The sequence below is a fragment of the Somniosus microcephalus genome, chromosome 1 (genome assembly GCF_052327205.1).
Source record: "Somniosus microcephalus isolate GS21.2 chromosome 1, FLI_Smic_1.0, whole genome shotgun sequence".
Taxonomy (NCBI): Eukaryota; Metazoa; Chordata; class Chondrichthyes; order Squaliformes; family Somniosidae; genus Somniosus; species Somniosus microcephalus.
Genome location: NC_140987.1, coordinates 455269829 through 455341917, shown reverse-complemented (window position 1 = coordinate 455341917; position 72089 = coordinate 455269829).

Here is a 72089-nt window from a genome sequence, read left to right as displayed (position 1 = left end):
AAATTCAGTACCCTGTCCCTGCTTTCTCCCCATATCCCTTGATCCCTTTAGCCTCAAGAAATATATCCAACTCCTTCTTGAATATATTTAATGAATTGGCCTCAACTGCCCTGTGTGGCAGAGAATTACACAGGTTCACCACTCTCTGGGTGAAGAAATTCCTCCTCATCTCAGTCCTAAATGGCTTACCCCCTTATCCTTAGACTGTGACCCCTGGTTCTGGACTCCCCGGCCATCGGGAACATCCTTCCTGCATCTAGTCTGTCCAGTCCTGTTAGGATTTTATAAGTTTCAATGAGATCCCCTCTCATTCTTCTAAACTCTAGTGAATATAAGCCTAATCGACCCAATCTCTCCTCATATGTCATTCCTGCCATCCCAGGTATCAGCCTGGTGAATCTTCGTTGCACTTCCTCCATGGCAGGAACATCCTTCCTCAGGTAAGGCGAGCAAAACTGCACACAATACTCAAGGTGTGGTCTCACCAAGGCCCTGTACAACTGCAGCAAGACATCCATTACAAACGGGCATTTCAAAGGACTCCTGCTTCAAAGGCAGGGCCACTCAACTTACCTGCCTCGGGACCACTGAGCCAGAAGGCCGATTTCTCTCGGGCGCCGTCCTCCTTTTCCCACACAAACCCCCCTCCCTCCCCGCCTCCCCCCGGCTCTTTTCCTCCCCAAGGCAACACAGCAGCCTATAACTTTCCGTCAGTGCAGGAAGTTCCTAACCCCAAGCCCATGGATCCAGCCCTCTACCAGCTCAGCGTGAGTGCCGCACTGGGCTCAGGTTTACAGAGTCGAATATAGTATAGTATAATGGGGAATAAGGAAATGGCGGAGAAATGAAACAAATACTTTGCCGCTGCTCAGAGGGCGGGTTTGGAGGCGGGTCAAAGGGTAAAATCGTTTTGACTGACGGCGGGTTGCGATCCCGCCATCAACCCGCCTCCAATCAATTTTCCCAAGCGTTGTTCCCCGATTTGCACATGGACTCGACACCTAGCTGCGGGAAGCGGATTAAAGCCAATTACCTGCCTATTAACAGGTAGTTGCTAATAGTTGACAGGCAATTATTTTTAAATATTGACGCTTCTGCTTCAGGTTTCCCGATGTCCGGACACTATGCCAGGTAAGTGTGGCGCGTTGTGAGTCTGCTGTGATGTTTCTGGATTGGTGACAGCTGCAGAAGTGGTGTGAAGAATCGAATGGTGCACATGGTGAGTCTCAGAGGTAAGAAAATGCTGGTAATTGCATTTTTAATGCATTTACACATTTCTTTAGGTTACAAGTTTTGAAATCCATGTCCAGTGCCACCTCATTGGGAGAAACTCTCTCACCAGTGACAGATCGCTTCTGCCACCTCACCTGCAGCTGCCATCTATTCCAGCCTATGGAGGGAGTCATTGGAGAGCCTAGGTGCAAGAGCTCACCTTTGTACAGTGATTGTCAGTGTTTGCAGCACCTCAATGCTGTCAAACACTGAGAAATCAGCTGTCAAAAAAAAATTGTGCGTGGTCCCTTTAAGAAAACTGGCAGATGACGCATCATCAAATGACATCATCAGGCCCGCTTCCTCTTAATTGGCCGGCAAGACTGCAGGGCAGGCTTAACAAGGTCAATCAAGGTAAAATCACTTCTGTGGGCTGGATGCAGTTGTGGGCGGGACTGGAAGCTGGAAACGACCTGACACGCACCCCACATGCCTCCATTGAAAAAATTGCGGCCTTTGTGTCAGTCTTCACAGAAGAAGACACAAAAAACTTCCCGGAAATAGTGGAGAACCAAGACTCCAGTGAGAATGAGGAACTGAAAGGACATTAGTATTAGTAAAAAAATAGCACTGGAGAAATTAATGGGACTGAAAGCTGATAAATCCCCAGGACCTGATGGCCTACATCCTAGGGTTTTGAAAGAGGTGGCTATACAGATAGTGGATGCACTGGTTGTCATTTTCCAAAATTCCATAGATTCTAGAACGGTTCCCACAGATTGGAAGGTAGCAAATGTAACCCCACTATTCAAGAAAGGAGGGAGAGAGAAAACGGGTAACTACAGACCAGTTAGCCTGACATCAGTATTAGGGGAAATGCTAGAATCTATTATTAAGGACGTGGTAACAGGGCACTTAGAAAATAATAATAGGGTTGGGAAATCGTGTTTGGCGAATCTGTTAGAGTTTTTTGAAGTTGCAACTAACAGAATAGATAAGGAGGAACCAGTGGATGTGGTGTATTTGGATTTTCAGAAGGCATTCGATAAGGTGCCACACAAGAGGTTATTAAATAAAATTATGACTCATGGGGTTGGGGGTAATATACTAGCATGGATTGAGGATTGGTTAACGGACAGAAAACAGAGAGTAGGAATAAACGGGTCATAGTGGGGTACCGCAAGGATCAGTGCTTGGGCCTCAGCTATTCACAATCTACATCAATGATTTGGATGAGGGGACCAAATGTAATATATCCAAGTTTTTTTTAATTCGGTCATGGGCTCTGGGTGTCGCTGGCAAGACCAGCATTTATTGCCCATCCCTAATTGCCCTTGAGAAGGTGGTGTTGAGCCACCTTCTTAAAGCACTGCAGTCCGTCTGTTGAAGGTGCTCCCACAGTGCTGTTAGGGAGGGAGTTCCAGGATTTTGACCCAGCGACGATGAAGGAATAGCGATATACATCCAAGTCAGGATGGTGTGTGACTTGGAGGGAAACTTGGAAGTGGTGGTGTTCCCATGTGCCTGCTGCCCTTGTCCCTCTAGGTGGAAGAGGTCGCGAGTTTGGGAGGTGCTGCCGAAGGAGCCTTGGCGAGTTGCTGCAGTGCATCTTGTAGATGGTACACACGGCAGCCACGGTGCGCCAGTGGTGGAGGGAGTGAATGTTTAAGGTGGTGGATGGGGTGCCAATCAAACGGGCTGCTTTGTCCTGGATGATGTTGAGCTTCTTGAGTGTTGTTGGAGCTGCACTCATCCAGGCAAGTGGAGAGTATTCCATCACACTCCTGACTTGTGCCTTGTAGATGGTGGAAAGGCTTTGGGGAGTTAGGAGGTGAGACACTCGCCACAAAGTACCTAACCTCTGACCTGCTCCTGTTGCCAAAGTATTTATGTGACTGGTCCAGTTAAGTTTCTGGTCAATGGTGACCCCTATGATGTTGATGGTGGGGGATTTGGCGATGGTAATCTGTTGAATGTCAAGGGGAGGTGGTTAGACTCTCGCTTTTTGGAGATAGTCATTGCCTGGCACTTGTATGGCACGAATGTTACCTGCTGTGGTGTATGTAACCTGTTCCACCTTAAGAGAACTTAAGCCTGTTCCACCTTAAGAGATGTACTACTTTCTCTGGCTGTTGTATACGTAATACCGGTGGTGACCACCGGTATATAAGTACTGTGTAGTGATATTGTATTTAGTATAGTCCTGACCTCCAACTAGTAAAGACCTGTTGAACTTTATTCTTGTAGTCTGTGTCAGTAATTAATCTTAATACAACTGGAACACACAGACTTAACACCTGCTACTTTTCAGCCCAAGCCTGAATGTTGTCTAGGTCTTGTTGCATGCGGGCATGGACTGCTTCATTATCTGAGGAGTTGCGAATGGCACTGAACACTGTGCAGTCATCAGCGAACATCCCCATTTTTGACCTTATGATGGAGGGAAGGCCATTGATGAAGCAGCTGAAGATGGATGGGTCTAGGACACTGCCTTGAGGAACTCCTGCAGCGACGTCCTGGGGCTGTGATGATTGACCTCCAACAACCACAACCATCTTCCTTTGTGCTAGGTATGACTCCAGCCAGTGGACAGTTTTCCCCCGGATTCCCATTGACTTCAGTTTTACTAGGGCTGATGATACAAAGTTTGCTGATGACACAAGTTTGCTGATGATACAAAGCTGGGTGGGAATGTAAGTCGTGAGGAGGATGCAAGGAGGCTTCAAGGGGATATAGTCAGGCTAAGTAAGTGGGCAAGAACATGGAAAATGGAATATAATGTGAAGAAATGTGAAGTTATCCACTTTGGTAGGAAAAATAGAAAAGCAGAATATTTTTTAAATGGTGAGAGATTGGGAAATGTTGGTGTTCAGAGGGACCTGGGTGTCCTTGTACACGAATCACTGAAAGTTAACATGCAGGTACAGCAAGCAATTAGGAAAGCAAATGGTATGTTGGCCTTTATTACAAGAGGATTTGAGTATAAGAGTAAAGACGTCTTACTGCAATTATATAGGGCCCTGGTGAGACCACACCTGGAGTATTCTGTACAGTTTTGGTCTCCTTACCTAAGGAAGGATATACTTGCCATAGAGGGAGTGCAACAAAGGTTCACCAGACTGGTTCCTGGGATGGGGGGATTGTCCTATGAGGAGAGATTGAGTAGACTGGGCCTATATTCTCTAGAAATAACAACAGAAAATGCTGGAAATACTCAGCAGGCCAGGCAGCATCCGTGAGTTTAGAAGAATGCGAGGTGATCTCATTGAAACATTCAAAATTCTTACAGGACTTGACAGGGTAGATGCATGGAGGATATTTCCTCTGGCTGGGGAGTCTAGAACCAGGGGTCACAGACTCAGAATAAGGGGTCGGCCATTTAGGACTGAGATGAGGAGGAATTTCTTCACTCAGAGGGTGGTGAATCTTTGGAATTCTCTACCTCAGAGGGCTGTGGATGCTCAGTCATTGAGTATATTCAAGATCGATAGATTTTTGAATATTAAGGGAATTAAGGGATATGGGGATAGTGCAGGAAAGTGGAGATGAGGTAGAAGATCAGCCATGATCTCACTGAATGGCGGAGCAGGCTCGAGGGGCCGAATGGCCGACTCCTGCTCCTATTTCTTATGGTCTTATAAATGAGCTGAACTTACATTAAGGGGAAAAGTCAACACATTCAGGCAGCAGCACAGGTGTGCCTGAGCAGCAGCAGCCATGGAATCCTGTTTATCGGCCCCTTAGACTCCACGTTTCCCCATCTTTCTGCTATCTCTATGGTTACTATGCTCTTCCATGGCTTCTATTCCACCTGACTGGCACATCTCTTAGATTGCTCTTCAGGGAATTTATTTCATATTTTGTTTCTTCACCCATATTTGAACAAACAACTCAGAGATCAATAGATCATTATTATTCTAACCGGGCATTATGCTTGCTTCCAACTCGTCCAGCTTCTCCTCTACAATGTCATTGTCATCGTCTGAAAGGCTGCCTCCTGTGAGCCCTAGGCCGTCCCCATCATAGTCTGAAGGACTTCTCCTTGTAGGTTCTAAACCTTCATCCCTTCGATCTGTAATGTATATTTGGGACAACACAGCAGATTTATGACCTTCCTACAGAATAAAAGTGCGAGTAAACCTGGAAGCAGGAAAATGCCCTTGGTCTTTCCAGAGGGTCAGGTTATTATTTTGCAGATAGTCTCTCTGCGCCACAGGGAAAACTTCAAAGAATAAGAACATCGTGTGAAACGTGTCCTTCGCTCTATACTGGGCCTGAATTTACCGTCGCGTGTCGTCCCGCGGGCGGATGCCTCCAAACCGCAAGTGGTGAACCTGTGGAATTCTCTACCACAGAAGGCAGTTGAGGCCAATTCATTAAATATATTCAAGAAGGAGTTGGATATATTTCTTAAGGCTAAAGGGATCAAGGGGTATGGGGAGAAAGCAGGGACAGGGTACTGAGTTTGGATGATCAGCCATGATCTCATTAAATGGTGGAACAGGCTCGAGAGGCTGAATGGCCGACTCCTGCTCCTATCTTCTATGTTTCTGTGTTTCGATGTAAAACGAACTGGCTTGATGGCCCCGGATCCAGGGAGACTCGCGCTCCTGGGCCTGCAGGCGTAGAGGCCCACGTATCGCGGGGGGCGCAGGCGGTTCACGAGCGTCCCTGGGATCACGTGAGCCAGCCCAGCCAATCACAAGGGGGGGGATTCCCGTTATGCGTATGGGGGGAGTTCCATTTACGAAGGGCTCCCCAAGAGCAGGAATAGGAATCACCCCCCAAAAAAAACACACAACACTGAAAAAAAAAATCATTACATGTTTCAAATTAAATAAAAATACAATTAAATTAAACATTTAAAACAAAAAATTTAAAGTTTTTCAAAAATAAATGTAAACGTTTTAAAGTGGCTAAAAATAACCTATAACTAATTTTAAAGGTTTTATTTATGTTTAAATAACTAAAAAAAATTATTTTAATATTTATTTAAACTCTTACGTTGGTAAAAGAAGGCCCTACGCCTGCTTTTACCGGGCATAAGAGTTTCACGGGCATTCGCTGAGCAGTAGTTGGGCAAATAGCCCAAACCTCCGCCGGTGAATGTCCATTTCCTGGGAATGTGGAAATCGCAAGTTCCGGGTTTTCGCGCATGAAAATCTGGGCAAATGGTTGTTTGAGCAAAAGCTTCAGAACATCACAACAATGGAATCTATGCATAGGAGCGGATAACACCATTGGTGGAATCTTCCATGTGTGGTGTATCACACATAGAATCACACAACACAGGAGGGGGCCATTCGGCCCATCGTGCCTGTGCCGGCTCTTTGAAAGAGCTCTTCAATTAGTCCCATTACCCCCTGCTCTTCCCCCATAACTCTGCATATTTCTCCTTTCCAAGTATTTTTCCAAATCCTTTTTAAAAGTTACTATTGAATCTGCTTCCACCGCCCTTTCAGGCAGCGCATTCCAGATCAAAACGACTTGCTGTGTAATAAAATTACCTCATGTCGCCTCTGGTTCCTTTGCCAATCACCTTAAATCTGTGTCCTCTGGTTACCGACCCTCCTGCCACTGGAAACAGTTTCTCCTTATTTACTCTATGAAAACAGTTCATGATTTTGAACGCCTCTATTAAATTCATAAGTCTGACAGGAAGTGCTGTCAAGACTTATGAATACTATGGCCCCAAAATAGCACTAAATCTTCAAATAAGTTTTAAAAAAACATCAAATTTTTTAAATAAACTATAAATTACATGAAATAACTATTTTAAACAATAATTTAAATTTTTGAAAAAAATAATTTTATATTCTCACAGAAATCACAGAAACCACACAGTGCAGATAGAGGCCATTTCGGCCCATCGAGCCTGCACCGACACATATCCCACCCGATCCCCATAACCCCTACACCAACACATATCCCACCCTATCCCCGTAACCCCATGTATTTAATCCCGCTAACACTAAGGGTCAATTTATCATAGCCAATCAACCTAACCCGCACATCTTTGGACTGTGGGAGGAAACCGGAGCACCCGGAGTAAACCCACGCAAACACGGGGAGAATGTGCAAACTCCACACAGACAGTCGCCCGAGGCCGGATTCGAACCCGGGTCCCTGGCGCTGTGAGGCAACAGTGCTAACCACTATGCCACCGTTTCTAACGGGGCTAAAAATAAACTTACCTTGCTTTAAAGTATTTAAAAATAATAAACCTGTGGAAAAAATGTTTTAATTTTAATTAATTCACCACTTACGCCTGCTTTTTATATTTCTAAATTCTGCAGGCTTACGTTCCCGGAGAAACCTGTAAAAAAAACTGAAGTTTGCGCGCAGCCTCCCCCACGCACGCGTTCGACCTCTGAACCTCTTCGTCAGAGGAACAAAGTGCCGGTTTCCCGCGCATGAGCAGTGCATGCAGGAAACCGGCACTTCCATTTGGCCTACGGGTGAGTACCCCGTGCGTACTCACCCGTGGAGACCCGAATTTCTGGGCCGACCACACATTTCACAAAAAACATTCTGACAGAAAACGGGCAATTCTCCTATAGTGCTGGTCACAGTAAGTCAGAGGATAGGACGTTTCACGATGAGAATCTTACCATGTAGAGCACGTTGTATCATTCTGCTGCTGGGGTAGAGGTGTCCACTTAAGACCAAAGTCTAATTGCTATTAACAGGTTTTGAGCTCAACGAGATGCAAGTCCTCTTAGAGACAGTCTCAGGTCAGTTAGAAGTAAAGGTGTTTTCCAGTTCTGATGAAAGGTCATCGACCTGAGACGTTAACTCTGTTTCTCACTCCACAGATGCTGCCCGACCTGCTGAGTGTTTCCAAGCATTTTATGTGCTTTCCTTCTGTTGACCATGAATCCCTGGCTCCAAATCATCTCCCCTCCCAACATCATAAAAATCAGTAGGAAATGTCTCTTTAAAAAAAAAAAAATTGTTTTGCATCCGTATTGAAGGGGAAAATGTTTTTAATTGAGTGGTTCAGGTGTAGAGCTTCATGCAATAGAGAGTGGATATTGGGAACGCGGGCTTGGGCTCCATGTGACACATTTGCGGATCGCACAATTTTGCTTTTGTCTGTTAACATGAACCTGGGAAAAACCCTGCTGCAGCTTGTGAATTGGCCAGTGTGATCTCACCCGCCTGATGCGGTAGTGAGGTAAGCTTTATTTGCGGCAGGTATCATTTGATGCAAACTTCGTTTAATTTTCGATGAGGGGCGGTAACAGATTTGCAAAGAGGACCATGGTCTGTTCTGGTGAGAGCTCAGAATCATGGGCTTTCTAACGTAAGAACACATGAAATAGGAGCAGGAGTCGGCCATTCGGCCCCTCGAGCCTGCTCCGCCATTCAATAAGATCACGGCTGATCTTCTACCTCATCTCCACTTTCCTGCACTATCTCCATATCCCTTGATTCCCTTAATATCTAAAAATCTATCGATCTCTGTCTTGAATATACTCAATGACTGAGCCTCCACAGCCCTCTGGGGTAGAGAATTCCAAAGCTTCACCACCCTCTGAGTGAAGAAATTTCTGCTCAACTCAGTCTTAAATGGCTGACCCCTTATTTTGAGACTGTGACCCCTGGTTCTAGACTCCCCAGCCAGGGGAACCATCCTCCCTGCATCTACCCTGTCAAGCCCTGTAAGAATTTTGTATGTTTCAATGAGATCACCTCTCATTCTTCTAAACTCTAGAGAATATAGGCCTAGTCTACTCAATCTCCCCTCATAGGACAATCCCCCCATCCCAGGAACCAGTCTGGTGAACCTTTGTTGCACTCCCTCTATGGCAAGTATATCCTTCCTTAGGTAAGGAGACCAAAACTGTACACAATACTCCAGGTGTGGTTTCACCAGGGTCCTATATAATTGCAGTAAAACATCTTTACTCTGGTGAACAGCTCCTGTTGAATGGGTTTGGTGGGAGCAGGTTAGACCCCAGCAGGTGAATTCAGCAACTAAGCACAGTCTTACATTTAGAATCGAGGTTGGGGGAGGGGCTTTGGGTTGGGGTTGACATCCTGCATGATGGACTTCCCGTGCCACCCTAAGAACTTGGAGCATGACCAGCAAATACCCAACTGGAGGTATTATACACGATTCTTCCAACTCTTGATGGATCCTGCCCGCTCCATTTGTCTTTTGGAAACCAATCCCAATCATTTTTTTTGTACGTCAGCTCAGACACCAGTGACCAAAGCCCAGAGGGCGGCGACCATGACACATCTCAGCAAAGCTGCTGCTGAAGCAAGACCAAGAGGAAAATTTCTACTTCCTCTAAAGCAAGAACGTTGAGGCTGCGAGTGACCTGTATGTGTTCAACGCCTTCGTAAATCTGGTAATTTGGTCCAGCAAACGGACTTAGGGCCCTTCTTCGCTCCTTATCCCCACTGAGTAAATCCTGTTACCAATCACTTGGGGGGGGGGGAAGATCTCAGCGAAACACTGAATCCGCGCATCCACCGACGGGGACAGGTCTGGCCTGCCCTTCCGCAGGACGGAGTTTGGCTCCAGCAGAATGAACCAGAGGACAAATGGATATTTTTAAGGTGATTCAACAACAACAACAACAACTTGCATTTATATAGCGCCTTTAACATAGTAAAACGTCCCAAGGTGCTGCACAGGAGCGATTATCAGGCAAAATTTGACACCAAGCCACTTAAGGAGATACCAGAACTGAGAGGTTATATCTATCGGGAAAGATTGAACAGGTTGGGGCTCTTCTCTCTGGACAAGAGAAGGCTGAGAGGTGACCTAATAGAGGTCTTTAAGACAATGAAAGGGTTTGATGGGGTAGACATGGAGATAATGTTTCCACTTGTGGAGGGCACCAAAACTAGGAGCCATCAATATAAGATAGTCACTAATAAATCCAATAGGGAATCCACAATGAAACTTATTTGCCCAGAGAGTGGTTAGAATGTGGAACTCACTACCACAGGGAGTAGTTAAGGCAAATAACACAGATGCCTTTCAGGGGAAGCTAGATGAACACATGAGGGAGAAGAAAATAGCGGGATATGTTGATAGGGTGAGATGAAGAGGGGTGGGAGGAGGCTGGTGTGGAGCATAAACACCGGCACGGACCAGTTGGGCCGAATGGCCTGTTTCTGTGCTGTAAATTCTTATGTAATTGTGACAACCTGGCAATCTATACCACTCAAACTAATTCCACTGCTGTGAAACCTTCCATAGTCAAGGTGTTTATTGGCAGATTCAAGATTCCATGTTAATTCATCTCCGAATGACATCAGGGTTGGTGTTAATGGGCACCAAAAGCTTGTCAAAGGTGGAGCTGTGAGATCACACTGGTGACCTATGAACAATTATCTGGCTGATGTGAGTTGCCAGTTGTAAGGTAACAGATAAAGTTCATAATGTATTCAAACCAAATGCTTGGTTCAGACATTTGAAGTCCCCAAGTCAGAAGTTCTGGTGTTGGCAGACATCCTTATCATTAAGGTACTTGATTCCGAGTTCCTTGGGAAGAAGGTAGAGATGGCTGTTGGCTGCTTGCCCAGGAGACTCTAAACCAGTTGCTCCATAAGGGCCATAAGAAGTTGTAACCATCTTGATATAATAACAATATTAAGGCCTTGCTTGTGACAGACAATTGCTGCATTACTACAGTTTCTCAAGAAAAAAAAATGTCTCAGATGTTTGAATTTAAGAGTTATTTTAGGTACAGATAAAAACAGAATGTATTCAATGCAGGTATTCTGTTAGTGGCTACTGACATCCAGTAATAGTGCTGAGGGAGTGCAGCACTGTTGGAGGTGCCGTCTTTCGGATGAGACATTAAACTGAGGCCCCGTCTACCCTCTCAGGTGCATGTTCAAGGTCCCACGGCACTATTTTGAAGAAGAGCAGGGGCGTTCTCCCCGGTGTCCTGTCAATATTTCTCCCTCAACCAACATCACTAAAACAGGTTATTTATTCATTGCTGTTTGTGGGATCCTGCTGTGGGCACATTGGCTGCCGCGATCCCGACAGGACAACAGTGACTACACTTCAAAAAAAGTTACTCAATGAATTAACTGTAAACACTTTGGGAGGTCCTGCAGCATGAAAAGGCGCCATATAAAGGCAATGTCTTTCTCTCTTTCTGCCGATCGTCTGTCGTAAGGTCATCGGACAGGCCGCGGGAGCCCCAGAACAATGGCGCTGACACCATTCCTGATGTCTTTCCGCGGCTATTCGACCAACGTTACCGCGGGCGATCGGAAGAAACCTCATCAGTAATTCACCTCGATATTTTGTACCTTGGTAGGCAAAGTGTAAGCAAAGTTGAATTGAGTAGCAGTCTAACCTCTTTGTATCTGTGGCCAAGCCACTCCTCTGAAGCCATCAGAAGGTTCATTCCTCCTCAGCAGGTTTCTTCCTTTTCGCTTTCTTATACTATGATTCAGCTGATCTACAATGTATAATTGGCACAACAAAAGGCGTGTAACTTCATCACAAATACTTAATTGTAGAAATATTTCTTTGTCCTTCATTGTTACGCATATACAACAACAACTTGTATTTATATAGCACCTTTAATGTGGTAAAACGTTCCAAGGCGCTTCGCAGGAGTATTATAAGGCAAAAAATTTGACTCCGAGCCACATGAGGAGAAATTAGGGCAGGACAGCAAAAGCTTGGTCAAAGAGATAGGTTTTAAGGAGTGTCTTCAAGGAGGAGAGAGAGAGATAGAGATAACCACACTGTAGGACAGAGTATAAATCAAGAAATAATAGAGGCTTGAAAGAAAGGTACGGCTATGATGCACTATCAATTACTCATAAAAGACTGAGAGTTAAGAGAGTAACTAAAGGCTTTTATTAACAAAAGAATGAAGGTCTGCCTCGAGTGGTCGACCGGTCCAGAAATACAAAGGGCTGGGGAGCAGTCACCTTTATACTAGGACTTGTGGGAGGAGTCAGCCGAGGCATGTCCAGGCATGTACACAGTGGAATACAAACAGTGGTTTACCACAGGCTATAATCATGAGAGATTTTAATCTTCATATTGATTGGACAAAGCAAATTGGCAAAGGTAGACTTGAGGAAGAGTTCTTAGAGTGTATACGGGACAGTTTCTTAGAACAATATGTTGTGGAACCAAGCAGAGAGAAGACTATTTTAGATCTGGTAATGTGTAACGAAGCTGGATTAATTAATGATCTTGAAGTGAAGGATCCTCTTGGGAAGAGTGATCATAGCATGGTAGAATTTCAAATTCAGCTTGAGGGTGAGAAAGCTAGGTCTCAAACTAGTGTCCTGAACGTAAACAAAGGTAATTACAAAGGTATGAAGGCAGACTTGGTTAAAGTGGACTGGGAAAATATATTACAGGGCAAGGCTGTAGAAAAGCAGTGGCAAACATTTAAGGAGATATTTCATAACTCTCAGCAAAGATATATTCCAGTGAGAAAGAAAGACTCTAAGAGAAGGATGAACCATCCGTGGCTAACTAAGGAAGTAAAGGATGGTATCAAGTTGAAAACAAAAGCATACAATGTTGCGAAGATTAGTGAATGGCCAGAGGATTGGTAAATTTTTAAAAACCAGCAAAGGACGACTAAAAAAATGATAAAGACAGAGAAGATAGCTTATGAGAGTAAGCTAGTAAGAAATATAAAAACAGACAGTAAGAGCTTCTACAGGTATATAAAAAGGAAGAGAGCAGCTAAAGTAAACGTTGGGCCCCTAGAGGATGAGACTGGGGAATTAATAATGGGAAACAGGGAAATGGCGGAGGCTTTGAACAAATATTTTGTATCGGTCTTCATGGTAGAAGACACTAAAAGCATCCCAATAATGGATAAGCAAGGGGCTATTGGGGTGGGGGAGGGGAACTTAAAACAATCACTATCACTAGAGAAAAAGTACTAGGCAAACTAATGGGACTAAAAATGGACAAGTCCCCAGGATCTGATGGCCTGCATCCTAGAGTCTTAAAAGAAGTGGCTGCAGAGATAGTGGATGCATTGGTTGTAATCTACCAAAATTCACTGGATTCTGCAGAGGTCTCAGTGGACTGGAGAACCGCAAATGTAACGCATCTATTTAAGAAAGGAGGGAGACAGCAAGCAGGCAACTATCGACCAGTTAGCCTAACATCTGTCATTAGGAAAATGCTGGAGTCCATCATTAAGGAAGTGGTAGCAAGACATTTAGAAAATCATAATATAGTCAAGCAGAGTCAGCATGGTTTTATGAAAGGGAAGTCATGTTTGACAAATTTGCTGGAGTTCTTTGAGGATGTAACGAGCAGTGTGGATAAAGGGGAACCAGTAGATGTCATGTATTTGGATTTCCAGAAGGCATTCGATAAGGTGCCACATAAAAGGAGAAGCATCCGGGAAGGCGCTGAACACCTCGAGTCCCTTCGCTGGGAGCAAGCGGAAGCCAAGCGCAGGCAGCGTAAGGAGCGCCCGTCAACCCAAGCACCCCAGCCACCTGCCCCTTCAACCACCGTCTGCCCCACCTGTGGCAGAGACTGTAGGTCCCGCATTGAACTCATCAGTCACCTGAGAACTCATTTTTTATGTGAAAGCAAGTCATCCTCGGTTCCGAGGGACTGCCTAAGAAGAAGAAGACATAAAAGGTTACTGCACAAGATAAGAGCTCATGGGGTTGGGGGTAATATATTAGCATGGATAGAGGATTGGTTAACTAACAGAAAACAGAAAGTCGGGATAAATGAGTTATTTTCAGGTTGGCAAACTGTAACTAGCGGGGTGCCGCAGGGATCAGTGCTGGGGCCTCAACTATTTACAATCAATATTAATGACTTGGATGAAGGGACTGAGTGTAATGTAACCAAATTTGCTGATGATATAAAGATAGGTGGGAAAGCAAATTGTGTGGAGGACACAAAAAATCTCCAAAGGGATATAGATAGACTCAGTGAGCGGGCAAAAATCTGGCAGATGGAGTTTAAGGTGGGAAAATGTGAGGTTATCCACTTTGGTAGGAAAAATAAAAAAGCAAATTACTATTTAAATGGGGAGAGATTATAAAATGCTGAGGTACAGAGGGATCTGGGGGTCCTTGTACATGAATCACAAAAAGTTAGCATGTAGGTACAGCAAGTAATTAGGAAGGCAAATGGAGTGTTGACCTTTATTGCAAAGGGAATGGAGTATAAAAGTAGGGAAGTCCTGTTACAACTGTACAGGGCGTTGGTGAGACCACACCTGGAGTACTGCGTACAGTTTTGGTCTCCTTATTTAAGGAGGGATATACTTGCATTGGAGGCAGTTCAGAGACGATTCACGAGGTAGATTCCGGAGATGAAGGGGTTGTCTTATGAAGAAAGGTTGAGCGAGTTGGGCCTATACTCATTGGAGTTTAGAAGAATGAGAGGTTATCTTATTGAAACATAAGATTCTGAGGGGGTTTGACAGGGTAGATGCAGAGAGGATGTTTCCCCTCGTGGGGGAATCTAGAACTAGGGGGCATAATTTCAGAATAAGGGGGCACCCATTTAAATCAGAAATGAGGAGAAATTTCTTCTCTCAGAGGGTCGTGAATCTTTGGAATTCTCTTCCACAGAGAGCTGTGGAGGCTGGGTCATTGAATATATTTAAGGTGGAGATCGACAGATTTTTGAACGATAAGGGAGTCGAGGGTTATGGGGAGCGGGCAGGGAAGTGGAGTTGAGGCCAAGATCGGATCAGCCACGATCTTATTGAATGGCGGAGCAGGCTCGAGGGGCCAAATGGCCGACTCCTGCTCCTACGTCTTATGTAGGCGGAGAGGTTTAGGGAAGGATATAAGGGACCTCAATTTGTGGTTAGAGGCTTCCCACGGGGAAATGCCTCCAAACCGCAAATACAATCCGCGCCTCCCTGGGGCCTCGGGATCCACAGAGACTCGTACTCCTAGGCCTCTCTGCGAAGGCGCAGGTAAAGGTCCGCGTATCCCGGGGGCGCAGGTGGTTTGCGAGTGCCCCCTGGGATCACGTGGGCTGGCCCAGCCAATGAAAGAAGGGGATCACCCTTCATGCTCATGGAGATTCCATTTCCGTACGGAACCCTCGTAAACATGACTGGGGGAATCACATAAAAAATACATTTACACACCAAATAAATCAAAAAAATTACATGTTTAAAATTAAATAAAATACCATTTAATTAAACATTTAAAATAAAAATTTAATTCTTTTGAAAAATAAAATAAATGTTTTAAAGGGGCTAAAAATAGCCTTAACTTATTTTACAGGTGTTTTAATGTTTAAATAATTTTTAAAAATGTATTTTAATTTAAACTCTTACGCTGGTGAAAGCAAGCCTCCTGTCTGCTTTTACCAGGCGTAAGAGGTTCACGGGCATTCGCTGGGCAGTACTTGGGCAAATCTGTTGCTTCGAGCAGGAGGCAGTGCCCGCAGGCAGAGTATTTCAGGAAATCATTGGCACACATCCTGTGATTCTCTGTCAAATAACAACAACTTGTATTTATACAGCGCCTTTAACGTAGTAAAATGTCCCAAGGTGCTTCACAGGAGCGATTATCAGACAAAATTTGACGCCGAGCCACATAAGGAGATGTTAGAGTTAACATTTCAGGTCGAAGACCTGTCGTCAGAACTGGAGAAAGCAGGAAATGGAGCCGATTTAAAAGTTTCAGATCATAACCTCGGCCCCTATCATATTTATATTTTTTATCCACACTTTTTGTTTGTGCCTTTTTTTTTCTTCTCCCCCACATGGCAGCTGTCCTTCATTCTGCCAGCGCAATTCACACTCCATCTAGAGCCATCCTTTGTTTCTTAACCTGTCCCATTACCATCTCCTCTTGCCTTGAATATCTCTTAATGCCTCTTTACTTCTCCTGCCTTCCATCCAATCACAGACCTTCCCTTTTGTTCTTTCATTCCCCCATTTCCCAGCCCCTAAATCTGCTCCATTTTCTGCTTTTTTCCAGTTCTGACGAAAGGTCTTCGACCTGAAACGTTAACTCTGTTTCTCTCTGCACGGATGCTGCCGGACCTGCTGAGTTTTTCCAGCGTTTTCTTTTGTTATTTCAGATTTCCAGCATCCACAGTATTTTGCTATTGCAAGGACATATTAGTGTAGATTTGGTCAAGAGGTCAGTTTTAAAAGAAGCGTCTCAAAGGAGAAAAGAGAGGTGGAGAGGTTTAGGGAGGGAATTACAGAGCTTAGGGCCCAGGTAGCTGAAGGCACGGCCGCCAATGGTGGAGCGATTAAAATCTGTCCATTAAAATTAATTGATGGAATAACACAACTCTGCCCCCTTCCCCAGCTTCCTGAAAATGCAGCTCATTGCTGGGAGTACTGGACCATGGAATCATCCCGAAGGTCCCCTCATGTGATGCTATCAACAAGATTTTGCAGGTAGCAAGAAGGAGAGAAAACGAACTGATCTTGAACATTGCAGGACTGAAGTGAAGCAAACATTGTAACGCAAGTCAGGATCAATGTGATCTCCTGCACCAGTTTTGGTCACCTAAAGGGGTCTGAGGGGAATTTTCCAGATTCTTTTCCCTAATTGGCCTGGGTCTATAGTCTGTTTTTTTCCTCTCCCAGGGATTTTACCAGCCCTGAGGAGGCAGGTCTAGAGGTGGGGCTGCTGGGAAAATCCCGCCTCCAACCAATCATCCCGGGAGTCGGGTCCTCGATTTGCGCAGGGACCCGACTCCTAGCGGCGGGAAGAGGATTATAGCCACTTAACTGCCTGCTAACAGGCATTTATCAGGCAGTTAAGAGGCTTTTTCCAATTTTTCGACTGCTGCTGCAGGCTTCCCGACATCGGAGAACCCCGCCAGGCTAAGTGAGGCATACTGTGGATCTGTTGTTATGTTGGTGTTTGGATGACAGCTGCAGAAGAGGTGTGAAGGATGCAATGGGACACTGGTTAGTATCAGAGGTAAGGAAATGTTGTGAAAGTAATTTTTATCATGGTTAGATGTTTCTGCAGGTGACAAGCTGTGACGTGTTTGTGCAGCCTCATCTCATCGGGAGAGGTGACAGATGGCTTCTGCAATCTCAGCTGCAGCTGCCATCTGTTTTCAATCCTAAGGAGAGAGTAATTGGAGAGCCTGTGTGCAAGGGCTCACCTTTGGACAGTGATTGTCAGTGTTTGACAGCACCTCAATGCTGTCAAACACTGTCAAAGCATCTGTCAAACAAGTGTGGTGCATGTGCCTTTAAGAAAACCGGCAGATGAAGCGTCATCAACTGACGTCATCTGACACCGGCTTTCCCTTAATTAGCTGGCAAGCCCGCAGGGCGGGCTTAACAATCAGGGCAAAATAGCGTCTGTTCATCAGACATCACTGGGGGCGGGACTGGAACCTGAAAACCAGCAGTCCCGCCTCGAACTCGGCCTGCCAGGTAAGATTCCGCCCCAAGCCTCCGGGTTGGGTGGAGTGGGGAGTGGGTTGCATCGTGATCCACAAGACATCACAATTATATGGGACAGGCTGGATGGACCAGCTGGTCTTTTCCTGTCCGACATTTTAATATATTTGTGAAAGGGAACTGATCCAATTTAACTGATCAAATAGTAAACAAAAAAAAGTTACAAGAAATAGCAATTTCAAACAGTGGGAAAAGATATGCTGAACCTGAATCGAACCTTGGTTAGACCGCACTTGGAGTACTGCGTGCAGTTCTGGTCACCATACTATAAAAAGGATATAGAGGCACTGGAGAGGGTGCAGAGAAGATTTATAAGGATGATGATACCAGAAATGCGAGGGTATACATATCAGGAAAGGATGAACAGGCTGGGTCTCTTTTCTCTTGAAAAATGAGGGCTGGCCTAATAGAGGTCTTTAAAATTATGAAAGGTTTTGATAGAGTAGACACAGAGAGACTGTTGTTAAAGGGACCTTGGAGTGCATGTCCACAGATCCCTGAAGGCAGCAGGACAGGTAGATAAATAAGGTGGTTAAGAAGGCACACGGGATACTTGCCTTTATTAGCCGAGGCATAGAATGTAAGAACAGGGAGGCGATGCTTGAACTGTATAAATCACGAGTTAGGCCTCAGCTAGAGTACTGCGTACTGTTTTGGTCACCACATTACAGGAAGGATGTGATTGCACTAGAGAGGGTACAGAGGAGATTTACAAGGATGTTGCCATGACTGGGGAATTTTAGTTATGAGGAAAGATTGGCTAGGCTGGGATTGTTTTCTTTGGAACGGAGGAGGCTGAGGGGAGACTTGATTGAGGTGTATAGAATTATGAGGGGCCTAGATAGAGTGGATAGGAAGGGACCTATTTCCCTTAGCAGAGGGGTCAATAACCAGGGGGCATAGATTGAAAGTATTTGCTCGGAAGCTTTACAGGGGATTTGAGGAGAAACTTTTTCCACAAAGGGGGTGGTGGGGGTCTGGAACTCACTGCCTGAAAGGGTGGTAGAGGCAGAGACCCTCATCGCATTTAAAAAGTACTTGGATATGAACTTGAAGGGCTACGGACCAAGAGCAAGAAAGTGGGATCAGGCTGGATAGCTCTATGTCGGCCGGCACGGACACGATGGGCCGAATGGCTTCCTTCTGTGCTGTAAATTTCTATGATTCTATGACTTGTGGGGAAGAGCATAACTAGAGGCCATCAATATAAGATAGCCACCAAGAAATCCAATAGGGAATTCAGAAGAAACTTCTTTACCCCAGAGAGTGGTGAGAATGTGGAACTCGCTACCACAGGGAGTGGTTGAGGCGAATAGTATAGATGCATTTAAGGGGAAGCATATGAGGGAGAAGGAAATAGAGGGTTACGCTGATAGAGTTAGATGAGGAAAGACGGGAGGAGGCTCGAGTGGAGCATAAACACCGGCATGGACTGGTTGGGCCGAATGGCCTGTTTCTGTGCCGTATATCCTATGTAATATAATTCTATGTAATCCTATGTAATAGTGGCCAGTGGTTTCCAGTCATTAAATGGACATTTTAAATGAACAGAAAAATCAGGGGCTTTTGAGTGGACAGTGATTAAATCTGCTGCACAGTAGATTTTCAGGGTATCAATGTTACATCACTCTTTCTCAACCACACACGCAAGGAAAACAAAGGCGACTATTGTGCTAACCTTCTTGTGTTGCCCGCTGGAAGCTTAGTAGGACCTCCTGAATCTTTTTCTCGTCAGGATCTTGAATAAGTATTTCTTCATATTCTATTCCACAACAGAAGAGGTTTGTGAGTTTGTTGCACAATGCTAAGGAGCGGACTTACCTCTAAACTCTTTCATAGAAACATAGAAACATAGAAGATAGGAGCAGGAGTAGGCCATTCGGCCCTTCGAGCCTGCTCCGCCATTCAATGAGATCCTGGCTGATCATCCAAGTTCAGTACCCTGTCCCTGCCTTCTCCCCATATCCCTTGATCCCTTTAGCCTCAAGAAATATATCCAACTCTTTCTTGAATATATTTAATGAACTGGCCTCCACCGCCCTCTGTGGCAGAGAATTCCACAGGTTCACCACTCTCTGGGTGAAGAAATTCCTCCTCATTTCAGTCCTAAATGGCTTACCCCTTATCCTTAGACTATGACCCCTGGTTCTGGACTCCCCGGCCATCAGAAACATCCTTTCTGCATCTAGTCCGTCCAGACCTGACAGAATTTTATAGGTTTCGATGAGATCCCCTCTCAATCTTCTAAACTCCAGTGAGTATAAGCCCAATTGACACGATCTCTCCTCGTACGTTATTCCTGCCATCCCAGGTATCAGCCTGGTGAATCTTCGCTGCACTCCTTCCATGGCAAGAACGTCCTTCCTCAGGTAAGGTGACCAAAACTGCACACAATACTCAAGGTGCGGTCTCACCAAGGCCCTGTACAACTGTGGCAAGACATCCTTGTTCTTGTACTCGAACCCTCTTGCTACAAAGGCCAACATACCATTTGCCTTCTTAACCGCCTGCTGCACCTGCATGCTTACCTTCAGCGACTGGTGCACAAGAACACCCAGGTCTCTTTGCACTTCCCCTTCTCCCAATCTATTGCCATTCAAATAATAATCTGCCTTCCTGTTTTTGCCACCAAAGTGGATAACCTCACATTTATCCACATTATAGTGCATTTGCCATGTTTCTGCCCAATCACCCAACCTGTCCAAATCGTACTGGAGTTTCACAACATCCTCCTCACAGCTTTCAATGATGATTTTTTGGATCAAATGTTAAACCGAAGGCCTGTCTGCTTGCTCAGACAGATACCAAAGATCCAAGAGGACTATTTGTAGATGAGCATTGGAGTTCTCCCGGTGCCCTGGCCATCATTACTCCCTCGACCAGCAGCAATGATACACGTAACTAGTCATTTAATCTCATCTCTTTGTTCTTGCCCCATAGGCTTTTACATTCTTCCTTTTCAAATACGTAGCCAATTTACTTTCATTTGGCTCCATCCCGCTGTCCAATATGGATTTCCCTTGATGGGGCTTGCTAAGTCTGTCCAGCGCGTTTCCCGGCCAATTAGAGGAAGCGGGTCTGGTGACGTAATTTGATGGCGCGTCATCAGCCGGTTTCCTTAAAGGGACCATGTCCACATTTGAGGTGCTGCAAACATTGACAATGGCTGCACAAAGGCACAGGGCTGCACTCAGGCTCTCCCAGGAATCCCTCCATATGCTTATGGAGGAAATCACCGCACGCAGGGAGGTTCTCTTCCCTTCCCATGGGCGGAAGAGATCTCCCCAGGAGATCAACACAGCCTGGTTGTACACTGCAGAGGAGGACACGAGCAGGGATGTGGTCAGGAGGACCTGGCTGCAGTGGCGCAAACCTTTCAATGATCTCAGTAGATCACGAAACGTTAGTACAAAGCCACACTCAACCTCATCCTGCTGTGCCTCTCATCGCATCCCTATCACTCTGCCTTCCCTACCCTACTCCTGCACATCCTTACTCACACCAACTTACCTTGCACCTCCACCCATCCCTCTCTATCTACATTATCACTTCCCCATCTCACTAGCCACACTCACACCCACCCTCATCCTAGTGCAATCATACCAACTAACAACACACAAGGGTAGGCACTTGGGTGTTTATGCAAAGTTCATGTAAAGTTTCTGTTAATATAATGTCAAACATTGAAACCTTTATTTTCAACACATTGCATTCTTGGACAGATTTGTGTGCACCTTTGGAAGTGGCTTAGTGAGTTGCAGTGAATGGTGAAATAAATGGCTCGGGCATTGTGGGGATGCTTTATGGTGTTGGTGTGGGATGGTGCCAACCTGGCGCATCATGTGGCAGCCAGGGTGCACAGTGTCAAGTGAAGTAACTCTGGCCATGGTGAGGCCATCATTGGCCTCCCAGGCAGCAATGTGGTCGGGTGCTGACGCCCTGTGTCCTGTGCAGCATTAGGTGATTGCAGAGAAGGTTGGTGTTGTTGTTAGTGCTGCTGGTGTTGGAGCTGATCGTGGTGGGATTCTGCGGACCAAGGTGAGAGAGTATAAAGGGCACCCATGCTGATGGAATAGATGGCAAGTGAAGTGGAGATGACAGAAGCAATCTGTCAATGGTGGGAGAGGTAATGAGGTCAGCCTGGATGGAGACTTGTGTAAAGAGTTGTAGCATCCTGAATCTGTAGTGGAAATGCAGTGAGGAAGAGCTTGTGGCTGAGGGAAGATATCTCTAAGGTGGGAGCTTTTACTTGACATTTGAAGCTGTCAACTGATCAGCTGATTCAATGGTAACTGACCTCCCACCTCAGCTTCACAGACGTGGTCTAGCAACAGCGTGAAACCCGTGGGCGAGCTGTCAAGTTCAAAAGCTCAGTTTAAAACCATTGTTAAGTGGCTGTAACCAAGATGAAGGGTCATCAACCTGAAACATTAACTCTGTTTCTCTCTCCACAGATGCTGCCTGACCTGCTGAGTATTTCCAGCATCTTCTGTTTTTATACCACTAATCATGTTACTTGCCTCCCCCAGCACTGCGTGTCGGGTCTGCTCAGCGCCGACTGACCCGACATTTGGTAAAGGTGTGTGCCGGCGGGTTCACAGCGGGGTCCTGACCAGCTGGGGAATGAAAAACACTTTCCCACCTGTCCCGCCACCGATCACGCTCGCTGACCCCGCGGAAAATCATGGCCTTAGTCACTTGGATTGTACTTCTCAGCTGTTTTTTTTTAAGAGCTCTGCCTCAGTTTTTGTTTCTCAATTATCAAGTACCATATGAATTTAATTCTCCTGAGCATGGAAGGCCAGTCACACACTGTGATAATAATGATAACTTCCGGGAAGTTATGTGTCACTTCCTGTGAACTGTGAACTGTGAAACTATGAACTGTGAACTTTGTACATACATCACTTCCTGTCATACATCACTTCCTGTTGGACTGGTATAAATACTGAACTACTCAGTATTGTAAGGGGCTTCTACCAGAGGCATGGTGAAGACCTCTCCTGTATGTAGTGTGATTATAAGTTGTTTAAAGCTTACTTTAAAGTTACTTAATGTGTGAGACTCCTTTTTCTTACATCAATTTAAACAACTTAGTATTTACACTCACAAATACTAGACCTTTGGACAAACTCGGAATTAAGGATCCAGGGAACCACCCATCATGGAAAACCTCCTTAAACCTACTCGTCTGGACTTGGACCCAAACACACCAGCAGCTGGCAAGGTATGGAAGCATTGGTACCGTACTTTTGAGAATTTCCTTGATGAATGTAAAGCGACTGCTCCTACTAAACTGAGGATGCTTATCAACTATGTGACCCCAACAGTGTTTGAATATGTTGATGAATGGGATAATTACGATGAGGTGATTCGGGCACTTAAGAAACTGTATGCCAAGACTCCAAATGAGGTCTATGCTAGACATCTACTGGCCACAGCCCGACAAGGGCCAGGGGAATCGATTAACGAATTCCTTCAAGAACTTCGCAGGCTCAGCATAGATTGTAACTTTCAGGCAGCCTCAGCTGAGCTGTACCGCGAAGAAATGATTCGTGATGCTTTCATCTGCGGGATTGCCTCTCCATTTATACGCCAGTGTCTACTAGAAAGTGAAACACTTGAGCTACAAAAAGCTTTTGACCTAGCTTGTTCTCTGGATTTGGCAAAGAAAAATGCAGACCTCTATCAGCTGCCCAGATCTCGATCTGCTGCTGTAACTGCAACCAGACAATTCAAGTGGTCTCAGGTGAACCCTATCATGGAGGAATCTAATTCTGATGAAGAAGAGGAGGATGACCCCACTTTAGCAGCCTCTTGGCAATCTAGGAAGGAATGCTTCTTTTGTGGAGATGCTTTTCACCCTAGGAAATTCTGCCCTGCTCGCAATGCAATCTGCAGTTATTGCAAAAAAAAAGGACACTTTGCTAAAGTTTGCCAATCAAAAGCCTCTACGAGGGCCTATCCAGCTAAGGCCTACCGAACTGCCCCAATTAGGGCCTATCGAGATGCTCCAGCTAGGACCTATCAAGCTTCCCCTCGAGCTCTCTCCCGAAGAAGCACACCGAGAGTTTCAGCCACTCTCTGTGCAATGACACCAATTACAGCTGCTTGCCCACAGAACCTGTTTCATGCAGCTACAAAAGTTTCAATTAAAGGGCATACCTTAGATGCCTTAATTGACTCAGGAAGTACTGATAGTTTCATTAAAGAACAGATTGTTGCGAAATTGAAACTACATGTCTTCCCATCGGACCAGGCAATTGCGATGGCTCAGTCATCACTTAATACCAGAACCTCCGGCTTTTGTGTTGTTGATATGACACTTAATGGTCGCCTGTATCCCTCCATCTGACTTTCGGTGCTCAAGGACTTATGTAGTGATCTCCTCTTAGGGCTGGATTTCCAAAAACAGCATAAGAAACTCACCATTGAGTTCGGCGGATCCAAACCTGGACTTACTATTTCTAATATACCGTCTAAATTACCGTTTTGTGCATTGTCAGCAGCTTCACTTGATGAACCCTCATTATTTGCCAGTATTCCGCCTCGATGCAAACCAATAATAACGAAATCGCGGCGCTTTAATCAGGAAGACCAATCTTTTATTGAGGCTGAAATCTCTCGACTTCTAGCAGAGGATATCATTGAACCATGTTCGTCGCCCTGGCGGGCTCAAGTCGTCATTGTCAAGAACCCTCTAAAACCTCACACAACGACTATGCATTGATTATTCGCAAACCATCAATCAATATACCGACTTGGACGCCTACCCATTGCCATGCATTGATGATATGGTTAATAAACTGGCCGGATACAAAGTGTTCTCAACTTACGATTTAAAAAGTGCCTATCATCAAGTACCCTTGAAGGTCTCAGATAAGCAGTATACGGCCTTTGAGGCTAATGGACGGCTGTACCAATTTCGTCGCCTCCCTTTCGGGGTCACTAATGGAGTGGCTGTCTTCCAACAGGCAATGGATGGCCTGGTTAAACAGGAAAACCTAAGGGACACTTTTCCCTATCTTGATAACATTACTATTGCAGGTCACGATCAACAGGAACACGACGCCAACCTCCAAAAATTTCGGGATGCCCTCCATCGCCGTAACTTAACCCTGAATGAATCTAAATCTGTTGAGTCGCAACCGACCATCAACATCCTCGGCTACTGCGTAGGCAATGGTATCATTAAGCCAGACCCAGAAAGACTTCGCCCGCTCCAAGAACTCCCATCACCTAAGAATCCGGCTTCTTTACGTCGGGCTCTCGGTCTGTTTGCATACTACGCTAAATGGATTCCTCATTATTCGGACAAAATCCAAACCTTGCTGCATGCTAGATCATTTCCATTGGGAACAGCGGCTGTTGCAGCCTTTAACCTTCTCAAACAACAGTTGGAGAAAGCGGCTCTTCACTCCATCGATGAGAATCTCCCTTTCATAGTCGAATGTGATGCCTCGGAGGTGGCGATCTCGGCTACTCTAAATCAGGAAGGTCGTCCTGTAGCACTTATGTCCAGGACCTTACAAGGTGCCGAGCTACATTATCCTCCGGTTGAGAAGGAAGCCACAGCCATCATAGAGGCAGTACGGAAGTGGAACCATTTTCTAGCTCGCCAGCACTTTACATTAATCACGGACCAGCGATCAGTCGCCTTCATGCTCGATAATCGAAAACGAACCAAAATTAAGAATAATAAAATACAACTTTGGAGGATGGAACTGGCCTCTTTTGGTTATACCATTCACTATCGACCTGGCAAGGAGAATGTGGCCCCGGACACCCTCACACGGGCATTCTGCTCCGCTATGTCATCCTCTAGTCTCATAGATGTCCATAATGGATTGTGTCATCCTGGCGTTACGCACATGCTACATTTTGTACGATCACGGAATCTCCCTTTTTCTACTGGAGATGTAAAGAAAATATGCTCAGAATGCCGGCTTTGTGCGGAATTAAAACCTCAGTTCTTCCGCCCCTCAGATGGTATGCTCATACACGCAACCCAACCGATGCAACGACTTAGCATCGATTTTAAGGGCCCAGTGCCCTCTTCCACTCGGAACACATATTTGCTCACCATGATTGATGAATATTCATGTTTTCCGTTTGCCTTCCCCTGCTCCAATATGCTGGCGTCCACAGTAATCTGCTGCCTTGAGCAGGTATTTTCTCTCTGTGGCATGCCGGCTTATATTCACTCAGATCGGGGTCCATCCTTTATGTCAAAGGAACTCAAGGACTACCCCTCAGAACGGGGAGTTGCTACAAGCAAAACAACACCATACCATCCCATCGGAAATGGGCAGGTAGAGAGGTATAACGGTATCATCTGGAATTCCGTACGTCTTGCTTTAAGATCTCGGGGCCTACCAGACCAGCAATGGGAAGCAGTGCTTCCGGATGCATTGCACTCTATACGGTCCCTTCTTTCTACAGCCACTAATACTACACCTCATGAGCGGTTCTTTGGATTCCAGCGTCGCTCATCTCATGGGACATCACTCCCGTCATGGCTAACTACTCCTGGACCTGTTCTACTCCGAAGATACGTTTGGACGTCTAAAAATGACCCTCTCGTAGACGAGGTCGAACTAACCGATGCCAACCCCACCTATGCAAACATACGATATCCCGACGGCCGAGAATCTACCGTATCATTACGGGATCTGGCTCCCTGCCCACCAGGACCTAGTGGGACATCGGGTGATGGTATTTCACCAGGAAACTCTTGGAACCTATCGGGTACCCCTCTCCAGGATCCTGATCGGACACCAACTAGCTTGGTGCCGGTAGAACCACGTACTCAAAGTTGCGATCCTCCCAGTACCGCGCACGAAAGTACTGATCCGCCACAGACCAGCTCTGCACCTCCCTCTGAACAGAGGCAGACCGACTTTGAACCTATTGGGGCTCGTACGCGAAGCCATGACCTCCCCGACCCTTCACAGGGTAATCCAGGCCACACAGACTCTGACCAATGGCCAACCGCATGTAAGCGGACCAGCGACCCTCTACGACGGGAACCCAAACGGGTGCGACTCTTCCTCGTTCGGCGGCTGCGGAACAAAAGGAAGACCACAGCCTTCTAATCCTGCAGGAGGGAAGAATGTGATAATAATAACTTCCGGGAAGTTATGTGTCACTTACTGTGAACTGTGAACTGTGAAACTATGAACTGTGAACTTTGTACATACATCACTTCCTGTCATACATCACTTCCTGTTGGACTGGTATAAATACTGAACTACTCAGTGTTGTAAGGGGCTTCTACCAGAGGCATGGTGAAGACCTCTCCTGTATGTAGTGTGATTATAAGTTGTTTAAAGCTTACTTTAAAGTTACTTAATGTGTGAGACTCCTTTTTCTTACATCACACACTGTAAGGTAACATAATGTCTGGTCACGTCACGTTACTCTCACGGTGCCACCTTCTGGTACAGTTCCAAACTGCTGTTAATATATAAAAACAAAATACTGCGGATGCTGGAAATCTGAAATTAAAAACAGAAAATGCTGGAAATACTCAGCAGGTCAGGAAGCATCTGTGGAGAGATAAAGAGAGTTAACGTTTCAGGTCAATGACCTTTCATCAGATCTGAATACTGCACAGTCATAGCAGATCTGCAGTTGTGTTTAGTGTTAAAAATGAAAGAGATTATCAAAAGAAGCTATTATGCATCTTGGTTTTGCATCAGCAGATTAGGAAAGCCAACCATGATAAGCTGGGTGTTTACCGAATATTGGAATTACTGGAAGTGTTGGCAGTCCTACCATCTCCTCATTGATTGCATCTTCAGGTTGGACAATGAGTATTTCTGCATGGACATTAAAAAATATCTTGGTTAACAAAATCATCTGCTGCTCTCATAATCCATTATAAATTACAAATGTTGTGTGAGTTGCAACTTTCCATCTCAAATTGCATTGAAACCCCCTAAGTCAGGCTCTGTCAATGGGAAACTTCATTTTAACAGTCAACGTTTACCTGCAGTATCTGTAGGTGGCACCGTGCTTGGCATTTACAGGGTTAAGTGCCTGTTCAATGACGTTGGGTGCAAAGCCCATCAATGGCACGGTGTTGTGGCAGCGAGACTTGGCATTTGGCTCCGGTGCAAAATCATTGGCCGTGAAATTCGGCTCCTTTGCGCTTGCCGTTAGTGCCTCTCGGGGGAGGGGGTGCTGACCGGGCGCAAAGCGCTTATCGTCCGGGCAGGGGCGCAGTGCCTCCCGAGAAATTCGGCACGGAGCTATTGAGGCGCTAGCCGACAGAGCCACCCCCGCCCCCAGCCGGTAGCATCCGGGCAGAATGAGAGAGAGCTGCCATGTGGGAGAGAAAAAAAGGGAAAGGCGCAAACCAAAGGTGTGGATAAAAAATATATAAAAATATATATAGAAATATAATAGGGGCCGAGGTTATGATCTGAAATTGTTGAACTCGACATTGAGTCCGGAAGGCTGTAAAGTGCCTAATCGGAAGATGAGGTGCTGTTCCTATCTACAAGATACCCATGCTGTTACACCGGGAGCTTTGGCCTGGACATCTGACTTAGACATTGATAGTTAATTTGATTTTTGCTCCTATGGCTACTACCATACGAAAGAAGTAGAAAAAGAAGTCACACTTTCCATACCCCGTCCCCAAGTCCCTGCTCCCTATCCATCTTAATTTCCCTCTCCCCTTTCCCCTCTTCACTCCTGCCCTCCGCCCATTCCCTGCCTCACTATTCTCCCGCTCTTCAACTGAATCGTGCTCAGTTGCAGCAGATCTGCAACTTACGTTTAATTCGCAAACCCAACGATGTTGAGCTGGATGTTTACCTGGTATTGTATGTGTCGTCTTCTCCTCAATCACATTCACGTCAGGGCTTAAAAAGTATGCTTCTGCATGGACATAACAAAAGCATCTCGGTTAACAAAATCATCCGCAGTTGTAATATTCCATTATAAATTACAAATGTGTGAGTTGCAACTTGCCATCTCAAATTGCACTGAAACCCCCCTAAGTCAGGCTCTGTCAATGGGAAACCTCATTTAACAAGTGTCAACGTTTACCTGCAGTATCTGTAGGTGGCACCGTGCTTGGCATTTCCAGGGTTAAGTGTCTGTAACATAATGTTGGGCGCAAAGCCCATCAATGGTACGGTGTTGTGGCAGCGAGACTTGGCATTTGGCTCCGGTGCAAAAACATTGGCTGCGAAATTCAGCTCCTTTACGGGGGCGCAGTGCCTCCCGAGAAATTGGGCATGGAGCTATTGAGGTGCTAGCCGATAGAGCCACCGCTCCCTGCCAGTAGTATCTGGGCCGCTGCACCGCCGGCGATGATGTCATCGCTGTGAGCCACGACCCCTTAGCGCCCTGCCGCAGAAATTTGGCTGTGCCCCACAAGGCTGCCGCGGGCGGTGTCAGACCCATCCACGCGGGTCATGAGCCGGGCCAACCTTTGCTCATGCGGCACGAATTAAAGGGAGGTGCAGCGGCAGCCCACGCCGAAATTTTATTTTGTCCGTGGCAGCCCTTGGCGTGGTCCGTTGCTGCCATCGCACAGCCCGGTGCCGCGTCTCGGTGCCAGGCTGCGGCCACGGCACCACGCCACCCTGGTGGGATAGTGTGGGCCATCGGAGGCCCTGCAGATCTCATAGAAACATAGAAGATAGGAGCAGGAGTAGGCCATTCGGCTCTTCGAGCCTGCTCCGCCATTCAATGTGATCATGGCTGATCATCCAAATTCAGTACCCTGTCCCTGCCTTTTCCCCATATCCCTTGATCCCTTTAGCCTCAAGAAATATATCCAACTCTTTCTTGAATATATTTAATGAACTAGCCTCCACCGCCCTCTGTGGCAGATAATTCCACAGGTTCACCACTCTCTGGGTGAAGAAATTCCTCCTCATTTCAGTCCTAAATGGCTTACCCCTTATCCTTAGACTATGACCCCTGGTTCTGGACTCCCTGGCCATCAGAAACATCCTTCCTGCATCTAGTCTGTCCAGACCTGACAAAATTTTGTAGGTTTCGATGAGACCCCCTCTCAATCTACTAAACTCCAGTGAGTATAAGCCCAATCGACACAATCTCTCCTCATACGTCATTCCTGCCATCCCAGGTATCAGCCTGGTGAATCTTCGCTGCACTCCCTCCATGGCAAGAACGTCCTTCCTCAGGTAAGGTGACCAAAACTGCACACAATACTCAAGGTGCGGTCTCACCAAGGCCCTGTACAACTGTAGCAAGACATCCTTGTTCCTGTACTCGAACCCTCTTGCTACGAAGGCCAACATACCATTTGCCTTCTTAACCGCCTGCTGCACTTGCATGCTTACCTTCAGCGACTGGTGCACAAGGACACCCAGGTCTCTTTGCACTTCCCCTTCTCCCAATCTATTGCCATTCAAATAATAATCTGCCTTCCTGTTTTTGCCACCAAAGTGGATAACCTCACATTTATCCACATTATAGTGCATTTGCCATGTTTCTGCCCAATCACCCAACCTGTCCAAATCGTACTGGAGTTTCCCGACATCCTCCTCGCAGCTTACCCTCCCGCCCAGCTTTGTGTCGTCTGCAAATTTGGGGATATTACATCCAATTCCCTCATCCAGATCATTAATATATATTGTGAACAGCTGGGGTCCTAGGACCGATCCATGCGGTACCCCACTAGTCACTGCCTGCCACTCGGAAAACGACCCGTTTATTCCAACTCTTTGCTTTCTGTCCGCCAACCAGTTCTCTATCCAAGTCAATACCTTGCCCCCAATCCCATGTGCCTTAATTTTGCACGCTAATCGAAAGCCTTCTGAAAGTCCAAATACACCACATCCACTGGTTCTCCCTTATCTATTTCCCTTATCGCAGCGTCCCTCCCCTTTAACGGAAAGTGGAGGGGCAGTGAAACGCATCAGTGCTACGGGGAGCGGCTGAGTACGATCTGGCGTTAACACGCTTTGCGCCCCCGACACCGCCCCGAGATAGCGTTCCGCTTCCTCGCTGTGGCAGTAACCCGAATTTAACGGCCAGGGCGGTCCATCCGCGCCGGGCGCTAAATCTCCGGCGATAATTCGGTTACCGCCCCCAAATGGGGTGTAACCGAATTTCACCCCCATTGAGTTTTTGATAATAAATTACTTTTTCAATCCGTTCTTTCAGGTCACTCCAATAACAGCAGAAGAATAATGTAATTTTAAAATCCCAAAACAGAAGCTCATCGACATCACGTTCCCAAAAGACCATTCCCGATACTCAGAAAGCATTTCCCGACATAGATAGAAATTCCCTCTCCCTCCAGCCCAGTAAATCCCATCCCACAAATAATCCCATCAGAGTTCTCACCACTCTCCACCCTAAGCACAAAGTCTGGACTGAGAAGCACCCCACCCCAGTCCCCCGTCCCCACTATTCGGACAATTGACCCCTAGGAATACAACAAGACCCATCCTCCCCATGGAGCAGAAATTCACCCCGCCCCTATAAAGCGGGAAGTAGGGCCCTGGGAATACGAGAAACTATTCCTCATTAAAAAGAGAATCCAAGCTTGATAGAAAGGTAAATTCAACACAACCCCCCCTAAGAGTGTTTGTTGCCCGCTTCCCTCTACCCACCCCATTCCCTTCACATTCCCCCTTTGTTGTGTATGTACTTTTAAGAGAAGAACTGATTCTATACTGCAGTACCGGCAGTGACCACCCCTGTATATAAAGCTATAGCAGGCTTCTGTACTTCAGTCTTAAGTTACTCTCTGTTCAGTAAATATCTGTTATTATTGTTCTCCTGCAGTCCGTGTATTATTGATACTCGGACACTACACTGGCGACGAACAGGTTCGAACTCACCTGCAGTACTGCATCACCTCATGGGGATCTTTCCCTGAGAAGAAGCTTCTGGGAGAGTCTGGAGCGTTCGGGTGTGCTGTCCAAGGTGGACTGGAACGAGTGGGCCACACCCATCGTTCCTGTAATGAAGAAATCATTGAGCAGCACGCCTGGGGAGCCGAAGAAGGTTCGCATCTGTGGGGACTTCAAGGTAACTGTGAACCCAGTCCTGCACACAGTACAATATCCACTTCCACGGATAGAAGATATTTTCGCCTCACTATCTGGAGGGAAATGCTTTACAAAGATTGATCTGGCCCAAGCGTATCTACAAATGGAGGTGGAAGAAGCATCTAGGAAATACCTCACGATAAACACTCACAAAGGCCTTTACCAGTACAATCGACTGGTATTCGGGGTAGCATCAACCCCGGCTATTTGGCAGAGGGCGATGGAACAAGTCCTGCAAGGGATCCCGGGGACCCAGTGTTATTTGGACGACATCCTGGTTACGGGCGAAAATGACAGTGAACACCTTGCCAACCTGGAGCAGGTGCTCACTAGATTACAGGAATATGGGCTACGAGCCAACCGCCACAAATGCGAGTTCTTCAGGAGACAAATCTCGTATTGTGGCCACATGATTGATGAGGAAGGGTTGCATAAGTCGCCGGACAAGATTGAGGCTGTAGTCAAGGCTCCAGCACCGGAAAATGTGTCACAGCTGAGGTCGTTCCTTAGGTTGGTGAACTACTACCATAAGTTCTTGCCGAATTTATCTACAGTTCTGCACCCACTGAATGCCCTGCTGCAAACTGGAGTAACATGGAAATGGAGTGATGAGTGCAAGCGTGCCTTTCAGAAATGTAAATGCCTAATCACTTCAAAAGAAGTATTGGCCCACTACAATCCAACACTACCGATTCGGTTAGCATGTGATGCGTCTCCCTACGGCATCGGAGCGGTGCTGTCACACAAATTCCTTGACGGTTCCGAGAGGCCAATAGCCTTTGCGTCGCGCTCGTTAACCTCAGCCGAGCGTAACTACGCCCAGATTGACAGGGAAGCCCTCAGCCTGGTGTGGGGGGTGAAGAAGTTCAATCACTATCTGCACGGGCAGAAATTCACCCTACTGACTGATCATCAGCCCCTGGTCTCCATTTTTAACCCAAAGAAGGGCGTTCCAGTGATGACGGCGCAACGGCTGCAAAGATGATCACTTTTTCTAGGGGCACATCAGTACGACATAGAGTACAAGGGTACGAAACAGCATGGAAACGCTGATGGGCTGTCACGCCTACCGTTGCCTACGGTAGAGGAAGCACCTGCAGTGGACCCTGTTGAGATATTCCATGCGACCATAGTCAAATGTCTACCTGTTACAAACTCAAGTATAGAGAAGGAAACCCGAAATGACCCGACACTCTCTCGGGTCTATGATTTGACGGTGAAGGGATGGCCAGCACATGGCGACTCACTGTTGCCAGCATTCTCGCCAAGGAGAGAACAGCTGTCAGTGTGCCGGGGGACCTTGATGTGTGGATCCCGAGTGGTAATTCCACCCAAGTTAAGAGATAGAGTGCTCAATGAGCTTCATGAGGGTCATCTGGGAGGGGTAAAAATGAAGAGCCTAGCCAGGGCGTTTGTGTGGTGGCCGGGAATCGATAAAGAAATCGAGGATATGACCAAGAGATGCACAGGATGCCAGAAGGTCCAAAACGCTCCACCACAGGCCCCGCTACATCCATGGGAGTGGCCCTCATCTCCATGGCAACGGGTACACATTGATTTTGCTGGTCCATTTATGGATTCAATGTTTCTAATCGCCGTGGACGCCCATTCGAAATGGCCAGAGGTCATCAAAATGTCCTCCACCACCACGGAGAAAACGATTGCAGTGCTACGGACCATCTTCGCCAGGAATGGCTTGCCAGAACAGATTTGCTCCGACAATGGGCCACAGTTTGTGTCCGAGGATTTCCGGAGGTTTCTGAGGAATAATGGGGTGAAACATTACACATCTGCCCCATATCATCCAGCCACAAATGGATTGGCTGAGAGGTTTGTTCAGACCTTTAAAAAGGCAATAACGGCGATGTATAAAGACGACATACCACTGCAACACAAGGTGGATAATTTCTTGTTTGCTTACCGGAATGCGACACATGCAGTCACCAACCAAGCTCCAGCCATAATGTTCTACAACCGAAGGCTAAGATGTCGCCTGGATTTGCTCAAACCAAACATAAGACGAGATGTTGAGGATAAGCAATTCCAGCACATAAATGAGAAGCCAACCAGGAGCTTCAAGATAGGGCAACCAGTCTTGGCCCGCGACTACTGAACAGAAAAATGGCAGCCAGGAACGATATGCACACAGCAGGGACCACTAATGTACACAGTGGATGTTGGAGAGAGCATCGTGAGACGCCATGCTGACCAGATTCTAGAGTCACAGGAACAAGCCAAACCCATACCACGAGCAGGTGCACCTGGTAATAAACCCGAAGTACAGATTGCGTCTACCTCAGAAGCAGTGGTATTGGAAGCTGACGAACCAACCAATGACAATGAGCCAGAATCAACTCCACCGCAAGAACAGGAAACTCGAGAAAGGCGCTATCCAGTCAGGATCAGGAAGCCTCCTCAAAGACTGAACTTATAAATGATTATTTCAGTTGATGTATATAGTACAGAGAAAATTGTAATTGTAATTAGTTATGTACTGTTTATCTAAAAGGGGAGGAATTGTTGTGTATGTACCTTTAAGAGAAGAACTGATTCTATACTGCAGTACCAGCAGTGACCACCCCTGTATATAAAGCCATAGCAGGCTTCTGTACTTCAGTCTTAAGTTACCCTCTGTTCAGTAAATACCTGTTATTATTGTTCTCCTGCAGTCTGTGTATTATTGATACTCAGACACTACACCCTTCACCAACCTTCCATGTTCCCCCTCCTCCATCTACCCTCCCTCTTCCTCTCCTAGTCACATGATTTTATCAACACCAACACCTTGGCTGCCCGTGTTTGCAAATATCGCCCCACCACACCTACGCCGCGAATATGCAGTCTCCAGAGAATATAACCCCTACACCAGCAAAGACTAAATCCAGGCCGACTTGACCAACTTACCACCGACCCATCTCAAATCGAGAAGGCCATTTTGGACCGTTACCGAAGACCTTCAGCGATCTCCCCTCAGCTTTGATGACCGATGGCGAAATGCTTGGAAGAGTTGCAACAAACCAAATAGATTCCTTATAGAGAACCCCACAGTGCAACCTGAAGGATCAAACCTTCCTCGCAAACAGTGGAGACCAACAACCACCTCAGAACCGGCCATGGTAGATGCTGCCACCTTCTCCATAGAGGGAAGATTAAAGCATCCCCATCATGTGACTGTGTGGCTCCTGATCAGATCCTGGAGCACATCATTGAGCACTGCCCTCAGAGGAAATTCACAGGCAACCCACAAGATATCCACGTTGTTACACCGGAAGCTTTGGCCTGGATATCTGACTTAGATATTGATATTTAATTTGCTTTTTGCTCCTATGGTTACGACCATATGAAAGAAGTTGAAAAAGTCACACCATCCATAACCCGACCCCAAGTCCCCTCTCCCTATCCATCCTCATTTTCCTTCTCCCCCTTCCTCCCACTTCTCTCCAGCCCTCCTCCCATTCCCTGCCTCTCTATTCTCCCCCTCTTCACTTGGGTCCAATTAGCCCCTTTGCCTTCTTACCCTGCTTCACCTGAATCATGCTCAGTCGCAGCAGATCTGCAATTTACGTTTAATTCGCAAACCCAACGATGTTGAGCTGGATGTTTACCTGGTATTACATGTGTTGGCCTCGGCTCAATCAATACCACTTCAGGCCTTGGCAAATGTATATCTGCATGGACATAACAAAAATATCTCAGTTCACAAAATCATCCACTGTTGTAATAATCTATTATCAATTACAAATGTTGTGTGAGTTGTGACTTTCCATCTCAAATTGCACTGAAACCCACCTAAGTCAGGCTCTGTCAATGGGAAAACTCACTTTACAAGTGTCAACATTTACCTGCAGTATCTGTAGGTGGCACCGTGCTTGGCATTTACAGGGTTAAGTGCATGTTACATAACGTTAGGTGCAAAGCCCATCAATGCTACGGTGTTGTGGCAGCGAGACCGGTGTTAAGACATTGAGGGGAAAATTCAGTTGGTAGCGCCACCCGTTAGCGCCTTAAGAGGGCGCTAAGTGGGGCGCAAACCAACTAGCGCCCGGGTGCGGCGATATCTGCGCCTCTTGCGAAATTGACCGGACATTTTTCGGCGGCGCTAAACACTACCGCCACGATCTCCTGTGCCGGCAGATCGTGACGTCAGTCGAGTGCGCAACGCCCCGGTAGTGCCCCGGACTGGAAATTGAGTGGCGCCCCCTGCCGCTAGCAACGACAGGTTGAGGGGAGCGTTTTGCAGTTGGGAAGGGACTGGGGGAGCGCTATTTAAAGGCGACCGCTTCCTGCCTTTATTTGTTGGTGACATTTTTGCACCATGCATTCTGAGAGAGAGACTTCTGGAGAGATTCTCCACAGTGTGATGGAGTTTTGCATTCTGAGCAGCACTTTGCAGGTTCATTTTGATTTGCCCTTCCTTGTATCTATTTAGAAGAGACTGTGGGGGCTGCACTCTGAGCTCTTTCCCTGGGTCTCTCCATTGTTCTTTCCAGCAGATTTGATGTACAGGTCTCTCCAGGCCGAGATTCAAGGCTGCAATGAACAGGATGTGGATGGAGACCAAGATCAACCCTCCTGTTGCGTCCGTGTATAATAAGACACAGACTGCAGGAGAACGGTACAACAGGTGTTTACTCAACGTGGCTCACACTGCAACTGATCTGTACAGATTACTACTCAGTGCTATATACAGGTGTGGTCGCTGCCGGTACTGCAGTATACATGAGCTGTAAAACATTGTTCCCCCCTTAAAGGTATACACATTACAATTCCTCCCCTTTTAGATTAACAGTACCATAACACTCATTTAACAATTAAATATCAAACTAATTACAATTAACACTTTTAACATGCAACATAAGCTGAAAATAGTCTATTTATATATTCAGTCTTTGGGGAGGCTTCCTGATCCTTTCTGGATAGCGCCTTTCCCGAGTGTCTTGCTCTTGGTGCGGAGGCGATTCTGGCCCCCTGTCGTCGGTTGGTTCATCAGCTTCCGATGCTACTGTTTCTGGGGTAGATGCGACCTGTACGTCGGGTTCATCACCAGGTACGTATGGGCGAGGCATGGGGTTGACTTGTTCCTGTGACTCTAGGATCTAGTCAGCATGGCATCTCACGATGCTCTCCCCAACGTCCACTGTGTACGTTAGTGGGCCCTGCCATGTGCATATTGTTCCTGGCTGCCATTTTTCTGTTCGGTAATCGCGGGCCAAGACTGGTTGCCCTACATTGAAGCTCCTTGCTGGCTTCTCATGGATGTGCTGGAATTGCTTACTCTCAACATCTCTTCGTACGTTTGGTCTGAGCAAATCCAGGCGAGATCTTAACCTTCGGTTAAAGAACATCATGGCTGGGGCCTGGTTGGTGACTGCATGTGTCGCATTCCGGTAGGCGAACAGGAAATTGTCCACCTTGTGCTGCAGCGGAATGTTGTCATTGTACATAGCCTTTATTGCCTTCTTAAAGGTTTGTACGAACCTCTCAGCCAATCCATTTGTGGCTGGATGATACGGGGCGGATGTGTAATGCCTTACCCCATTCTTTTTCAAGAACCTCCGGAACTCTTCGGACACAAACCGTGGTCCGTTGTCGGAGCAAATCTGTTCTGGCAAGCCATTCCTGGCAAAAATGGTCCATAGGACTGCAATAGTTTTCTCCGTGGTGGTGGAGGACATTTTGATGACCTCAGGCCATTTCGAGTGCGCATCCACGGCTATTAAAAATATTGAGTCCACGAATGGACCAGCAAAATCAATATGCACCTGTTGCCATGGAGATGAGGGTCACTCCCATGGGTGTAGAGGGGCCTGTGGTGGTGCATTTTGGACTTTCTGGCATCCTGAGCAGCTCTTGGTCAGGTCCTCGATTTGTTTATCGATTCCCGGCCACCACACATAAGCCCTGGCTAGGCTTTTCATTTTTACCCCTCCCAGATGACCCTCATGAAGCTCATTGAGCACTCTATCCCTTAACTTGGGTGGAATTACCACTCGGGATCCACGCATCAAGGTCCCCCGGCACACTGACAGCTGTTCTCTCCTTGTCGAGAATGCTGGCAACAGTGAGTCGCCATGTGCTGGCCATCCCTTCACCGTCAAATCATATACCCGAGACAGTGTCGGGTCATTTCAGGTTTCCTTTTTGATACAAGCGTTAGTTACCGGTAGGTATTCAACTATAGTCGAATGGAATATTTCAACAGGATCCACTGCTGGTGCTTCCTCCGCAGTAGGCAGTGGAAGGCGTGATAGCCCATCAGCATTTCCATGCTGTTTCGTGCCCTTATATTCAATCTCATAGTGGTGCGCCCCTAGAAAAAGTGACCATCTTTGTAGTCGTTGCACAGTCATCACCGGAACGCCCTTCTTCGGATTAAAAATGGAGACAAGAGGCTGATGATCAGTCAGCAAGGTGAATTTCTGCTCGTGCAGATAGTGATTGAACTTTTTCACTCCCCACACTAGGCTGAGGGCCTCCCTGTCAATCTGGGCGTAGTTACGCTCGGCCGAGGTTAGTGATCGTGACGCAAAGGCTATTGGCCTCTCTGAGCCGTCCGAGAATTTGTGCGACAGCACCACTCCAATGCCGTAGGGTGACGCATCACATGCCAACCGAATTGGTAATGCCGGGTTGTAATGGGCCAATACCTCTTTCGATGTGATTAGTGTTTTGCTCTTCTGGAAAGCTCGTCTACATTCGTCACTCCACTTCCATGGCACCCCAGTTTGCAGTAGGGTGTTCAGTGGGTGTAGTATTGTAGACAAATTTGGCAAGAACTTATGGTAGTAGTTCACCAGCCCGAGGAACGACCTCAGTTGTGACACATTTTCCGGTGCTGGAGCCTTGACTACTGCCTCAATCTTCTCTGGGGACTTATGTAACCCCTCTTTATCGATAACGTGGCCACAATACGAGATCTGTTTTCTAAAAAAACTCGCATTTGGGGCGGTTAGCTCGGAGCCCATATTCCTGCAATCTAGTGAGCACCTGCTCCAGGTTGGCAAGGTGATCACTGTCATTTTCGCCCGTGACCAGGATGTCGTCCAAATAACACTGGGTCCCTGGGATCCCTTGCAGGGCTTGTTCCATTGCCCTCTGCCAAATAGCCGGAGCTGATGCTACCCCGAATACCAGCTGGTTGTATTGGTAGAGACCTTTATGGGTGTTGTTTGTGAGGTATTTTTTTGATGCTTCTTCTACCTCCATTTGCAGATACGCCTGGGCCAGATCAATCTTAGTGAAGCGTTTCCCTCCAGATAGCGAGGCGAAAATATCTTCAATCCGCGGAAGTGGATATTGTACGGTGTGAAGGACCGGGTTCACTGTTACCTTAAAGTCCCCACAGATGCGAACCTTCCTTGGTTCCCCAGGCGTGCTGCTCAACGACTTTTTCATCACAGGGACGATGGGTGTAGCCCACTCGCTCCAGTCTACCTTGGACAGTACACCTGAACATTCCAGACTCTCCAGCTCTGCTTCGACGGCTGGGCAGATCGCATAAGGTACCGGTCTGGCCTTAAAACATTTTGGGCTTGCGTTTTCTTCAATTTTAATCGTCGCTGTCATGCCTTTTAGTGTTCCGAGTCCTTGCTGGAACACTTCTTTCGCGTCAGTTAGGATCTTTGACAGTCGCCCAGGTGTGACGTCGTCATCCTTTTTGTCAGCCACAGTCAGTGCCTGTATGGAATGCCAATCCAGTTGTATTTTCCGGATCCATTCACGTCCCAGTAATGGTGGTCCTCCATCTTGCAATACATACAGGTCTAGTTTTGGTGTTTCCTTACCGTTATATATAACGGTCACCCTTATTTTTCCTTTGGGGTAGACTTTTTGCCCCGTGTACATCTTCAAAATAATTTTTGTGTCTCTTAAGTGTATGTGTGAGACTAACCGCTCGTAGTCCCGTCGGTTTATGACTGTTAGGGCTGATCCTGTGTCCAATTCCATCTTCACCTGGACTCCTGCTAACTTGAGAGTGACCCAAATGGTTCGGTGATCCTCCGTTGTGATCACATTATGTAGTTTCAGACAACTCAGTTCCCTGCTTTCGGAGTCGTTATCACTCTTTTGTTCGTCTGAACTATTCTCCGTCATCTTATGTACCTTCTTGTACTTTCCTTTGTTAGGTTTCTTATTGCTGGCTTTCTTTCCCGACCTGCAGACTCGTGCTATGTGTCCTACTTTTCCACACTGTCTGCACACTTTGGCCTAGAAATTGGGTATAGCCCCGCTTGAGGCGTTAGAACTGGCGATGCGCTAAGTTTATAGCCAGACGAGAGCTATCCGCGCCTGGGGTGATATTGGGTTGCATCGCCCCCAAAGGGGATTCAGGCGCTAAATCAGCCATTGCACGGTGCTCTTAAGGCGCAAAAGGTCAGGCGCTACTCAATTTCGATGCGGACGGACGCAGCGCAGGTGAACTCAATTACGGCAAAGCACGAGACCTGCAGGCACCGGCCGGCTCTTAAAGGGGTGGGTCAGTCAGACTGAGCTTCAACACCCAACGCCCTGTAGGCCTCAGATTCGGCGCTCGCCCTTGTCTGGCGGTACAAAGTTCATCACTATGGAGAAGGTTAGGCAGAGAGCAGAGCGCTTCAGCACTGAGGCTCTGGACCAATTGGATGGCTGCAGTTGAACACCGTCGACAGGTGCTGTACCCGGATAATGGCAAGAGGCCAAATCAGAAGGCCTGCCAATGATCTTGGAGGGAGGTTGCTGTGAGGGTCAACTCCAGCAGCATGGCGACCAGGACCCCTGTTCAGTGCAGGAAGAAATTCAATGACCTGACACAGATCGTTAGGGTGAGTGATGGTTTACCAAACTTGTGCTTCCCTCCATCTGCAGCTCAATTCGGGCACCCTGCTGCAATGATGCGCCACTGGCCATCTGTCAGTATGCACCCATGGCCTTTTCTGGGCAGACACATGGACAGATGTCACAAGGCCTCATGTAAGGGCTCTTGCATAATGGGGGGCATGCGATGATGTCTCAAGGCCTCATGTAACAGAACCTCCCCTTCTTTCCCCTGCAGTCGAAGATGGCGCAGATTAGAAAAGAACAGCGTCGAACCAGTGGTGGACCTGCACAAGTGGTCACTCTCACGGATCTGGAGGAGAGAGTGCACCAGATACTTGGAGGACGTCTGTCTGGTCCTGTGACCACTGCATCTGCCGACCCCATTACCGACAGCGAGGGTAAGACTCTCACCTTTTCCACCTGTTGCCTTCCACTTGGTCCCCCCGCCAGCATGCATCCTCAGTGTGCAGCCATGTCAGAGCCATGCCGTAATCTGGCATGCCTTTCAGCAAACCTGTCCTTTTGCTAAAGCCACTCTTCCACCTCCCACTTTCAGATGAAGCAGCACCAACTCGGGCTCAACGCGCTGAAGCTGCCAGTGCCAGTGCCACCGGAGGCGAGGACCAGGAGGAATCCGGACCAGCCGTTGCAGAATCCGGGGAGCTGAGACATCTGCAGACTGGGGATAGTAGTCCCCTGGAGGGGAGGGGAATGGCTCTGAGGATGAACCAGTTGCCGGACCAAGCGGCTTGGAGCAACGCAGGGGGGATAGGCAAGTTCGGCCACCGTCTCCCCGCAGGGCAAGGCAGGTCATCATGACTGCTGCACAGAGTGCAGATGAGGTCCGGCGCCTGGCAGAGATGAGCAAACAGGCCCGGGTCAGACACACGGAGCTGATGGCTGCAGTGGAGAAGATGCCTGAGTCAATAGATTCATTGGCTAGGAGTATGTTGGACTTCGGGGCAACAATGGAGAGGACTCTGCAGGGCTTTGGCGCAACAATGGAGAGGTCTCTCCGTGTGTTCGGGGAAACAATGGACAGGTCTATCCAGGGCTTCGGGGCCACAATGGACAAGACTATCCAGGGCTTCGGCCCAACAATGGAGAGGACTGTCCACGGCTTTGAGTCGGCAATGGAAAGGACTGTTCAGGGCTTCGGACAATCCCTGGAAAGGTCTGTGCAGGGCTTGTCCGAGGCAGTGGAGCGGTCAGCTCCTGCCTTGTCCGAAGCCATGGGAAGAACTGTCCAGGCCTTCTCCGAAGCACTGGCACCTGGCACACAGGTCCTCACTGTTGCCACGCATTCACTTGCTGGCTCCTCCACAGCCAGATTGACGCAACGCGATGTTTCACTGCAGCCACCCTCTCTGCATCAGATAGGATCACCCCGGGCCCTTCCACTCCCGTACAAGGCCAGGAATCCGTGGAGCCTGCGATTGTGGCGGATGAGCCGAGCCGCTCCCCTCAGATAGCCAGTGTGTCGTCCGACCATGGTGCAGGTGTCCTCTCTCGGCAGGAGACCATTGCACATGCCAGCGCTGGGACGCCTGCATTGCAGCTGCCACCACCTGCAGGCCACACTGCTCCCAGCCATGCTCAAAGCAAGCATCCTGCGTCCGCACCCTCCAAGCCCAGAGGTCGGCCAGGCCGTACCTCAGGGGCTTCTGCGCTTCCAGACAGTCGGCAAGCGTCCCCCAGCCTTGAGCCCGCCACTGGGGTCCAATTACGTAGGAGCAGCAGGGAGGGAAAGGGCCGGGCGCGAATGAGAAGTCGTTCTCCCTCAAGGGGCCAGTTGTAGAGGGAGGTGCTGAGACGTTTGTTTGTCCAAATTCACGGACACCCTCACCTGCTGTTATAGGTGCAGATTTTTGTTGAGTTTTGCTGCTTTGCCGAACAGGTCACTTTTATTTTGGCAGTGATGGTTTCTGCTCACTTTACGTTGTTTAGCTGTAATGAAAGACTTCTGTGTCAATAAACAGAAGTTTAAATGTTGCTTGCTGCATGTGACTACTTTCAGTGATGCTGGCATGCAGAGGCCCTCAAACATCCAAAGTGCCCATGAGGTAAGACTCTCATCATTCCGCCACAGGGGTGTCGAGACGAGTCCAGAGGAGCCTCTGACGAATGGACCTTCCACTTTCAGCAGCCCTTCCATCTTCCTCCTCCGCCTCCTCCTCCTCCGCCTGCTCTTCCTCCTCCTCCTCCTCCTCCTCCTCATACTCCTCCTCCTCTGCCTGCTTGTGCAGGGTTCGAGGGAAGGTAATGAATGGACGCGTTCGCCTATAAAGGGCATCTGTCACTTGCCGGATGCAACAGCGGACTGCAGCCTGAGCGACAGTCGCATTGTCCCCAATGGCTGACTGAAAGGAGCCGTTGGCATAAAAATGGAGGCCTTCAGTCAGTGTAGCCATCACGGACAGAGAGGTTCTGCAGCGTTCACGCGGCTGCAGATCCTGACCAAGCAGGTGGCACAGATCAGTAACAATGTCCCTCCAGATTCGGAGCCTTTGCAAACACTGCTCCTCCGACATGTCAAGGCTTGTCACCTGCTGCCTAAAGACCCTCGCAGCCTCCCGTCGGATTGGCCGACCTCCATTGCCTCTCCTCCTTCTGGACAATCCCGGCCCTCTCTCCCGCTGTCTCTCTGCCCCTTCACAGTGTTGGGCGATGAGGCCGTCGCCCTCCGAACAAGCTCCCATTCCGATGCCAGTTGGTCAAAAGGCTTTTAGGTGTAGTGGTGCAAGTGCTTCGGACAGGGTTGAAGGTCCCAAGTACTGTAAAGCTCAAATCCCAGAACTCCGCTCCACATTAGCTCGCCAACTCTCTCCAGCAGCGATCGCAATGAGCAGGCCAAGTGGCAGAAGATTCTGCACTAGAGCTGTCCCCTTTAAATAGCGCCGCCCTACTCCGAGAAGGGCCTGTTAGCCCTCCTTCGAACTGTCACTAATAGCGCTGGGCGCTAAGGCTCCGGGCGCCACCCAATATGCGCTCAGGCGCTCCTAAAAGGCATTGCACACTGAAATGACGTCATGAGCCGTTTGCGCGCGTGGACGTGCGCAAACACTTAGCGCAGGCGCTAAATGTATAGTCAATTTCTGAGTCGGCGCGATCCTCATAGCGCTCGCCCCAACATAGGGCTTCGCCCCAATTCTAGGTCTCTTTAGGCGCTCAGCGCCGGCGCTACCAACCCAATTTTTAGGCCTTTGTCTTTGAACCAGCAATCATTCTGGTCATGTGTTGTTCTGCCGCAGCGATAGCACTTCTCTGTTCCATATGACATTTCGTTTGTGCCATATTCTTGTGGTCTCTGTTGTATCTCTGCAGCGCCCCGTGCTGCTGCTTCATATGATACCGCAATGCTGAAAGCCTTTTCCAGCGTAAGGTCCTTTTTAGATAAAAGCCGTTTCTGGGTTCCTTCACTTTGAAGCCCACACACAAACTTGTCCCTTAAGGTATCTGCCAGTCCCGCTCCAAACTGGCAGTGTTTCGATAGTTTGTGTAGTTCTGTTAAATAATCAGCATTGCTTTCATCCTTATGCTGGTTCCATTTGTGAAACTTGAATCTTTCTGCTATCAGCAGCGGTGTGGGGTTTAAATGTTCCTTTAGTATCGTTACTATGTCTTCAAAACTCTTTTCCATTGGCTTCGTTGGGGTTACTAGATTTCTTAATAAATCATACGTCTTTGCACCATTAAATTTAACAATACCGATGCTTTCTTGTCATCTGACACCTCATTTGCCTTGCAGTACACCTTTATTCGTTCGACATATGTAGTCCAATCTTCGACTTCATTGTCAAATGCGGTGATACTGCCACTCTTCGGGATTTTGGGTGTGGTTTAAAATGGCGTCTCCCAATGACTTAAAATAGCGTCTCCCGCGCTTTCCTTCCTCCCCCGCTACTGCCAACGCTGCTCCCGGTGGTTCTCGTGGCAATGGCGGCGCCCTGTAGGTTTTGCGCGCTTCTCCTGCGTTGCTGCCAATGCCGCTCTCGGCGGTCCTCGTGGCAATGGCGGCGCCTCGCGGGTTTCTGCGCGTCTCTCTCTCCGACGCTGCTCGGCCCCTGAACACCAGCTGCGCCCTGTGCGCTCTGCCCTCTCTCTCTCTCCCCCGTCGATGCTGCTCGGCCCTTTGCTGTGCCGCTCGGTCGGGCTCTAGCCTGCCGCTGTCCGGGAAGGGTCTGCGCACTACCTGTTGCCAGCCCGTTTCGCTGGACCACCTTGACTGGAAAGCCAAGCCTGGCTCTCGACAGCCTCCCCCGCAATTCTCGAGTCTCTGCTGGATGACTGGGTGGTTGCCCGTGGTCGACACCCGAGTCTCTGGCCTTGACCTCCAATCCACTGATCTCCAGGAACGAATCCCCGGGAGGTGATGCAGAGTTGCAGGTAGGTTCGAACCTGCCTCGTCGCCAATGTTGCGTCCGTGTATAATAAGACACAGACTGCGGAGAACGGTACAACAGGTGTTTACTCAACGTGGCTCACACTGCAACTGATCTGTACAGATTACTACTCAGTGCAAAATACAGGTGTGGTCACTGCCGGTACTGCAGTATACATGAGCTGTAAAACATAGTTCCCCCCTTAAAGGTATATACATTACACCTCCCCTTTAAGATAAAAACAGAAAATGCTGGAGAAACTCAGCAGGTCAAGCAGCATCTGTGAAGAGAGAAACAGAGTTAACGTTTCAGGTCGATGACCATTCATCAGAACTCCCCTTTAAGAATTGTCCGGTGCCAGTGTGTCTGTGTTCCATTGCTGACTGACATCACATGAGCTTCGCCAGCGCTGTGAGTTAGTGCCTCGCTCCTTGGCCTTTGCGCCTTAAGACAGGTGTGAAGCGTCTGATTTAGCGCTCCAATCACCTCCAGGGGCAATAAAAGCCAAGTTTGCAGTCGGAGGCGATACTTAGCGCCAGACGCTAATCTTTGCGCCCGGCCGATAATTGCGCCCCAAATGGGGCGATACCGAATTTCTCCCCCATTATATCTTAACTGATGATGTGCTTGTTCAATCCGTTCTTTCAGGTAACGCCAATAATAGCAGAACAATGTAATTTTAACTTCCCAAGATAGGAGCTCACAGACATCACATTCCAAAATACTATTCCCGATACTGTACTTCCCAGCATAGACAGGAATTCTATCTCACTTCAGCCCCCTAAAATAACCCCATCAGAGCTCTCAACACTCTCCACACTAAGCACACAGGCTGGACTGAGAAGCCCCACCCGCACCACTAAACAGACCATTGACCTGCTAGCAATAGAACAATTTCCTTTCACCCCTCCCCATTCTTCTTCTTCTTCTTAGCCAGTCCCTCGGAGCCGAGGATGACTTGCTTCCACATTAAAAATGAGTTCTCAGGTGACTGATGAGTCCAATGCGGGATCTACAGTCTCTGTCACAGGTGGGGCAGACGGTTGTTGAAGGGACGGGTGGGTGGGGTGCTTGGGTTGACGTGCGCTCCTTGCACTGCCTGCGCTTGGCTTCCGCTTGCTCCCGGCGAAGAGACTCGAGTTGTTCGGCGTCTTCCCGGATGCTTCTCCTCCACTTTGTGCGGTCTTCGGCCAGGGATTCCCAGGTGTCAGTGGGGATGTTGCGTTTTTTCAAGGAGGCTTTGAGGGTGTTCTTGAAGCGTTTCCTCTGCCCACCTGGGGCTCTCTTGCCGTGTCGGAGCTCCGAGTAGAGTGCTTGTTTTGGGAGTCTCATATCGGGCATGTGGACAATGTGACCCGTCCATCGGAGCTGATCGAGCGTGGTCAAAGCTTCGATGCTGGGGATGTTGGCCTGAGCGAGAACGCTGACGTTGGTGCGCCTGTCCTGCCAATGGATTTGCAGGATCTTGCGGAGGCAGTGTTGGTGGTACCTCTCCAGTGCTTTGAGGTGCCTGCTGTACATGGTCCATGTCTCTGAGGCATACAGGAGGGCGGGTATCACTGCTGCTCTGTAGACCATGAGCTTGGTGCTGGGTTTGAGGTCCTGGTCTTCAAACACTTTCTTCCTCAGGTGACCGAAGGCTTCACTGGTACACTGAAGGCGGTGTTGGACTTCGTCATTGACGTCTGCCCTTGTTGACAGTAGGCTCCCGAGGTATGGAAAGTGGTCCACGTTTTCAAAGGCCTTGTCGTGGATTTTGATAATCGGGGGTTGGGGGGGTGGGGCAGTACTGTGTGGTGGGGGCAGGTTGGTAGAGGAACTTTTTCTTACGGATGTTTAATGTAAGGCCCATTAAGCTGGAAATATGAGAAACTGTTCCTTACTGAAAAAAAAATTCAAGCTTGATAGAGGGAAAGGTAACTCAACACAACCCGCCTAAGAGATTTTGATGGCCGCTTTCTTGTACCCATGTCATTCCCTTCCCATTCCCCCTTCTCCACCTACCCTCCCAGCTTCTATTTAACCCTTCCATCTCCCTTCCCCAAGTCCTCTCTTCCTGGTCATCTTCCCTATCCCTCTCCCCTACCATCCTCTTCTCTCCTAGCCGCCTCCCATTCGCTCCCATCCTTCTCCCTCCCCTCCCCACCTGGTCCCAATTATCCCCTTTGCCTTCTCACCCTGCGTCACCTATATACTGCACAGTCGCCGCAGATCTGCAGCTTATTTTTAACTTTTTTCCTAGTGCAGTTGCATTTAGCGTTAAAAATGAAAAGCAAGTGAATCAAAAGAAGCTATTATACATCCCGAACCAACAGGTTAGTAAAACCAATGATGTTGAGCTGGATGTTTACCTGATATTGATACATGTGTTGGCTTCTTTCTCTCTTCAATCACCTCCACTTCAGACCTTGGTGAGTGTATTACTGAATGGATGTTGCAAAAATATCTCAATTAATAAAATCATATGCTGTTGTAATAATCCATTATAAATTACAAATGTTGTGTGGTTGCAACTTTCCGTCCCAAATTGCATTGAAACCCTCTAAGTCAGGCTGTGTCAATGTGAAGACGCCTTTTACAAGTGTCAACATTTACCTGCAGTACCTGTTGTATGAGGCGCGAGTTGGCTAGGATGGATTGGGGAACGTTACTTAAAGGGTTGATGGTGGATAGGCAATGGCAAACATTTAAAGATCACATGGATGATCTACAGAATTTGTTCATCCCTGTTTGGCATAAAAATAAAACAAAAAAGGTGACTCAACCGTGGCTAATGAGGGAAATTAGGGGTAGCATAAGATCCAAGGAGAGAACATATAAATTGGCCAGAAAAAGCAGCAAACCTAACGATTGGGAGCAGTTTAGGATTCAGCAGAGGAGAACAAATGGATTAATTAACAGGGGGAAAATAGAATATGAGAGTAAGCTTGCAGGGAACATAAAAATTGACTGTAAAAGCTTCTATAGATATGTGAAGAGAAAAAGATTGGTGAAGTCAAGCGTAGGTCCCTTGCAGTCAGAATCAGGGTAATTTATAATGGGGAACAAAGAAATGGCAGGCCAACCAAATACATATTTTGGTTCTGTCTTCACAAAGGAGGACACAAATAATCTCCCAGAGATGTCAGGGAACATAGGGTCTGATAAAAGGGTGGAACTGAGAGAGATCAGTATTTGTAGGGAAATGGTGTTAGGGAAATTGATGGGACTGAAGGCCGATAAGGCAGCACGGTGGCATAGTGGTTAGCACTGTTGCCTCACAGCGCCAGGGACCCGGGTTCGAATCCGGCCTCGGGTGACTGTCTGTGTGGAGTTTGCACATTCTCCCCGTGTTTGCGTGGGTTTCCTCCGGGTGCTCCGGTTTCCTCCCACAGGCCAAAGATGTGCGGGTTAGGATGATTGGCTATGATAAAATGGCCCTTAGTGTTAGGGGGATTAAATACGTGGGGTTACGGGGATAGGGTGGGATATGTGTTGGTGTAGGGGTTACGGGGACCGGGTGGGATATGTGTCGGTGCAGGCTCGATGGGCCGAAATGGCCTCTATCTGCACTGTGGGGTTTCTGTGATTCTGTGATAAATCCCCAGGGCCTGATAATCTACATCCTAGGGTACTTAAGGAAGTGGCCCTAGAAATAGTAGATGCATTGCTGGTCATCTTCCAAACTTCTATAGACTCTGGAACAGATCCCATGGATTGGAGGATAGCTAATGTAACCCCACTATTTTAAAAAGGTGGTAGAGAGAAAGCGGGGTATTATAGACCGGTCAGCCTGACATCGGTAGTGGGGAAAATGCTAGAGTCCATTATAAAAGATGTAATAGCAGAGCACTTGGAAAACAGGACCGGATCGGACAAAGTCAACATGGATTTACAAACGGTAAATCATGCTTGACTAATCTACTGGAATTTTTTGAGGATGTAACTGGTAGAATAGAAAAGGGAGAACCAGTGGATGTGGTGTATTTGGACTTTCAGAAGGCTATCGATAAGGTCCCGCATAAGAGATTGGCGTGCAAATTTAAAGCACATGCGATTGGGGGTAAGGTACAGACTTGGATAGAGAACTGGTTGGCAGAAAGGAAGCAAAGAGTTGGAATAAACATGTCTTTTTCCAAGTGACAGGCAGTGACTAGTGGGGTACCACAGGGATCGGTGCTAGGACCCCAGCTATTCACAACATATATTAATGATCTAGATGAGGGAACGAGATGTAATATCTCCAAGTTTGCAGATGACACAAAGCTCTGTGTGCTGTGAGGAGGATGCAGAGAAACTCCAGTATGATTTGGATAGGTTGGGTGATTGGGCAGATGCATGGCAGATGCAGTATAATGTGGATAAATGTGAGGTTATCCACTTTGGTGGCAAAAACAGGAAGACAGATTATTATCTGAACGGCAATAGATTGGGAAAAGGGGAAGTGCAACGAGACCTGGGTGTCCTTGTGCACCAGTCGCTGGAGGTAAGCATGCAGGTGCAGCAGGCGGTTAAGAAGGCAAATGGTATGTTGGCCTTCATAGCGAAAGGATTCGAGTACAGGAGCAAGGATGTCTTGCTGCAGTTGTACAGGGCCTTGGTGAGAACACACCTTGAGTATTGTGTGCAGTTTTGGTTGCCTTATCTGAGGAAGGATGTTCTTGCCATGGAGGGAGTGCAGCGAAGATTCACCAGGCTGATACGTGGGATGGCAGGAATGACGGATGAAGAGAGATTGGGTCAATTAGGCTTATATTCGCTGGAGTTTAAAGGAATGAGAGGGGATCTCATTGAAACTTATAAAATTCTAACAGAACTATACAGACTAGATGCAGGAAGGATGTTCCTGGTGGCAGGGGAGTCCAGAACCAGGGGTCACAGTCTAAGGATAAGGGGTAAGCCATTTAGGACTGAGATGAGAAGGAATTTCTTCACCCAGAGAGTGGTGAACCTGTGCAATTCTCTACCACAGAAGGCAGTTGAGGCCAACTTATTAAATATATTCAAGAAGGAGTTAGATATATTTCTTAAGGCTAAAGGGATCAAGGGATATGGGGTGAAGCAGGGACAGGGTACTGAATTTGGATGATCAGCCATGATCTCATGAAATGGCGGAACAGGCTCGAGGGGCCGAATGGCCTACTCCTGCTCCTATCTTCTATCATTCTATGTTTCTATGTATGTGTAGGTGGCACGGTGCATGGCAATTACAGGGTTAAATGCCTGTCACATAACGTTAGGTGCAAAGCCCATCAAGGGTACGGTGTTGCGGCAGCCAGACTTGACATTAAGCTCCAGTGCAAAGACTGTTTACCGTTTCCTCCAAAAGATGGCACCTTCAACAGTGCAGCACTCCCTCAGTACTGCACTGGGTGAGTCAGCCTAGATTTTATGCTCAAGGACTTGAATCCACGACCTTCTGACACAGAAGCGAGAGAGTGCTACCCACTGAGCCACAGCTGACAGATCTGATAGTAACAGCAGATCTGCAAATTACTTGGAGAAGGTGCAAAAGAGATTCATAAGCATGATGCCAGAACTGAGAGTTTATAACTATCAGGAAAGACTGAACAGGCTGGGTCTCTTTTCTCTCGAAAAGAGAAGGCTGAGGGGTGACCTGATAGAGGTCTTTAAGATAATGAAAGGGTTTGATAGGGTAGACATAGAGAAGATGTAGAGAAGTTATTTCCACTTGTAGGGAGTTCAAAACTAGAGGCCATAAATATAAGATAGTCACTAATAAATTCAATAGGGAATTCAGGAGAAACTTTATTGACCAAAGATTGGTAAGAATGTGGAACGTGCTACCACAAGGACTAGTTGAGACAAATAGCACAGATGCATTTAAAGGCATGCTGGCTGAGGGAGAAAGGAATAGAAGGTTATGCTGATGGGGTGAGATGAAGAGGGCTGGGAGGAGGCTGGTGTGGAGCAGAAACACCGGCACAGACCAGTTGGGCCGAATGGCCTGTTTCTGCGCTGTAAATTCTAGGTAACTCATTTTTTTCTGAGCACAGTTGCATTTAGCTTTCAAAATGAAAGAAAATTAATCAAAAGATGCCATTGTGTTTCCTGATTTTGTGACATCAGGTCAGCGAACCCGAAGGTGATGCTTACCTTGCACTGATGCAATTGTTGTCTCTTCTACCTGGTACTTCATCTGATTCATTATCATTTCAGGGCTAACAAAACCTAAATCTGCATGGACATGACAAAAATATCTCAATTAACAAAATCATTTGCTGTTGTAATCATCCATTATAAATGCAAATGCTGTGTGGTTTGCAATTTTCCAGCTCAAATTGCATTGAAACCCCCTTAAATCAGGCTCTGTCAATGGGGAATCTCCTTTTTAAAAGTGTCAACATTTATCTGTTGGATCTGTAGATGGCACTGTGTTTGGCATTTACAGGGTTAAATGCCTGTTACATAACGTTAGGTGCAAAGCCCATCAATGGTGCGGTGCTGTTGTGGCAGCGAGACTGAGCATTAATCACAAGTGCAAAGACAATGGACTAGAAATCGGCTAGCGCCGAACATTGGGCACGGAGGGCGGTGGTGCTGTAACTGCCCGCTTATTGCAATGGTTTGTGTAAGCAGCCAGTGCTACCTGTGCTATTCATTGGCTGCACGCCTCTCGGAGGGGTCGGGGAGCCATATCGGGAGGCTAGGATGCTACTTAGAGGCAGCCAACACCTCTTGAAAGGGAGTAGCAATCTGGCTGCAAAGACTGTCCAACTACTTGTGAAGGAACTGGCTTAAGGAGGGAGGGAGCGGACACTGAAAGTTCTCTGATGCTGCACTGGAGGTCTTGGTGTAAGCAGTGGACAGGAGAATGGACATCCTTTCCCCCCCTCAGGGGGCAGGAGCCCCTCCAGGCATCTGATGAGTGGGGCAAGGTTCCTGGCATTGATATAGGGAGGAGGACAGTAGCATTATGTGTGTGTGTGTGTGTGTGTGTGTGTGTGCTAGGCCGTTGTAGCAGAGCCTGGTCTCCAATTGTCTTGGATCCCCTTGCCATTAGACCAAGACCTTGCTCTGTCAAGCCCGTGTGGTAGCTGGTGTGCAACGGCCACCCCACGTTAAAAGAATTCACGCACAGGCATCTTCCACCCTTTAAAATGAAGTTCAGGACCTGGAACGTCAGGACTCTCATGAACAACCCCAACAGTGACAGACCGGAACGCCGTACTGCTATCGTTGCCCAGGAGCTCAGATGTTTCGACATAGACATCACCGCCCTAAGCAAGACCCGGCGGGCAGGGAAAGGCCAGTTCAAGGAACAAGGCGGTGGTTACACCTTCTTCTGGACAGGCAAACCTGAAGAAGAACGCCGCCTCCATGGGGTCGGCTTCGCCATAAAAAATGAGCTGGTTGAACATCTCAGAGACTCCACTAGCGGTATAAACGAACACCTCATGACTCTTCGGCTCACCCTAGCCCGGAACCAGTGCGCTACGGTCATCAGTGCGTACGCCCCAACACTGGAAGCCACAGACGAGACCAAAGAGGAATTCTACTCCAGCCTCGAACAATTCCTGTCCCGAGTTCCAACAGGCAACAAGCTGATCGTTCTTGGCGACTTTAACGCCAGAGTTGGAAAGGACACAGACCAATGGGGAGGTGTGATCGGCAGAGAGGGGGTAGAGAAAGCCAACTCCAACAGTACCCGCCTCCTGTCAAAATGCTTAGAACATGGCCTTGTCATAACCAACACCTTGTTCCATCAGAGAGACAAATACAAGGCTTCATGGCAACACCCTCGCTCCAAGCACTGGCATCTGCTGGACTATGTCATTGTCCAAGCAAGGGACCGTAAGGACATCTACATCACCCGCGCCATGACAGGAGCTGACGACTGCTGGACAGACCACCGCCTAATCTGCTCTGTCATCTCTATCAAAGTAGCCCCAAAACAGCGGCGGCAACAGAAACAATGCCGCAGGAAAATCAACGCTGGAGCACTCAAAGACCCCGCTAAGAAAGCCCTATTCAGCCTACGCCTCACAAACAACCTGACGACTCCCAGTGATGCAGAGACACAGAGTGCCCACAGCGCCTGGTCTGCACTCAAGGCCTCCATAATCAGCACCTGTGAAGAGACGCTCGGTCACTCTACCAGGAATCACCAAGACTGGTTCGACGAGAACGACCAGGAGATCCAGGAGCTAATAAGCCGCAAGCGCAAGGCATTCCTGATCTGGAAACAGCAACAGAACTCGAGAGCAAGAAAGCAGCTCTACAGACGCCTGAAGGCCGAGGTCCAACAAAAAACTCATGACCTAAAGAACAGATGGTGGGTGGTGAAAGTGCAAGAGATCCTGCAGCTAGCTAACAACCACGACATGCGTGGATTCTTTAGCGCAGTCAAGACCACCTATGCCCAAGCACCCAAGGCCCTACCCCACTGCGGGCCAAGAATGGAGAGGTACTCATCAAGGACAGGGAGGCAGTCAGTGCCTGCTGGAAGGAGCACTTCGAAGATCTCCTTAACCGAGGTTCTGTTTTCGACGCGAGTGTCTGTGAAGTCAATTGTAGGTCCCTTGCAGTCAGAATCAGGGGAATTTATAATGGGGAACAAAGAAATGGCAGAGCAATTAAATATATACTTTGGTTCTGTCTTCACAAAGGAGGACACAAATAACCTCCTAGAGATGTCAGGGAACATAGGAACATAGGGTCTAATGAGAGGGAGGAACTGAAAGAAATCAGTATTTGTAGGGAAATGGTGTTAGGGAAATTGACGGCATTGAAGGTCGATAAATCCCCAGGGCCTGATAATCTACATCCTAGGGTACTTAAGGAAGTGGCCCTAGAAATAGTAGATGCATTGCTGGTCATCTTCCGAAATTCTATAGATTCTGGAAGAGTTCCCATGGATTGGAGGGTAGCTAATGTTACCCAACTATTCAAAAAAGGTGGTAGAGAGAAAACGGGGAATTACAGACCGGTAAGCCTGACATCAGTAGTGGGGAAAATGCTAGAGTCCATTATAAAAGATGGAATAGCAGAGCACTTGGAAAACAGTGACAGGATCGGACAAAGTCAACATGGATTTACAAAAGGTAAATCAAGCTTGACTAATCTACTGGAATGTTTTGAGGCTGTAACTGGTAGAATAGATAAGGGAGAACCAGTGGATGTGGTGTATTTGGACTTTCAGAAGGCTTTCGATAAGGTCCCGCATAAGAGATTAGCGTGTAAAGTTAAGACACATGGGATTGGGGGCAAGGTACTGAGTTGGATAGCGAACTGGTTGGCAGACAGGAAGCAAAGAGTTGGAACAAACAGGTCTTTTTCCAAGTGGCAGGCAGTGACTAGTGGCGTACCGCAGGGATCGGTCCTTGGACCCCAGCTATTCACAATATATATTAATGATCTAGACGAGGGAACTAGATGTAATATCTCCAAGTTTGCAGATGACACAAAGCTGGGTGGGCGTGTGTGCTGTGAGGAGGATGCCGGGAAACTCCAGTATGATTTGGACAGGTTGGGTGATTGGGCAGATGCATGGCAGATGCAGTATAATGTGGATAAATGCGAGGTTATCCACTTTGGTGGCAAAAACAGGAAGGCAGATTATTATCTGAACGGCAATAGATTGGGAGAAGGGGAAGTGTAATGAGACCTGGGTGTCGTTGTGCACCAGTCGCTGAAGGTAAGCATGCAGGTGCAGCAGGCGGTTTAGAAGGCAAATGGTATGTTGGCCTTCATAGCGAAAGGGTTCGAGTACAGGAACAAGGATGTCTTGCTGCGGTTGTACAGGACCTTGGTGAGATCACATCTTGAGTATTGTGAGCAGTTTTGGTCGCCTTATCTGAGGATGGCTCTTGCCATGGAGGGAGTGCAGCGAAGATTCACCAGACTGATACCTGGGATGGCAGGAATGACGTATGAGGAGAGGTTGGGTCGATTGGGCTTATACTCGCTAGAGTTTAGAAGAATGAGAGGGGATCTCATTGAAACTTATAAAATTCTAACAGGACTAGCAGACTAGATGTAGGAAGGATGTTCCTGATGGCCGGGGAGTCCAGAACCAGTGGTCACAGTCTAAGGATAAGGGGTTAGCCATTTAGGACTGAGATGAGGAGGAATTTCTTCACCCAGAGAATGGTGAACCTGTGGAATTCTCTACCACGAAATGTAGTTGAGGCCAATTCATTAAATATATTCAAAAAGGAGTTAGATATATTTCTTAAGGCTAAAGGGATCAAGGGATATGGGGAGAAAGCAGGGACAGGGTACTGAATTTGGATGATCAGTCATGATCTCATTAAATGGCGGAACAGGCTCGAGGGGCCGAATGGCCTACTCCTGCTCCTATCTTCTATGTTTCTATGTTTCTATGAACCATCTACAGGATGCACTGCAGCAACTTGCCAATGCTTCTTTGACAGCAGGTCCCAAACCTGTGACTTCTACGATCTAGAATGACGAGGGCAGCAGGCGCATGGGAACACCATCACCTGCAAGTTCCCCTCCAAGTCACACACCATCCTGACTTGAAATATATCGCCGATCCTTCATCGTCGCTGGGTCAAAATCCTGGAACGCCCTCCCTAACAGCACTGTGGGAGTACCATCACCACACGGACTGCAGTGGTTCAAGAAGGTGGCTCAGCACCAACCTCTCAAGGGCAACTAGGGATGGGCAATAAAGGCCGGCCTTGCCAGCGACGCCCACATCGCGTGAATTAATAAAAAATACACTGGGAAATGCTTGGTGCATTGGTTCTCATTGTAGGCATGGTCTGCAGCTGTGTGGCAGAGGACTGGGGCAGGTCGAAAGGTTCATAACTGCTGCTGGGATAGTGGGCACAGATCTGCTTGATGCGCTCCCTGTGGTCGCAAACAAGTTGTACGTTGAGGGAGTGGAATCCCTTTCGATTGATAAAGATTGTGTCATAGAGTCACAGAGTTGTACAGCACAGAAAGAGGCCCTTCGGCCCTTCGTGTCCGCGCCGGCCATCAAGCCCTGTCTATTCTAATCCCATTGTCCAGCACTTGGTCCGTAGCCTTGTAAGCTATGGCGTTTCAAGTGCTCATCTAAATGCTTCTTGAATGTTGTGAGGGTTCCTGCCTCTACCACCCTTTCAGGCAGTGAGTTCCAGAATCCAACCACCCTCTGGGTGAAAAAGTTTTTCCTCAAATCTCCTCTAAACCTCCTGCCCTTTACCTTGAAATTATGCCCCCTGGTTATTGACCCCTCTACTAATGGGAAAAGTTCCCCTTTATCTACCCTATCTATGCCCCTCATCATTTTGTACACCTCAATCAGGTCCCCCCTCAGCCTTCTCTGCTCTAAGGAAAACAACCCCAGCCTGTCCAGTCTCTCTTCATAGCTGAAGCGCTCCAGCCCAGGTAACATCCTGGTAAATCTCCTCTGCACCCTCTCCAATGCAATCACATCTTTCCTATAGTGTGGCGACCAGAACTGCACACAGTATTCCAGGGTGGTTATAGGGAGCATGCAGGGCAATGTGTGTGCAGTCTATGGCACCTTGCACCCTGGGAAAGCTCGCCATGTGAGTGAAGGCTAATGCTCTCTCGTCCTGCTTCGCTCTGTCCATGGGGGAACTAGATGTCGGTGTTCCTCCTGGTGTAGAGCGCCTCGGTGACCTCCCTGATACATCGGTGTACTGCCAACTGTTAGATGTTGCTAATATCACCTGTCACAGTCTGAAAGGAGCCCATGGCATAAAGGTTTAGGGCAATGCTGACCTCGACAGCTACAGGCTGTGCTGTCCATGCCTTGAATTGAGGCTGTAAATGTGGCTGCAGCGGGTGACGTAGCTCGGTGACAGCCTCCTCGGTAAAGCTAAGGCACCTCATACATTGCTCCTCAGTCAAGTTGAGGTAGCAGAGCTGCTCCTGGAAGATGCCTCCAGTTCTGGCCCTCCTCCTCACTCTTCTGATAGCTTCTAAAGATTCCAGTGAGAAAGAAAGATTCTAAGAGAAAGGATCACTATCCGTGGCTAACTAAGGAAGTTAATGAAGTAAAGGATGGTATCAAATTGAAAACGAAGGCATACAATGTTGCCAAGATTGGTGGGAGACCAGAGGATTGGGAAATTTTTAAAAACCAGCAAAGGAAGACGAAAGAAATATTAAAACAGATAGTAAGAGCTTCTACAGGTATATAAATAGGAAGAGAGTAGCTAAAGTAAACGTTGGTCCCCTAGAGGATGAGACTGGGGAATTAATAATGGGGAATGGGGTATTGGCAGAGACTCTGAACAAATATTTTGTATCTGTCTTCATGGTAGAAGACATTAACAACAACAATGGATAATCAAGGGGCCACAGGGAGGGGGGAACTAAAGACAATCACTATCACTGAGGAAAACGTACTTGGTAAAATAATGGGACTAAAAGATGACAAGCCCCCTGGACCAGACGGCCTGCATCCCAGGGTCTTAAAAGAAGTGGCTGCAGAGATAGTGGATGCATTGGTTGCAATATACCAAAATTCCCTGGACTCTGGAGAGGTCCAAGCGGATTGGAAAACCGCAAATGTAACACCCCTATTTAAGAAAGGAGGGAGACAGAAAGCAGGAAACTATAGACCAGTTAGCCTAACATCTGTCGTTGGGAAAATGTTGCAGTCCTTCATTAAGGAAGCAGTAGCAGGGCATTTGGAAAATCATAATGCAGTCAAACAGAGTCAGCATGGTTTTAGGAAAGGGAAATCATGTTTAACAAATTTGCTGGAGTTCTTTGAGGATGTAATGAGCAGGGTGGATAAGGGTGAGCCAGTGGATGTGGTGTATTTGGATTTCCAGAAGGCATTCGATAAGGTGCCACATAAAAGGTTACTACATAAGATAAGCGCTCACGGAATTGGGGGTAATATATTAGCATGGATAGAGAATTGGCTAACTAACAGAAAGCAGAGAGTCGGGATAAATGGGTCATTTTCTGGTTGGCAAACTGTAACTAGTGGGGTGCCACAAGGATTGGTGCTGGGGCCCCAACTATTTACAATCTACATTAATGACTTGGATGAAGGGACCGAGTGTAATGTAGCCAAGTTTGAGGATGATACAAAGATGGGTGGGAAAGCAAGTTGTGCAGAGGACTCAAAGGGGTCGATTTTCCTGAAGCTGTCGGGAAGAAGGTGGGACTACAACTTTCGGGTTTTAGACCCGCCTACTTTGATGTCCAGCCAACCCGCACGATTTTCCCTTGATTGACCTTGTTGAGCCCGCCCAGTGGGCTCAGCAGGCCAATTAAGGGCCACCCGGCAACAGGTGACATCACAGACTGCAATTTCATCTGTCAAGAGTTTTTGACAGATGAAATATCAGTGTTTCACAGCTGTTTGAAGCTGTGAAACACTGACAGTCTGAGTTCTAACCTGAGTCCTTCTGCACAGACTCAGTTAGAACTCTCAGCAGCACTCAAAGCTGAAGGCTGTCACTTTTGACAGATCGCAGCCATTCAGCTTTAAGTGCCGGCTGAGTGATGGGCTCCCGACAGCTACAGGAAGAAAGGCTGTTAAGGTAAGTAAAAGTTCTTTACACACTTTAGACACACCAAACACACTTACCTTTGCACTCATGCACTCATCACTCACCTGAGCACCGACATCGCCACCCCTCCAACTCCTTCAACCCGACGGCCCGCCTGCTCTAACCTGCCGTGGTTTGGAGCTGTCGGGAATCCCACACAAAACCACTCAAAATAGGGATTAGGCTAAAAACTGCCTGTTAATTACCTGTTAACAGGCAGTTAATTGGCACTAATCCCTTCCTGCCTGGTTTCGGCGGGTCCCAGTGCGGGGCGGGTACCCGTTGCCCCTGAAACTTGCGTGGGGCGGGGTTTTGGGCGGGATGGTGTCGGGACCCCCAAATTCGGGATTTTTCCCCCCCACACGCCTGAAACCCCGCCTGACGGCTCCAGGAAAATCAACCCCGAATCTGCAAAGGGATATGGACAGGCTAGGTGAGTGGGCAAACATTTGACAGATGGAGTATAATGTGGAAAAGTGCAAGGTTATCCACTTTGGCAGGAAAAATAAAAAAGCAACTTATTATTTAAATGGCGAGAGATTACAAAATGCTACAGGCCTGGGGGTCCTTGTGCATGAAACACAAAAAGTTAGCATGCAGGTACAGCAAGTAATCAAAAAGGCAAATGGAATGTTGGCCTTTATTGCAAGGAGGTTGGAGGATAAAAGCAGGGAAGTCCTGCTACAAATGTACAGGGTATTGGTGAGACCACACCTTGAGTACTGCGTACAGTTTTGGTCTCCTTATTTAAGGAAGGATATGCTTGCATTGGAGGCAGGTCAGAGACGATTCGCACGGTTGATTCCTGAGATGAGGGGGTTGATTTATGAAGAAAGGTTGAGCAGGTTGGGCCTATACTCATTGGAATTTAGAAGAATGAGAGGTGATCTTATTCAAACATATACGATACTGAGGGGGCTCGACAGGGTAGATGCAGAGAGGATGTTTCCCCTCATGGGGAAATCTAGAACGTGGGGGCACAGTCTCAGAATAAAGGGTCACCCTTTTAGAACTGAGGTGAGGAGGAATTTCTTCTCTCAGAGGGGCATAAATCTGTGGAATTCTCTGCCCCAGAGAGCCATGGAGGCTGGGTCATTAAATAAATTTAAGGTGGAGATAGACAGATTTTTGCAAGATAAGGGAGTGAAGGGTTATGGGGAACGGGCAGGGAAGTGGCTTTGAGCCCAAGATCAGCCATGATCTTATTGAATGGCGGAGCAGGCTCGAGGGGCCAAGTGGCCTGTTCCTGCTCCTATTTCTTATGTTCTTATGTTCTTCTCCTGCTCTGTGGTGTCTTCCTTGCTGCTCCCTGCTTGTCCTCTTTTCCCAAAGGCAGCCCTAACAGACCAGCCATGTCTGGAGCCAGACTATTTGTGAGGACAACGAGTAACAACAGTGGAAAAAGCAGCAAACCTCTCTCTGTGCAGACAAAGTCAACTTTCGAGAGTGGTAGAACGAAGCAAAAACCATCTAGAGATCAGGCAGCGGCCAGAAATACTCATCCACCAACTAACCTATAAGTGCTGCATGATCCCTGTAAACAGCGCTGCCGGTTAGCGTCACGTTGTGCGGAGCGAGGGCAGCACGTGGCCGCTGAAGCACTGGCGTGATCCAAAATGGAAAACAGATCCTCCAGGAGAACTCGCATCTGCATGTATTAATTTCAACTTTGAACGCTGCCGGCATGTGCTCCCGACGCTGGCGCTACATCCTCTGCCAATATAACGGGTGGCGCACCTCCAGCCAGGGGTTTGTGCGAGCTTCCTGCCCGCCATTTTGGGGACTTAGCAGACAACATAGAGCCTGAAATGCGGGCGCAAAGCGGCCCAATTTCTAGCCCATTGAATTTAGATAATGTTGTGCCCATTGATGTACTTCTGCAACCTGATTTTTCAAATAACTCCAAAATGTAATTTTAACTTCGTTAAACAGGAATCATTGACATCAACTTTCAAATTACCATTCCCGATACTCTGAAAGCTGTAATTCCCGGCACAAATAGAAATTCCTACTTCCTCCAACCCAGTAAATCTCATCCCTACAAAAAACCCATCACAATTGCCACCACTCTCCATCCTAAGTATAAAGTCTTGACTGAGACTAAACCTTGGAACCCAGCAGTTCCTGCCCTCCCAAAGAGCAGAAATTCGAGGCCATGAAACGTAGAGTGTAGCGCTCATTTTCCTCGTCACCTCCTCCTCCACTAAGCAGGAAGTTGGACCCTCAGAATAAGAACAACTATTCATAGAAACATAGAAAATAGGAGCAGGAGTAGGCCATTCAGCCCCTCGAGCCTGCTCCGCCATTTAATGAGATCATGGCTGATCATCCAAATTCAGTACCCTGTCCCTGCCTTCTCCCCATATCCCTTGATCCCTTTAACCTTAAGAAATATATCCAACTCCTTCTTGAATATATTTAATGAATTGGCCTCAACTGCCTTCTGTGGTAGAGAATTTCACAGGTTCACCACTCTCTGGGTGAAGAAATTCCTCCTCATCTCAGTCCTAAATGGCTTACCCCTTATCCTTAGGCTGTGACCCCTTTTCACTCCTGCCCTCCTCCCATTCCCGGCCCCTCTACCCTCCCCCTCTTCACTTGGGTCCAATGACCCCCTTTGCCTTCTCATCCTGCTTCACCTGAATCGCGCTCAGTCGCAGCAGATCTACAACTTACGTTTAATTAGCAAACCCAACAATAAAGTTTCTCCTGAATTCCCTATTGAATTTATTGGTGACTATCTTATATTTATGGCCTCTAATTTTGAACTCCCCACAAGTGGAAATAACTTCTCTACATCTTCTCTATGTCTACCCTATCAAACCCTTTCATTATCTTAAAGACCTCTATCGGGTCACCTTCTCTTTTCTAGAGAAAAGAGCCTTAGCCTGTTCAGTCTTTCCTGATAGTTATAAACTCTCAGTTCTGGCATCATCCTTATTAATCTCTTTTGCACCTTCTCCAAGTAATTTGCAGATCTGCTGTAACTATCAGATCTGTCAGCTGTGGCTCAGTGGGTAGCACTCTCTCGCTTCTGTGTCAGAAGGTCGTGGATTCAAGTCCTTGAGCATAAAACCTAGGCTGACTCTCCCAGTGCAGTACTGAGGGAGTGCTGCACTGTTGGAAGTGCCATCTTTTGGAGGAAACGGTAAACAGTCTTTGCACTGGAGCTTAATGTCAAGTCTGGCTGCCACACCACCGTACCCTTGATGGGCTTTGCACCTAATGTTATGTGACAGGCATTTAACCCTGTAAATGCCAAGCACCGTGCCACCTACACATACATAGAAACATAGAATCATAGAAGATAGGAGCAGGAGTAGGCCATTCGGCCCCTCGAGCCTGTTCCACCATTTAATGCGATCATGGCTAATCATCCAAACTCAGTACCCTGTCCCTGCTTCTCCCCATATCCCTTGATCCCTTTAGCCTTAAGAAATATATCTAACTCCTTCTTGAATATATTTAATAAGTTGGCCTCAACTGCCTTCTGAGGTAGAGAATTGCACAGGTTCACCACTCTCTGGGTGAAGAAATTCCTCCTCATCTCAGTCCTAAATGGCTTACCCCTTATCCTTAGACTGTGACCCCTGGTTCTGGACTCCCCTGCCATCGGGAACATCCTTCCTGCATCTAGTCTGTCTAGTCCTGTTAGAATTTTATAAGTTTCAATGAAATCCCCTCTCATTCTTCTAAACTCTAGCGAATATAAGCCTAATCGACCCAATCTCTCTTCATCCGTCATTCCTGCCATCCCAGTTAACAGGAGGAGGAGGCTCCAAAAATGTCCCCATCCTCAATGATGGTGCAGCCCAGCACGTGAGTGCAAAAGACAAGGCTAAAGCATTTGCAACTATCTTCAGCCAGAAGTGCCAAGTGGATGATCCATCTCGGCCTCCTCCTGAGGTCCCCAGCATCACAGATGCCAGTCTTCAGCCCATTCAATTCACTCCACGTGATGTCAAGAAACGGCTGAAGACACTGGATACAGCAAAGGCAATGGGCCCTGTCAACATTCCGGCAATAGTGCTGAAGACTTGTGCTCCAGAACTAGCTGCGCCCCTAGCCAAGCTGTTCCAGTACAGCTACAACACTGGCATCTACCCGGCAATGTGGAAAATTGCCCAAGTATGTCCTGTCTACAAAAAGCAGGACAAATCCGACCCGGCCAATTACCGTCCCATCAGTCTACTCTCAATCATCGGCAAAGTGATGGAAGGTGTCGTCGACAGTGCTATCAAGCGGCACTTACTCAGCAATAACCTGCTAACTGACGCCCAGTTTGGGTTCCGCCAGGGCTACTCAGCTCCTGACCGCATTACAGCCTTGGTCCAAACATAGACAAAAGAGCTGAACTCAAGAGGTGAGGTGAGAGTGACTGCCCTTGACATCAAGGCAGCATTTGATCGAGTGTGGCATCAAGGAGCCCTAGCAAAACTGAAGTCAATGGCAATCAAGGGGAAAACTCTCCATTGGTTGGAATCATACCTTGCACAAAGGAAGTTGGCTGTGGTTGTTGGAGGTCATTCATCTCAGTCACATGACATCACTGCAGGAGTTCCTCAGGGCAGTGTCCTAGGCCCAACCATCTTCAGCTGTTTCATCAATGACCTTCCCTCCATCATAAGGTCAGAAGTGAGGATGTTCGCTGATGATTGCACACTGTTCAGCTCCATTCGAGACTTGTCAGTCTTATGTTCATTAATAAATAGACATTCTTATTATGAACACAGCTAGCTTTTGCTAGCTACTTTTATTGAGCACATGTGGACTAGGTACAGTATCTGTAGAGGCTTCCATCTTGACTGCTGCCTTGTGGGTAGCCTAGTGCCTCATGGGTAATGTAGTCTTAATATATATACAGCTGGGTAGTGTAGTCTTATACATACAGCTATATCCAGCTCTACACAGCTCTACAGCTCCACCTAGTGTCCACTATAGAATGACATGTTATTGATCATTACATCCCCCTTTCTTTGAGGTTGAACAAAATCAATATCAATCACCTTTCAAGAAAACAATAAAGATAATATCAGTAACACTTTTGTTAGTGCTCTATAAACATAAACATTTTCAAAACAGTCAACACATTTTCAAAGCTTTACATTAAAGATTAAGTCTATCAGGCTCTTTTACTTCACGTGTGGATCTTCTCAACATGGGTAAGTCTGATGTGTCTTCATGAGATTGTTCTGGCGGTGAATGACAAGATGCAGTTGCGGCATTGTCATCAATCTGGTCTTGAATAGTCTCTTGTGTTTTTAGGAGGGAACGGCGGTTCCTCCTGAGAATCTGTCCTTCCTCAGTTCTAACAGTGTATGACCTTGGTCCTACTTCCTCAAGAACTGTAGCTTTCCTGTTCCATGCATCTGGATCCTCAATCCTGACAACATCATCCCTTGTCAATGGTTTTAGAGTTTTGGATGACTTGTCATAGTATGATTTCTGTTTCAGCTTTAACAGTTGAAGTCTCTGTCTCAGTTCCTCACTTTGCTGTTCTTTTGCACAGCAGGGTAGCGTGGTGCGCAACTTGCGACCCATTAGTAGTTCAGCAGGTGAAGAACCACAGTCTAAAGGTGAGGCTCGGTAGCTCAGCAGGGCGAGATAAGGATCAGACTTGCTTTCTGTCGCTTTCTTCAGTAGCTGCTTGAGAACTTGAACACCTTTCTCTGCCTTACCATTTGACTGAGCATGCAAAGGACTGGATGTGATGTGCTGAAAGTCATAATGTGCTGCAAACTGTTGCCACTCCTTACAGTTGAAGCACAGACCATTGTCGCTAACGGCAATCCTGGGAATTCCATGTCTGGCGAAGATGGATTTCACATGCATTATGACACTGCTTGCTGTGGTGCTTGAGAGCAGCGCCATCTCAGGATAGTTAGAATAGTAGTCAATCACTATTAGATAGTCTTTACCATTTAAATGAAAAAGGCCCATACCAAACTTTTGCCATGGTGCTGTTGGTATGTCAGCTACTATCATTGGTTCCTTTGCTTGTTTGTTTTGGTGTTTCTGACATGTCTCACATTTGCCTATCATGTTCTCAATGTCCTTATTTATGCCAGGCCAATAAACAGTGTCTCTTGCCCTCCTTTTGCATTTTTCAATTCCGAGGTGTCCCTCATGAATCCTTTTGAGCATGTCTTGATGTAGAGCCTGTGGAATGACTATTCTGTTCTGTTTTAGTAATAGTCCACTTGCGACACTCAATTCTGACCTTATGTGAAAATATTTTGGACAGGAACCTTTTGGCCAACCATGATGAATGTTCTCTATTACTGTTTGTAACACTGTATCTTTTACTGTTTCTTCTGCTATTTGCTTTGATTTTGTGTCTGACACGGGCAGCGCAGCAGTGACCATACTCACATGAACATCCATGTCTTCTTCAGTAGAGCTCACATGACTCATTGTGGGTGCTTGGGATAGTGCATCTGCTAACTCTATGTATTTGCCTGGTGTGTAGATCAGTTCAAAGTCATATCTTTGCAGCTTCATCATGAGTCGTTGAATCCTTGGAGACATCTCATTCAGGTTTTTTTTTATGATGGCAACCAGAGGGCTGTGGTCTGTCTCAACTGTGAAGGTGGGAAGTCCATATATGTAGCCATGAAACTTTTCTAGTCCAACTACCAAGCCTCGACATTCCTTTTCAATCTGGGCGTATCGACACTCAGTATCAGTCATAGACCTGGAGGCATAGGCAACAGGCTTCCAATCTTCACCCTCTGCTTGTAGCAAGACCTCGCCTAGGCCATCTTTTGATGCATCCGTTGACACTTTGATTCTTTTTGTTGGGTCAAAGAAGGTGAGTACAGGTGTGGTTGTCAGCACTGTTTTGAGGTTTATTCACTCTTGTTCATGTCTTTCTGTCCATGCGAACTCATTTGTTTTATGTAGCAGGTCTCGCAGACAGGCTGTCTTGGCTGACAAGTTAGGAATGAACTTTCCAATGAAGTTTATCATCCCCATGATGCGTAGCACTCCTTTTTTGTCAGTGGGTCGGGGCATGTTGAGTATGGCGTTTACTTTTTCCATATCTGGCTCTATTCCTTTACCAGATAGATTATCTCCTAGGAAAGTGACTTCCTGGACGCCAAACTGACACTTGGCTTTGTTGAGCTTCAGTCCATTCCGGCGTATGCTCTGTAGCACTTTAGTCAGTCTCTCATTGTGTTCTTTCAGTGTGGAGCCCCAGATGATGATGTCATCAACATAGACCCGAACTCCTTCCAGACCTTCAATTATGTGTTCCATCGCTCTATGAAAGATTTCAGATGCAGATATTATCCCAAAAGGCATTCTGAGGAAACAATACCTGCCAAATGGTGTGTTGAAGGCACAGTGGCCTAGAAATTGAGTTTGCGCTGCGCCAGGGCTTTAGCGCCGGAAGTTAGCGCCGGCGCTAAGTCCCTTTGAGCGCGCCAAAAATTCAGTAGCGCCGCGCCCAAACGGCTGCCGGCGCTACTGAAGGGTTTTAGCGCCTGAAAACTGGCGCAACGCGCCGCATTGCGGTGCTATTCCGGCGCTGCGGCGCCCGCTGCGGTGCGGCAGGCTCGGGAAGTGCAGGCCTCCTCCTTCCGTTAAAGAGGAGCTGCCTGCACCCGGCCGCGGCCCGCGCAAATCTCCTGAAAAATGAGCCCGGCACCTCGGACAAGTGCCGGGCTTGCATCTGTTCCGGGGGGGGGGGGGAGAAGTCCGGGGAGGGAGCTGCGGGCAGGCGGCCGGCGGGAAAGCGGCCGGCCGCCGCGCCTCCTTAAAGCGCCGGCGCAGACTCCGGCAGCACTCGTTTGCCGGAGTCTTAGTTGCGGCTGCCACTGGCGAGGCGGCCGCAACTGAATTTCGGCTTGGGGCCGGGTTACCACGGCAACCGGGACGCTGCACACACCGATGACGTCATCGGTGCTGGCGCAGCGCTACCGGTCTACCGCCGCGGAAGGGCCCCAGGCAATTTAGGAACCGGCGCCAATTGCAGCGCTAGGCCCTCTAGCGCCGCAAAATCGGTGCTAAGGGCACTGAATTTCTAGGCCAGTATTTGGTGCTCTCTTCATCCAGTTTTAGTTGCCAAAATCCTTGTGAGGCATCGAGCTTTGTAAAGTATTTGGCACCTGACATTTCACTGGTGATTTCTTCTCGCTTGGGAATCTGGTAGTGTTCACGTTTTTATGTTTGCATTTAAGTCCTTTGGATCCATGCATATTCTTAGATCATTGTTCTTTTTCTTTACACATACCATGGAGTTAACCCAGTCTGTTGGCTCTTCAACTTTCCTGATGACTCCTAATGTGGTCATTCTGTCCAGTTCATTCTTGAGCCGGTCACGCAGGGGTGCTGGAACTTTTCGTGGAGCATGTACCACAGGCTGAGCATCCTCCTTTAGCTGGATCTTGTATGTGAATGGTAGAACTCCAAATCCTTTGAACACATCCTGGAAATTACTCACTACAGAATCCACTGAGTCATCTGGTCTGCTTATGGCACAGTTTATACGGTAGACTCTCTTGACCAGTTCTAAGTCTTCACAAGCTTTGTCACCTAGTATCGAATCAAGTCTTTCAGCCACAACAGAAAACATGAGATGATGCACTTTGTCTTTGACTGTCACTTTAAGTCTGCATACACCTAAGCTATCTATTTTCTGTCCATTATAGTCCTTCAGTAGTACTGACTTTTTCTGTATTTTGGGCTTTTCTTTCATATTGTTAATGTCACTCATACTGATTAAGTTTGCTTTTGCCCCAGTGTCTAGTTTCAAGGTAACTAATGCTCCATTTACCTGCAGTGGGATCATCCATTTGTCCACTTTTACTGCATTGACTTTATGTTCAGCATTGTCCATTTCTGAGGGCTGCACATTTTCTGTATCCTTTTTGATATCGTCACATGACACCATTCGTACAAAAAATGTCTCACTTAAATCAGTGTCCTCAATTACATTAACTCGTTGCCCTTTCTTAGTTTTTACTTTTGAAAAGCATTGTTTGGCAAAGTGATTCTTTCCATTACACTTTGTGCACGTTTTTCCAAATGCTGGGCATTGTCTTAACTGGTGTTTGTAACCACAGCGTTTACAATTAAAAATTTCATCCTCCGATTGCTTTTCATTTCTGTTCTGCCCACGTTTCTTCCCCTTGTAGGACACAGCACCGACAGCAGCATTATCACTCATTACAATCGCATCATTATTGATTTCACTGAAAGTCTTCGCGTGCTTTCGAGCTAGCTCGCTGACTTGGTATATTTTCACTGCATTTTCCAAATTTAGTTCGGTTTCTCTCAACAGACGTTCCCTGACTTTTTTATCATGAATACCAAACACAATCTGGACATGAATCATGGATGATTTCAGCTCAGAGAAATTACATGTCTGTGCTTTCAGTTTCAGATCAGTTATAAAGCTATCAAAAGTCTCATTTTGCTGCTGTGTCCTTGAACAGAACATGTATCTTTCATAGGTCTCATTCTTTTTGGGAGAGCAATGTGCATCAATTTTTTTTAGCACATCTTCTAATTTTTCTCTGTTCTCCTCTGGATTAAATACAAATGTATTAAATACCTCTATCGCCTGTGGGCCTGCAACCGTAAGCAGCAACGCTATCTTCCTTGCGTCTGGCTTCGTACCGAATCCGATGGCTGCAATGTAGAGTTCGAATTGTTGTTTAAGAGTCTGCCAATTGTAGTCGATGTTTCCTGTGAGTTTCAAACGCTCTGGTGGCTTCAAATTCTCAATTTCGCTTTTCACAATTTTCAGCAGATCTTCACCATCCTGGTACCATCTTATGTTCATTAATAAATAGACATTCTTATTATGAACACAGCTAGCTTTTGCTAGCTACTTTTATTGAGCACATGTGGACTAGGTACAGTATCTGTAGAGGCTTCCATCTTGACTGCTGCCTTGTGGGTAGCCTAGTGCCTCATGGGTAATGTAGTCTTAATATACATACAGCTGGGTAGTGTAGTCTTATACATACAGCTATATCCAGCTCTACACAGCTCTACGGCTCCACCTAGTGTCCACTATAGAATGACATGTTATTGATCATTACAGTCAGATACTGACGCAGTCCGTGTTCATATGCAGCAAGACCTGGACAACATTCAGACTTGGGCTGACAAGTGGCAAGTAACATTCGCACCATACAAGTGCCAGGCAATGACCATCTCCAACAAGCGAGACTCTAACCATCTCCCCTTGACATTCAATGGCATTACCATCGCTGAATCCCCCACTATCAACATCCTGGGGGTTACCATTGATCAGAAACTGAACTGGACCAGCCATATTAATACTGTGGCTACAAGAGCAGGCCAGAGGCTGGGAATTCTGTGGCGAGTGTCTCACCTCCTGACTCCACAAAGCCTTTCCACCATCTACAAGGCACAAGTCAGGAGTGTGATGGAATACTCTCCACTTGCCTGGATGAGTGCAGCTCCAACAACACTCAAGAAGCTCAACACCATTCAGGATAAAGCAGCCCACTTGATTGGCACTCCATCCACCACCTTCAACATTCAATCCCTCCACCACCGGCGCACTGTGGCTGCAATGTGTACCATCGACAAGATGCACTGCAGCAACTCGCCAAAGCTCCTTCAACAGCACCTTCCAAACCCGCGACCTCTACCACTTAGAAGGACAAGGGCAGCAGACGCATGGGAACATCACCACCTACAAGTTCCCCTCCAAGCCACACACCATCCTGACTTGGACCTGTATCGCCGTTCCTTCAATGTCGGTGGGCCAAAATCCTGGAACTCCCTTCCTAACAGCATTGTGGGTGTACCTACACCTTATGGACTGCAGCGGTTCAAGAAGGCGGCTCACCACCATCTTCTCAAGGGCAATTAGGGATGGGCACTAAATGCAGGCCTAGCCAGCGACGCCCACATCCCATCAATGAATTAAAAAAAAGGTATCAGTCTGGTGAATCTTCGCTGCACTCCCTCCATGGCAAGAACATCCTTTCTCAGATAAGGCGATCAAAACTGCACACAATACTCAAGATGTGGTCTCACCAAGACCCTGTACAACTGCAGCAAGACATCCTTGCTCCTGTACTCGAATCCTCTCGCTATGAAGGCCAACATACCATTTGCCTTCTTAACCGCCTGCTGCACCTGCATGCTTACCTTCAGCGACTGGTGCACAAGGACACCCAGGTCTCATTGCACTTCCCCTTCTCCCAATCTATTGCCGTTCAGATAATAATCTGCCTTCCTGTTTTTGCCACCAAAGTGGATAACCTCACATTTATCCACATTATGCTACATCTTCCATGCATCTGCCCAACCTGTCCAAATCTTACTGGAGTTTCTCTGCATCCTCCTCACAGCACACACACCCACCCAGCTTCATTCAAAAGAAAATCCAAGTTTGGTGGAGGTAAAGTTAGCGCAACACAGCCCCCTAAGAGATTTTGCTGCTCCTTTTTTTTGTTACAGTAAGGGAATCAAGGAATAGGGCTGGAAAATGGACTTTGTTGTGTATGTACCTTTAAGAGAAGAACTGATTCTATACTGCAGTACCGGCAGTGACCACCCCTGTATATAAAGCCATAGCAGGCTTCTGTATTTCAGTCTTAAGTTACCCTCTGTTCAGCTGCAAGCACGAGCAGAGGGAGCAGCCAGACTTTGGAGAGTGGATTAAAGTGGTGGTCCCCTGACCAGGAAGAGGAGGAGAACGTTGGACCACCACCACCACCAACTCCACCATCATTACATCAACTGAGGTGCCTGGAGAGAGAGGACAGAGGAGGAGAAGGAGAAAGGAGGCCTACATCAACATCAACCAGGGGAGAGGCCTTTTCTATCACTGCCTCCCCAAATTGGCCTCCACTTCAGGAGAGGGAGAGAGGGGAGAGAAACCAACTGCTTGAAAGGAGGGAAGAAAACTTCATCCGGAACATCTACAGGTGGGTGTTATTTGGGGCACTCTCCCAAGACTTTGTATTTTAGGTGGGGGGAGAAAAGAAGAAGCAAGGCCGGATCATCAAGGGGTGTAGTGTGTGTGTGTGTGTGTGTGGCTCTTGTTAAAAGCTAGGCCACACACACCACTAATTAGCATCCCTTCTATTGCCTGCCCTGGGAGAGCTTGGAGCTGCCCAAGGTGAAGTCCTTAATTTAATTTAATTACATCGTTAAGACCTGTTGCAGGACTGAGCCTGGGCTTCTCCAGCTTTTCCAGGTGAAGACGTCTTCTCCCCCTGCCAGAAGACCACCACCACCAAAGACTTTTTCCATCGGAGAGTGCAACCCTGCCAACACCCACCCACCATCCTGAGTGGCAACACTGCCCTTTGCGGCCTCCCTCCTTCCCACCCCCCCACCTCTCTCTCTCTCTTTGTCTCTCTCTGCCTGTCTTTCTAAGGCACCTTAGTTTCATCTATTTTATTAATTGCCAATTGAGCAGAGGGGAGAGGGCCCCTCTCCCAATTTAAATCAATAAGGAGAGAGGTGTGTCCTCATTTTAATCAGCTCCCTCTGCTTAATAGAGGACAAAAAAAATATATATACACCGAGGCCATTAACACCTTCAGGCCTGTGACTTGGGGTGAGTGTAGCCCTTAAAAAAAGCACCCCAGAATGGCGACTGCGTCTTCGCCGGTGGCGGGGCCAGCCGGGACCTATGCGAGAGTGGTAGCCACAGCCACAGCTGCTCCCGCTGTTCCTGCTGCCCCGTCACCTTTTCGATTAATAACAAAAAAGCTTGGGGTGAAGAGCTACACTCACCCCACTATGACCATCGAGGCCTGCGTCAAGGCCATGGCTGGGGTTGTCGGCCCCTCAGCCATCGTCGCGGCCTCGAAAATGTATGGGAAGGCTGTGTTCTTCCTGGGGTCAGAGCGGGCGGTGTCCCTGGCTGTCGCCAAGGGGCTCACCGTGGGCGGGACCTTCCTGCCGGTGGATCCTCTCGAGGCCACCGCGCAGAGGATCATTATTTCCAACGTCCCGCCCTATGTTCCTGGTGAGCTCCTCCTTCCCCATTTGCGACAACTTGGGGAGGTGAGGTCGGGGATCACGCCCATCCCGCTCGGCTTCCGGGAGGCCAGCCTTCGCCACGTCTTCTCCTTCCGGCGCCAGCTGTTTATCCAGCTGGCGCGGGAGGAGGACACTGACGGGGCGTTCGTCGTCCTCCACGAGGGGACCGCCTACCGCGCCTTTTGGACGTCGGACGGTGTGAGGTGCCATGCCTGCAGGGAGGTGGGGCACATCAGGAGGAACTGCCCTGCCTCCAAGGCCGCCGGATCATCTCGTGCGGCCGAGGCTGGCGCCGCCGCCGCCGCCCTTCCCCCCGGATCTGCCCGCGCGTCAAGTACGTCTGATGCGCGGTTGACGTCGGGGGCCGATGCCACCAAGGCCTCCGGCGGGGGGGAGGGAGCGTGTCCGGCCGGAAAGAAGGCACGGGGAAAAAAGAAGCACCTTAGGGCGGGTCCCCCCGTGGATGGCGAGCCCTTGCCCCTTGAGCCCCTTACACCCGCGCTCCTCGCAGAGTTGATCAGGGCAGATGTGAGCGGGAGGGGCCTCGTGCCCAAGCCTGTGGCCGCAACCGCCGCAGCGGTAATGCCAATACCTGCGGCCGGGCTCGGGCCCGAGGAACCCGACAAACCTGCTCCGCCGGAGGGAGTCGAGGAGGAGGCCTTTGCAGACATGGAGGTCTCCCTCGCTCCCTCCGTGCTAAAAAGAAGGCGCGACCCCCTGGATGAGGAGGAGGACCGGGAGGAGGAAGGTCCCTCCGAGCAGGGGGAGTCGTCGCCCGCCGCGGGT